Genomic DNA, 72,089 nt, shown 5'->3' with positions numbered 1-72,089 from the left:
TAATAGAATGGTAGGTTGGTTGATGGTAGGATGGTTAGATGGAAGGATGGTAGATGGAAGGATGGAAGAAAGGTAGGATGGTAGGATGATAGTATGGTAGAATGATAGAATGTTGAGATGGTTAGATGGTTAGATTGTAGAAAAGTAGGATGAAAGGATGGGAGGATGGTTAGATAGTGGAAGGATGGTAGGATGGTAGGATGGAAGGATGGCAGGATGTAGGATGGAAGGATGGTGGGATGGTTAGATGGTATAATGGAAGGATTGTAGGATGGTTAGATGGTAGAATTGCAGGACGGTAGTTTGGTAAGATGGTAGGATGGAAGGATCCTAGGATGGAAGGATGGTAGGATAGTTAGATGGTAGGATGGCAGGATGGTAGTGTGGTAAGATGGTAGGATGGAAGGATCGTAGGATTGTAGGATGGTTAGAAGGTAGAATGGAAAGATGGAAAGATGGTAGAATGGTAGGATGGAAAGATGAAAGGATGGTAGGATGGTAGAATGATAGGATGGTTAGATGGTAGGAAGGAAGGATGGTATCATGGAAGGAATGTAGGATGGTTAGATGGTAGGTTTGCAGGATGGTAGTTTGGTTAGATGGTAGGATGGAAGGATGGTAGGATGGTTGGATGGTAGGATGGTTAGATGGTAGGATGGAAGGATGGTAGTGTGGTAAGATGGTAGGATGAGAGGATGGTAGGATGTTTAGATGGCAGGATGGTTAAATGGTAGGATGGAAGGATGCTTAGATGGTAGGATGGTTAGATGGCAGGATAGTAGAATGGTAGGATGGAAGAATGGAAGGATGGTTAGATGGTGGTAGGATGGTAGGATGGAAGTATAGAGGGATGGTATGAGGATGGTAGGAATTAAGGATGGTAGGTTGGCAGAATGATAGGATGATAGAATGGTTAGATGGTAGTTTGGTTAGATGGTAGGATGGTATGATGGAAGGATGGTAGATGGAAGGATGGAAGAAAGGTAGGATGGTAGGATGATAGTATGGTAGAATGATAGAATGTTGAGATGGTTAGATGGTTAGATTGTAGAAAAGTAGGATGAAAGGATGGGAGGATGGTTAGATAGTGGAAGGATGGTAGGATGGAAGGATGGCAGGATGTAGGATGGAAGGATGGTGGGATGGTTAGATGGTATAATGGAAGGATTGTAGGATGGTTAGATGGTAGAATTGCAGGACGGTAGTTTGGTAAGATGGTAGGATGGAAGGATCCTAGGATGGAAGGATGGTAGGATAGTTAGATGGTAGGATGGTAGTGTGGTAAGATGGTAGGATGGAAGGATCGTAGGATTGTAGGATGGTAGGATGGTTAGAAGGTAGAATGGAAGATGGAAAGATGGTAGAATGGTAGGATGGAAAGATGAAAGGATGGTAGGATGGTAGAATGATAGGATGGTTAGATGGTAGGAAGGAAGGATGGTATCATGGAAGGAATGTAGGATGGTTAGATGGTAGGTTTGCAGGATGGTAGTTTGGTTAGATGGTAGGATAGAAGGATGGTAGGATGGTTGGATGGTAGGATGGTTAGATGGTAGGATGGAAGGATGGTAGTGTGGTAAGATGGTAGGATGGAAGGATGGTAGGATGAGAGGATGGTAGGATGTTTAGATGGCAGGATGGTTAAATGGTAGGATGGAAGGATGCTTAGATGGTGAGATGGTAGGATGGTTAGATGGTAGGATAGTAGAAAGATAGAATGGTAGGATGGAAGGATGGTAGGATGGAAGAATGGAAGGATGGTAGAATGGTAGGATGGAAGGATGGTAGGATGGAAAATTGGTAGTATGGTACAATGATAGAATAATAGAATGGTAGGTTGGTTGATGGTAGGATGGTTAGATGGAAGGATAGTAGGATGGTAGAATGGAAAGATGGTAGTATGGTAGGATGGTAGAATGATAGAATGGTAGGATGATAGAATGGTAGGAGGGTTAGATGGTAGGATGGTTAGATGGTAGGATGGTAAGTTGGTAGGATAAATAGATGGTAGGGTGGTAGGATGGTAGTATGGAAGGATGGTAAGGTGATAGGATGGTAGAATGATAGAATGGTAGGATGGTTAGATGGTTAGATGGTAGGATGGTTAGATGGTAGGATGGTTAGATGGTAGGATGGTTAGATGGTAGGATGGAAGGCTGGTAGAATGGTAGGATAAAAAGGGGAAGAATGGTAGAATGGTGGGATGGTAGGATGATAGAATGGTAGGTTGGTTAAATGGTAGGATGTTAGGATGATAGGATGGTAGAATGATAGAATATTAGGATGGTTAGATGGTAGGATGGTAGGATGTTTGGATAGTAGGATGGTTAGATGGTAGGATGAAGGATGAAAGGATCGTAGGATGGTAGAATGGAAGGATGGTAGGATTGTAGCATGGTAGAATGGTAGGATGATAGAGTGGAAGGATGGTTAAATGGTAGGATGTTTAGATGGTAGGATGGTAGAAATGTCGGATGGAAGAATGGTTAGATGGTAAGATGTTTAGGTTGGTAGGATGGAAGGATAGTTAGATGGTGGTAAGATGGTAGGATGGAAGGATGAAAGGATGGTAGGATGGAGGGATGGAAGGATGGAAGGATGGTAAGATGGTAAGGATGCTAGGATGGAAGGATGGAAGGATTGAAGGATCGAGGGATGGTAGAGTGGTAGGAATTAAGGATGGTAGGATGGAAGGATAGAGGGATGGTACGATGGTAGAATGATAGAATGGTAGGATGATGGAATGGTAGGATGGGTAGATGGTAGGATGTTTAGGTGGTATGATAGTAGAAATGTAGGATGGAAGGATGGTTAGATGGTAAGATGGTGAGATGGTAAGATGGAAGAATGGAAGGATGGTAAGATGGTTAGGATGGTAGGATGGTTTGATGGAAGGATTGTAGAATGGTAGGATGGAAGAATAGAAGGATGGTTAGATGGTGGTAGGATGGTAGGATGGAAGTATGGAAGGATGGAGGGATGGAAGGATGGTATGATGGTAGGAATTAAGGATGGTAGATTGGCAGAATGATAGGATGATAGAATGGTTAGATGGTAGTTTGGTTAGATGGTAGGGTGGTAGGGTGGTATGATGGAAGGATGGTAGATGGAAGAATGGTAGGATGGTAGGATGATAGAATGGTAGAATGATAGAATGTTGAGATGGTTAGATTGTAGAAAGGTAGGATGAAAGGATGGAAGGATGGTTAGATAGTGGAAGGATGGTAGAATGGAAGGATGGCAGGATGTAGGATGGAAGGATGGTAGGATGGTAGGAATTAAGGACGGTAGGATGGCAGAATGATAGAATAGAAGGATAGTAAGATGGTAGGTTGTTTAGATGGTAGAATGGAAGGATGGTATGATGGTAGATGGAAGGATGGAAGAATGGTAGGATGATAGAATGGTAGAATGATAGAATGGTGAGATGGTTAGATGGTAAGATGGAAGAATGGTTTCATGGAAGGATGGTAGAATGGTAGGATGGCAGGATGGTAGGATGATAGAATGGTAGGATGAAAGAATGGTGGGATGGTTAGATGGTTTAATGGAAGGATTGTTGGATGGTTAGATGGTAGAATTGCAGGATGGTAGTTTGGTAAGATGGTAGGATGGAAGGATTGTAGGATGGAAGGATGGTAGGATAGTTAGATGGTAGGATGGCAGGATGGTAGTGTGGTAAGATGGTAGGATGAAAGGATGGAAGGATCGTAGGATGGTTTGATGGTAGGATGGTTAGAAGGTAGAATGGAAAGATGGAACTATGGTAGAATGGTAGGATGGAAAGATGAAAGGATGGTAGGATGGTAGAATGATAGGATGGTTAGATGGTAGGATGGTTAGATGGTTAGAAGGTAGAATGGAAGATGGAAAGATGGTAGAATGGTAGGATGGAAAGATGAAAGGATGGTAGGATGGTAGAATGATAGGATGGTTAGATGGTAGGAAGGAAGGATGGTATCATGGAAGGAATGTAGGATGGTTAGATGGTAGGTTTGCAGGATGGTAGTTTGGTTAGATGGTAGGATAGAAGGATGGTAGGATGGTTGGATGGTAGGATGGTTAGATGGTAGGATGGAAGGATGGTAGTGTGGTAAGATGGTAGGATGGAAGGATGGTAGGATGAGAGGATGGTAGGATGTTTAGATGGCAGGATGGTTAAATGGTAGGATGGAAGGATGCTTAGATGGTGAGATGGTAGGATGGTTAGATGGTAGGATAGTAGAAAGATAGAATGGTAGGATGGTTAGATGGTAGGATGGAAGAATGGAAGGATGGTAGAATGGTAGGATGGAAGGATGGTAGGATGGAAAATTGGTAGTATGGTACAATGATAGAATAATAGAATGGTAGGTTGGTTGATGGTAGGATGGTTAGATGGAAGGATAGTAGGATGGTAGAATGGTAGGATGGAAAGATGGTAGTATGGTAGGATGGTAGAATGATAGAATGGTAGGATGATAGAATGGTAGGAGGGTTAGATGGTAGGATGGTTAGATGGTAGGATGGTAAGTTGGTAGGATAAATAGATGGTAGGGTGGTAGGATGGTAGGATGGTAGTATGGAAGGATGGTAAGGTGATAGGATGGTAGAATGATAGAATGGTAGGATGGTTAGATGGTAGGATGGTTAGATGGTAGGATGGTTAGATGGTAGGATGGTTAGATGGTAGGATGGTTAGATGGTAGAATGGTAGGATAAAAAGGGGAAGAATGGTAGAATGGTGGGATGGTAGGATGATAGAATGGTAGGTTGGTTAATTGGTAGGATGTTAGGATGATAGGATGGTAGAATGATAGAATATTAGGATGGTTAGATGGTAGGATGGTAGGATGTTTGGATAGTAGGATGGTTAGATGGTAGGATGAAGGATGAAAGGATCGTAGGATGGAAGGATGGTAGGATGGTAGCATGGTAGAATGGTAGGATGATAGAGTGGTAGGATAAAAAGGGGAAGAATGGTAGAATGGTGGGATGGTAGGATGATAGAATGGTAGGTTGTTTAAATGGTAGGATGGTAGGATGATAGAATGATAGAATATTAGGATGGTTAGATGGTAGGATGGTTGGATAGTAGGATGGTTAGATGGTAGGATGAAGGATGAAAGGATCGTAGGATGGTAGGATGGTAGCATGGTAGAATGATAGAATGGTAGGATGATAGAGTGGAAGGATGGTTAAATGGTAGGATGTTTAGATGGTAGGATGGTAGAAATGTCGGATGGAAGAATGGTTAGATGGTAAGATGTTTAGGATGGTAGGATGGAAGTATAGTTAGATGGTGGTAAGATGGTAGGATGGAAGGATTAAAGGATGGAGGGATGGAAGGATGGTAGGATGGTAAGATGGTAAGGATGCTAGGATGGTAGGATGGAAGGATTGAAGGATAGTTAGATGGTGGTAGGATGGTAGGATGGAAGGATTGAAGGATGGTAGGATTTAGGATGGAGGGATGGAAGGATGGTATGATGGTAGAATGGTAGGAATTAAGGATGGTAGGATTGCAGAATGATAGGATGATAGAATGGTAGGATGGTTAGAAGGTAGGGTGGTTGGATGAAAGGATGGGTTCATGGTAGATGGAAGGATGGAATAATGGTAGGACGGTAGGATGATAGTATGGTAGAATGATAGTATGGTAGAATGGTGAGATGGAAGGGTGGTAGGATGGTAGTATGGAAGGATGGTAAGGTGATAGGATGGTAGAATGATAGAATGGTAGGATGGTTAGATGGTAGGATGGTTAGATGGTAGGATGGTTAGGTGGTAGGATGGAAGGATGGTTAGATGGTAGGATGGTTAAATGGTAGGATGGAAGGCTGGTAGAATGGTAGGATAAAAAGGGGAAGAAAGGTAGAATGGTGGGATGGTAGGATGACAGAATGGTAGGTTGGTTAAATGGTAGGTCGGTAGGATGATAGGATGGTAGAATGATAGAATATTAGGATGGTTAGATGGTAGGATGGTTGGATGGTAGGATGGTTAGATGGTAGGATGAAGGATGGAAGGATCGTAGGATGGTAGGATGGAAGGATGGTAGGATGGTAGCATGGTAGAATGATAGAGTGGTAGGATGATAGAATGGAAGGATGGTTAAATGGTAGGATGTTTAGTTGGTAGGATGGTAGAAATGTAGGATGGAAGAATGGTTAGATGGTAAGATAGTAGGATGGAAGGATAGTTAGATGGTGGTAGGATGGAAGGATGGAAGGATTGAAGGATGGAGGGATGGTAGGATGGAAGGATGGTAAGATGGTAAGGATGGTAGGATGGAAGGATTGAAGGAAAGTTAGATGGTGGCAGGATGGTAGGATGGAAGGATTGAAGGATGGTAGGATGGAGGGATGGAAGGATGGTAGAATGGTAGGAATTAAGGATGGTAGGATTGCAGAATGATACAATGATAGAATGGTAGGATGGTTAGATGGTAGGGTGGTTGGATGGAAGGATGGTTTGATGGTAGATGGAAGGATGGAAGAATGGTGGTTAAATGGTAGGATGATAGTATGGTAGAATGATAGAATGGTGAGATGGTAGGATGGTAGGAATTAAGGATGGTAGGATTGCAGAATGATACGATGATAGAATGGTAGGATGGTTAGATGGTAGGGTGGTTGGATGGAAGGATGGTTTGATGGTAGATGGAAGGATGGAAGAATGGTGGTTAAATGGTAGGATGATAGTATGGTAAAATGATGGAATGGTGAGATGGTAGGATGGAAGGATGGATTTATGGAAGGATGGTAGAAAGGTAGGATGGTAAGATGGTAGGATGGAAGGATCGTAGGATGGTTGGATGATAGAATGGTAGGATGGTTAGATGGTAGGATGATAGGATGGTAGAATGATAGAATGTTAGGATGGTTAGATGGTAGGATGGAAGAATGATAGGATGGTAGGATGGTTAGATGGTATGATGGTATAATGGAAGGATGGTTATATGGTAGGATAGTTAGATGGCAGGATGGAAGGATCGAAGGATGGTAGGATAGAAGGATGGTTAGATGGTATGATGGTTAGGTGGCAGGATGGTAGAATGGTAGGATAGAAGGATGGTAGAATGGTAGGACGAAAGATTGGTAGAAGATTAGATGGTAAGATGGAAGGATGGTAGGATGGTTAGATGGTAGAATGATAGTTTGGTAGGATGGTAGAATAAATAGAATTGTAGGATGGTTAGATGGAAGGATTGTAGGAGGGTAGGATGGAAGGATGGTAGGATGGAGGGATGGTAGGATGGTAGAATGGTAGGATGATAGAATGGTAGGATGGTTAGATGGTAGGATCGTTAGATGGTAGGATGGAAAGATGGTATGCTGGTAGGATGGAAAGATGTTAGGATGGTTAGATATTAAGATGGTTTAATGGTAGGATGGTTAGATGGCAGGATGGTAGGATGGTACTATGATAGAATGGTTGGATGGTTAGATGGTTAGATGGTAGGATGGTAGGATGGAAGGATGGTAGGATAGTAGGATGGTAGAATGATAGAATATTAGGATGGTTAGATGGTAGGATGGAAGGATGGTTGGATAGTAGGATGGTTAGATGGTAGGATGAAGGATGAAAGGATCGTAGGATGGAAGGTTGGTAGGATGGTAGGATGATAGAGTGAAAGGATGGTTAAATGGTAGGATGTTTAGATGGTAGGATGGTAGAAATGTCGGATGGAAGAATGGTTAGATGGTAAGATGTTTAGGATGGTAGGATGGAAGGATAGCTAGATGGTGGTAGGGTGGTAGGATGGAAGGATTGAAGGATGGTAGGATGTAGGGATGGAAGGATGGTATGATGGTAGAATGGTAGTATGGTAGGAATTAAGGATGGTAGGATTGCAGAATGATAGGATGATAGAATGGTAGAATGGTTAGAAGGTAGGGTGGTTGGATGGAAGGATGGTAGATGGAAGGATGGAAGAATGGTAGGATGATAGTATGGTAGAATGATAGTATGGTGAGATGGAAGGGTGGTAGGATGGTAGTATGGAAGGATGGTAAGGTGATAGGATGGTAGAATGATAGAATGGTAGGATGGTTAGATGGTAGGATGGTTAGATGGTAGGATGGAAGGATGGTTAGATGGTAGGATGGTAGGATGGAAGGCTGGTAGAATGGTAGGATAAAAAGGGGAAGAAAGGTAGAATGGTGGGATGGTAGGATGACAGAATGGTAGGTTGGTTAAATGGTAGGTCAGTAGGATGGTAGAATGATAGAATATTAGGATGGTTAGATGGTAGGATGGAAGGATGGTAGGATGGTAGGATGGTTAGATGGGAGGATGAAGGATGGAAGGATCGTAGGATGGTAGGATGGAAGGATGGTAGGATGGTAGGATGCTAGAATGATAGAATGGTAGGATGATAGAATGGAAGGATGGTTAAATGGCAGGATGTTTAGATGGTAGGATGGTAGAAATGTAGGATGGAAGAATGGTTAGATGGTAAGATAGTAGGATGGAAAGATAGTTTGATGGTGCTAGGATGGTAGCATGGAGGGATAGAAGGATGGTAGGATGGAAGGATGGTAAGATGGTAAGGATGCTAGGATGGAAGGATAGTTAGATGGTGGCAGGATGGTAGGATGGAAGGATTGAAGGATGGTAGGATGTAGGATGGAGGGATGGTATGATGGTAGGATGGTAGGAATTAAGGATGGTAGGATTGCAGAATGGTACGATGATAGAATGGTAGGATGGTTAGATGGTAGGGTGGTTGGATGGAAGGATGGTTTGATGGTAGATGGAAGGATGGAAGAATGGTGGTTAAATGGTAGGATGATAGTATGGTAGAATGATAGAATGGTGAGATGGTAGGACGGTAGGAATTAAGGATGGTAGGATTGCAGAATGATATGATGATAGAATGGTAGTATGGTTAGATGGTAGGGTGGTTGGATGGAAGGATGGTTTGATGGTAGATGGAAGGATGGAATAATGGTGGTTAAATGGAAGGATGATAGTATGGTAGAATGATGGAATGGTGAGATGGTAGGATGGAAGGATGGATTCATGGAAGGATGGTAGAAGGTAGGATGGTAAGATGGTAGGATGGAAGGATCGTAGGATGGTTGGATGATAGAATGGTAGGATGGTTAGATGGTAGGATGATAGGATGGTAGAATGATAGAATGTTAGGATGGTTAGATGGAAGAATGATAGGATGGTTAGATGGTATGATGGTAATGGAAGGATGGTAGGATATGGTAGGATAGTTAGATGGCAGGATGGAAGGATGGAAGGATGGTTAGATGGTATGATGGTTAGGTGGCAGGATGGTAGTATGGTAGGATAGAAGGATGGTTAGATGGTAGGATGGAAGGATGGTTAGATGGTAGGATGGAAGGATGGTAGGATGGTTGGATGGTAGGATGGTTAGATGGTAGGATGGTTAGATGGTAGGATGAAGGATGGAAGGATCGTAGGATGGTAGGATGGTAGCAAGGTAGAATTATAGAATGGTAGGATGATAGAATGGAAGGATGGTTAAATGGTAGGATGGTAGAAATGTAGGATGGAAGAATGGTTAGATGGTAAGATAGTAGGATGGAAGGATAGTTAGATGGTGCTAGGACGGTAGGATGGAAGGATTGAAGGATGGAGGGATGGTAGGATGGAAGGATGGTAAGATGGTAAGGATGCTAGGATGGAAGGATTGAAGGATAGTTAGATGGTGGCAGGATGGTAGGATGGAAGGATTGAAGGATGGTAGGATGTAGGATGGAGGGATGGTATGATGGTAGAATGGTAGGAATTAAGGATGGTAGGATTGCAGAATGATACGATGATAGAATGGTAGGATGGTTAGATGGTAGGATGGTTAGATGGTAGGGTGGTTGGATGGAAGGATGGTTTGATGGTAGATGGAAGGATGGAAGAATGGTGGTTAAATGGTAGGATGATAGTATGGTAGAATGATAGAATGGTGAGATGGTAGGATGGAAGGATGGATTCATGGAAGGATGGTAGAAAGGAAGGATGGTAAGATGGTAGGATGGAAGGATCGTAGGATGGTTGGATGATAGAATGGTAGGATGGTTAGATGGTAGGATGATAGGATGGTAGAATGATAGAATGTTAGGATGGTTAGATGGTAGGATGGAAGAATGATAGGATGGTAGGATGGTAGGATGGTTAGATGGTATGATGGTATAATGGAAGGATGGTAGGATGGTTATATGGTAGGATAGTTAGATGGCAGGATGGAAAGATCGAAGGATGGTAGGATGGAAGGATGGTTAGATGGTATGATGGTTAGGTGGCAGGATGGTAGAATGGTAGGATAGAAGGATGGTAGAATGGTAGGATGAATGATTGGTAGGAGATTAGATGGTAAGATGGAAAAATGGTAGGATGGTTACATGGTAGTTTGGTAGAATAAATAGAATGGTAGGATGGTTAGATGGAAGGATTGTAGGAGGGTTGGATGGAAGGATGGTAGGATGGAGGGATGGTAGGATGGTAGAATGATAGAATGGTAGGATGATAGAATGGTAGGATGGTTAGATGGTAGGATCGTTAGATGGTTAGATGGTAGGATGGAAAGATGGTTAGATGGTAGGATGGAAAGATGGTATTCTGGTAGGATGGAAGGATGTTAGGATGGTTAGATAGTAGGATAGTTTCATGGTAGGATGGTTAGATGGCAGGATGGTACTATGATAGAATTGTTGGATGGTTAGATGGTTAGATGGTAGGATGGTAGGATGGAAGGATGGTAGGATAGTAGGATGGTAGAATGATAGAATGGTAGGATGATAGAATAGTAGGATGGTTAGATGGTAGGATGGAAGGATGGTATGCTGGTAGGATGAACAGATGGTAGTATGGTAGGATGGTAGAATGATAGAATAATAGGATGATAGAATGGTAGGATCGTAGAATGGTTAGATGGTGGTTAAATGGTAGGATGAAAGGATTGTAGAATGATAGAATGTTAGGATGGTTAGATGGTATGATGGAAGGATGAAAGGATGGTAGGATGATAGGTTTGTACGATGGTAGGATGGAAGGATGTTAGGATGGTTAGATAGTAGGATGGTTAGATGGTAAGATGGTAGGATAAAAGAATGGTAGGGTGGTAGGATTGGGGGATGGTAGAATGGTTAGATGGTAGGATGGTTTGATGGTAGGGTGGTAAGATGGTAGGATGGAAGGATGGTAGAATAGAAAGATGGAAGGATGGTAGGATGGTTAGATTGTAGGATGGTACTATGATAGAATTGTTGGATGGTTAGATCGTTAGATGGTTAGATGGTAGGATGGAAAGATGGTATTCTGGTAGGATGGAAGGATGTTAGGATGGTTAGATAGTAGGATAGTTTCATGGTAGGATGGTTAGATGGCAGGATGGTACTATGATAGAATTGTTGGATGGTTAGATGGTTAGATGGTAGGATGGTAGGATGGAAGGATGGTAGGATAGTAGGATGGTAGAATGATAGGATGATAGAATAGTAGGATGGTTAGATGGTAGGATGGAAGGATGGTATGCTGGTAGGATGAACAGATGGTAGTATGGTAGGATGGTAGAATGATAGAATAATAGGATGATAGAATGGTAGGATCGTAGAATGGTTAGATGGTGGTTAAATGGTAGGATGAAAGGATTGTAGAATGATAGAATGTTAGGATGGTTAGATGGTATGATGGAAGGATGAAAGGATGGTAGGATGATAGGTTTGTACGATGGTAGGATGGAAGGATGTTAGGATGGTTAGATAGTAGGATGGTTAGATGGTAAGATGGTAGGATAAAAGAATGGTAGGGTGGTAGGATTGGGGGATGGTAGAATGGTTAGATGGTAGGATGGTTTGATGGTAGGGTGGTAAGATGGTAGGATGGAAGGATGGTAGAATAGAAAGATGGAAGGATGGTAGGATGGTTAGATTGTAGGATGGTAGGATGATAGAATGGAAGGATGGTAGGATGGTTAGATGTTAGAATAGTTAGATGACAGGATGGTAGTATGGAAGGATGGTAGGATGCAAGGATGGTAGGAAGGTTAGATGGTATGATGGAAGTATGGTATAATGGAAGGATGGTAGGATGGTTAGATGGTAGAATAGTTAGATGACAGGATGGTAGGATGGAAGGATGGTAGGATGGTAGGAGATTAGATGGTAGGATGGAAGGATGGTAGGATGGATGGATGGTAGTATGGTAGGATGGAAGGATGGTAGGAGATTAGATGGTAGGATGGAAGGATGGTAGGATGGAAGGATGGTAGTATGGTTGGATGGTAGAATAATAGAATGGTAGTATGGAAGGATAGTAGGATGGTAGGATTGAAGAATGGAAGGATAGAGGGATGGTAGGATGGTAGAATGACAGAATGGTAGGATGATAGAATGGTAGGATGGTTAGATGATTAGATGGTAGGATGGAAAGAAGGTATGCTGGTAGCATGGAAGGATGGTAGGATGGAAGAAGGTGAGGATGGTTAGATAGTAGGATGGTTAGATGGTAGGATGGTTAGATGGTAGGATGGTACATGATAGAATGGAAGGATGGTTAGATGGTAGGATGGTTAGGTTGTAGGATGGAAGGATTGAAGGATCGTATGCTGGTAGGATGGAAGGATAGTATGATGGTAGGATGGTAGGATGATAGAATGGTAGGGTGGTTAGATGGTAGGATGGAAGGATGGTAGAATGGAAGAATGGTAGGATGGAAAGATGCTAGGATGGTAGAATGATAGAATAATAGGATGATAGAATGATAGGATGGTTAGATGGTAGGATGGTTAGATGGTGGTTAAATGGCAGGAGGGTAGGATGATAGAATGATAGAATGTTAGGATGGTTAGATGGTAGGATGGATGATAGAATGGTAGGATGGTTAGATGGGTATATGGTTGGATGGAGGGATGGTAGGATAGAAGGATGTTAGGAAGGTTAGATATTAAGATGGTAGGATGGTTAGATGATAGGATGGAAGGATGGTATGCTGGTAGGATGGTAGGATGATAGAATGGTAGGATGGTAGGATGGAAGGATAGTAGAATGGAAGGATGGTAGGTTGGAAAGATGGTAGTATGGTAGAATGGTAGGATGGTAGGATGGAAGGATGGTAGGACGGTAGGGTGGTAAGATGGTTAGATGGAAGGATTGAAGGATGGAAGGATGGAAAAATGGTAGATTGGTAGGATGGTAGAATGATAGGATGATAGAATGGCAGGATGGTTAGATGGAAAGATTGAAGGATGGAAGCATGGAAAATGGTAGATTGGGAAGATGGTAGAATGGTAGGATGAAAGAATGGTAGGATGGTTAGATGGTAGGATGGTATAATGGAAGGATGGTAGGATGGTTATATGGTAGGATAGTTAGATGACAGGATAGAAGGATGGAAGGATGGCAGGATTGTTAGATGGTATGATGGTTAGGTGGCAGGATGATAGAATGGCAGGAGGGTAGGATGATAGAATGATAGAATGTTAGGATGGTTAGATGGTAGGATGAAAGGATGATAGAATGGTAGGTTGGTTAGATGGGTATACGGTTGGATGAAGGGATGGTAGGATAGAAGGATGTTAGAATGGTTAGATATTAAGATGGTAGGATGGTTAGATGGTAGGATAAAAGAATGGTAGGGTGGTAGGATGGTAAGATGATAGGATGGAAGGATAGAAGGATGGTATGCTGGTAGGATGGAAGTATGGTAGGATGATAGAATGGTAGGATGGTTAGATGGTAGGATGGAAGGATAGTAGAATGGAAGGATGGTAGGTTGGAAAGATGGTAGTATGGTAGAATGGTAGGATGGTTAGATGGTAGGATGGAAGGATGGTAGGATGGTAGGGTAGTAAGATGGTTAGATGGAAGGATTGAAGGATGGAAAAATGGTAGATTGTTAAGATGTTAGAATGGTATGATGAAAGAATGGTAGGATGGTTAGATGGTAGGATGGTATAATGGACGGATGGTAGGATGGTTAGATGGTAGGATAGTTAGATGACAGGATAGAAGGATGGAAGGATGGCAGGATGGTAGGATGGTTAGATGGTAAGATGGTTAGGTGGCAGGATGGTAGAATGGTAGGATAGAAGGATGGTAGAATGGTAGGATGAAAGAATGGTAGGATGGTTAGATTGAAGGATAGTAGGATGGTAGGATGGAAGGATAGTGGGATGGTAGGATGGCAGAATTTTAGAATGGTAGGATGATAGAATGGTAGGATGGAAGGATGGTTAGATGGTAGGATGATAGAATGGTAGGATGTCAGGATGGTAGTGTGGTAAGATGGTAGGATGGAAGGATCTTAGGATGGAAGGATGGTTGGATGGTAGGATGCTTAGATGGTAGGATGTAGGTGGAAAGATGGAAGGATTGAAGGATGGTAGAATGGAAGGATGATAGAATGGTAGGATGGTTAGATGGTAGGATGGAAGGATGGTAGTATGGTTGGATGGTAGAATAATAGAATGGTAGGATGGTTAGATGGAAGGATAGTAGGATGGTAGGATAGAGGGATGGTAGGATGGTAGAATGACAGCATGGTAGGATGATAGAATGGTAGGATGGTTAGATGGTAGGATGGAAAGAAGGTATGCTGGTAGCATGGAAGGATGGTATGATGGAAGGAGGTTAGGATGGTTAGATAGTAGGATGGTTAGATGGTAGGATGGTTAGATGGTAGGATGGTACATGATAGAATGGTAGGATGGTTAGATGGTAGGATGGTTAGATGGTAGGATAGTAGGATAGTAGGCTGGTAGAATTATAGAATGGTACGATGATAGAATGGTAGGATGGTTAGATGGTAGGATGGTTAGGTGGTAGGATAGAAGGATTGAAGGAGCGTATGCTGGTAGGATGGTAGGATGGTTAGATGGTAGGATGGTAGAATGGAAGGATGGTAGGATGGAAAGATGGTAGAATGATAGAATAATAGGATGATAGAATGGTAGGATGGTTAGATGGTAGGATGATCAGATGGTGTTTAAATGGCAGGAGGGTAGGATGATAGAATGATAGAATGTTAGGATGGTTAGATGGTAGGATGAAAGGATGATAGAATGGTAGGTTGGTTAGATGGGTATACGGTTGGATGAAGGGATGGTAGGATAGAAGGATGTTAGAATGGTTAGATATTAAGATGGTAGGATGGTTAGATGGTAGGATAAAAGAATGGTAGGGTGGTAGGATGGTAAGATGATAGGATGGAAGGATAGAAGGATGGTATGCTGGTAGGATGGAAGTATGGTAGGATGGTAGGATGATAGAATGGTAGGATGGTTAGATGGTAGGATGGAAGGATAGTAGAATGGAAGGATGGTAGGTTGGAAAGATGGTAGTATGGTAGAATGGTAGGATGGTTAGATGGTAGGATGGAAGGATGGTAGGATGGTAGGGTAGTAAGATGGTTAGATGGAAGGATTGAAGGATGGAAAAATGGTAGATTGTTAAGATGTTAGAATGGTATGATGAAAGAATGGTAGGATGGTTAGATGGTAGGATGGTATAATGGACGGATGGTAGGATGGTTAGATGGTAGGATAGTTAGATGACAGGATAGAAGGATGGAAGGATGGCAGGATGGTAGGATGGTTAGATGGTAAGATGGTTAGGTGGCAGGATGGTAGAATGGTAGGATAGAAGGATGGTAGAATGGTAGGATGAAAGAATGGTAGGATGGTTAGATTGAAGGATAGTAGGATGGTAGGATGGAAGGATAGTGGGATGGTAGGATGGCAGAATTTTAGAATGGTAGGATGATAGAATGGTAGGATGGTTAGATGGTAGGATGGTTAGATAGTAGGATGTCAGGATGGTAGTGTGGTAAGATGGTAGGATGGAAGGATCTTAGGATGGAAGGATGGTTGGATGGTAGAATGCTTAGATGGTAGGATGGAAAGATGGAAGGATTGAAGGATGGTAGAATGGTAGGATGGTTGGATGGAAGGAGGGTACAATGATAGAATGGTAGGATGGCTAGATGGTAGGATGGAAGGATGATAGGATGGTTAAATGGTACAATAGAAGGATGGATATATGGTAGGATGGTTAGATTGTAGGATGGTAGAATGGTAGGATTGTAGGATGGTTGGATAGTGGGATGGCAGAATGGAAGGATGGTATGCTGGTAGGATGGTAGGATGGAAGGATGGTAGAATGATAGAATGGTAGGATGGTAGGATGGTTAGATGGTAGGATGGAAGGATAGTAAAATTGAAGGATGGTAGGTTGGAAAGATGGTAGTATGGTAGGATGGTTAGATGGAAGGATATTAGGATGGAAGGATGGTAGGATGGAAGGATAGAGGGATGGTAGAATGGTAAGATGATAGAATGGTAGGATGGTTAGATGGTTAGATGGAAGAATGGAAGGATGGTTAGATAGTAGGATGGTTAGATGGTAGGATAGTTAGATTTTAGGATAACAGAATGGTAGGATGGTTAGATGATAGGATGAAAGAATGGAAGGATGGTATGCTGGTAGGATGGAAGGATGGTAGGATGGTAGGATGATAGAATGGTAGGATGGTAGGATGGTTAGATTGTAGGATGGAAGGATAGTAGAATGGAAGGTTGGTAGGTTGGAAAGATGGTAGTATGGTAGGATGGTTAGATGGAAGGATAGTAGGATGGAAGGATGGTAGGATGGAAGGATAGAGCGATGGTAGGATGGTAGAATGATAGAATGGTAGGATGATAGAATGGTAGGATGGTTAGATGGTAGAATGGTTAGATGGTAGGATGGAAGGATGGTAGGATTGTAGGATGGAAGGATGTTAGGATGGTTAGATAGTAGGATGGTTAGATGGTAGGATGGGAAGATGGTTAAATTGTATTATGTTAGGATGGAAGGATGGTATAATGGAAGGATGGTAGGATGGTTAGATGGTAGGATAGTTAGATGACAGGATGGTAGGATGGAAGTTTGGAAGGATGGTAGGATGAAAGGATGGTAGGAAGGTTAGATGGTATGATGGTTAGGTGGCAAGATGGTAGAATAGTAGGATGAAAGAATGGTAGGATGGTTAGAGGGTAGGATGGAAGGATGGTATAATGGTATAATGGAAGGATGGTAGGATGGTTAGATGGTAGGATAGTTAGATGACAGGATGGTAGGATGGAAGGATGGAAGGATGGAAGGATGGTAGGAGATTAGATGGTAGGATGGAAAGATGGTAGGATGGAAGGATGGTAGTATGGTAGGATGGAAGGATGGTAGGAGATTAGATGGTAGGATGGAAGGATGGTAGGATGGAAGGATGGTAGTATGGTAGGATGGAAAGATGGTAGGATGGAAGGATGGTAGTATGGTAGGATGGAAGGATGGTAGGAGATTAGATGGTAGGATGGAAGGATGATAGGATGGTAGTATGGTAGAATAATAGAATGGTAGGATGGTTAGATGAAGGATAGTAGGATGGTAGGATTGAAGGATGGCAGGATGGAAGGATAGAGGGATGGTAGAACGACCTAATGGTAGGATGATAGAATGGTAGGATGGTTAGATGATTAGATGGTAGGATGGAAAGAAGGTATGCTGGTAGCATGGAAGGATGGTATGATGGAAGGTTAGGATGGTTAGATAGTAGGATGGTTAGATGGTAGGATGGGAAGATGGTTAGATTGTATTATGTTAGGATGGAAGGATGGTATAATGGAAGGATGGTAGGATGGTTAGATGGTAGGATAGTTAGATGACAGGATGGTAGGATGGAAGGTTGGAAGGATGGTAGGATGAAAGGATGGTAGGAAGGTTAGATGGTATGATGGTTAGGTGGCAAGATGGTAGAATGGTAGGATGAAAGAATGGTAGGATGGTTAGAGGGTAGGATGGAAGGATGGTATAATGGAAGGATGGTAGGATGGTTAGATGGTAGGATAGTTAGATGACAGGATGGTAGGATGGAAGGATGGTAGGATGGAAGGATGGTAGGAGATTAGATGGTAGGATGGAAAGATGGAAGGATGGTAGTATGGTAGGATGGAAGGATGGTAGGAGATTAGATGATAGGATGGTAGGATGGAAGGATGGTAGGATGGTAGGATGGTAGTATGGTAGAATAATAGAATGGTAGGATGGTTAGATGAAGGATAGTAGGATGGTAGGATTGAAGGATGGCAGGATGGAAGGATAGAGGGATGGTAGGATGGTAGAACGACCTAATGGTAGGATGATAGAATGGTAGGATGGTTAGATGATAGGATGGAAAGAAGGTATGCTGGTAGCATGGAAGGATGGTATGATGGTAGGATGGAAGGAGGTTAGGATGGTTAGATAGTAGGATGGTTAGATGGTAGGATGGTTAGATGGTAGGATGGTACATGATAGAATGGTAGGATGGTTAGATGGTAGAATGGTAGGATAGTAGGCTGGTAGAATGATAGAATGGTAGGATGATAGAATGGTAGGATGGTTAGATGGTTAGGTGGTAGGATGGAAGGATTGAAGGATGGTATGCTGGTAGGATGGAAGGATTGTATGATGGTAGGATGGAAGGATGGTAGGATGATAGAATGGTAGGGTGATAGGATGGTTAGAAGGTAGGATGATAGAATGGTAGGATGGTTAGATGGTAGGATGGTTAGATGGTGGTTAAATGGCAGGAGGGTAGGATGATAGAATGTTAGGATGGCTAGATGGTAGGATGGAAGGATGATAGAATGGTAGGATAGTTAGATGGGTATATGGTTGGATGGAGGGATGGTAGGATAGAAGGATGGTTAGATATTTGTTATATTTGTTAGATGGTAGGATGGTTAGATGGTAGAATGGTAGGATAGTAGGCTGGTAGAATGATAGAATGGTAGGATGATAGAATGGTAGGATGGTTAGGTGGTAGGATGGAAGGATTGAAGGATGGTATGCTGGTAGGATGGAAGGATGGTGTGGTAGGATGGAAGGATGGTGTGGTAGGATGGAAGGATGGTAGGATGATAGAATGGTAGGGTGGTAGGATGGTTAGATGGGAGGATGGAAGGATGGTAGAATGGAAGGATGGTAGGATGGAAAGATGGAAGGATGGTAGAATGATAGAATAATAGGATGATAGAATGGTAGGATGGTTAGATGGTAGGATGGTTAGATGGTGGTTAAATGGCAGGAGGGTAGGATGATAGAATGTTAGGATGGTTAGATGGTAGGATGGAAGGATGATAGAATGGTAGGATAGTTAGATGGGTATATGGTTGGATGGAGGGATGGTAGGATAGAAGGATGGTTAGATATTAAGATGGTAGGATGGTTATATGGTAGGATAAAAGAATGGTAGGGTGGTAGGATGGTAAGATGGTAGAATGGTAGGATAGTTAGATGGTAGAATGGTTAGATGGTAGGATGGTTAGATGGAAGGATTGAAGGATGGAAGGATGGAAAAATGGTAGATTGGTAGGATGGTAGAATGATAGGATGATAGAATGGTAGGATGGTTAGATGGTAGGATGGTATAATGGAAGGATGGTAGGATGGTTAGATGGTAGGATAGTTAGATGACAGGATAGAAGGATGGAAGGATGGCAGGATGGTAGGATGGTTAGATGGTATGATGGTTAGGTGGCAGGATGGTAGAATGGTAGGATAGAAGGATGATAGAATGGTAGGATGAAAGAATGGTAGGATGGTTAGATGGATGGATAGTAGGATGGTAGGATGGCAGAATTTTAGAATAATAGGATGATAGAATGGTAGGATGGTTAGATGGTATAATGGAAGGATGGTTAGATGGTAGGATAGTTAGATGACAGGATAGAAGGATGGAAGAATGGCAGGATGGTATGATGGTTAGGTGGCAGGATGGTAGAATGGTAGGATAGAAGGATGATAGAATGGTAGGATGAAAGAATGGTAGGATGGTTAGATGGAAGGATAGTAGGATGGTAGAATGGCAGAATTTTAGAATGGTAGGATGATAGAATGGTAGGATGGTTAGATGGTAGGATGATAGAATGGTAGGATGGTTAGATGGTAGGATGGTTAGATGGTAGGATGGGTAGATGGTTAGATTGTAGGATGTTTGTATGGAAGGATGGTATAATGGAAGGATGGCAGGATAGTTAGATGGTAGGATAGTTAGATGACAGGAGGGTAGGATGGAAGGTTGGAAGGATGAAAGGATGGTAGGAAGGTTAGATGGTATGATGGTTAGGTGGCAAGATGGTAGAATGGTAGGATGAAAGAATGGTAGGATGGTTAGAGGGTAGGATGGAAGGATGGTATCATGGTATAATGGAAGGATGGTAGGATGGTTAGATGGTAGGATAGTTAGATGACAGGGTGGTAGGATGGAAGGATGGTAGGAGATTAGATGGTAGGATGGTAGGATGGTAGGATGGAAGGATGGTAGGAGATTAGATGGTAGGATGGTAGGATGGAAGGATGGTAGTATGGTTGGATGGTAGAATAATAGAATGGTAGGATGGTTAGATGAAGGATAGTATGATGGTAGGATTGAAGGATGGCAGAATGGAAGGATAGAGGGATGGTAGGATGATAGAATGACAGAATGGTAGGATGATAGAATGGTAGGATGGTTAGATGATTAGATGGTAGGATGGAAAGAAGGTATGCTGGTAGCATGGAAGGATGGTAGGATGGAAGGAGGTTAGGATGGTTAGATAGTAGGATGGTTAGATAGTAGGATGGTACATGATAGAATGGTAGGATGGTTAGATGGTAGGATGGTTAGATGGTAGAATGGTAGGATAGTAGGCTGGTAGAATGATAGAATGGTAGGATGATAGAATGGTAGGACTGTTAGATGGTAGGATGGTTAGGTGGTAGGATGGAAGGATTGAAGGATGGTATGCTGGTAGGATGGAAGGATGGTATGATGGTAAGATGGTAGAATGGTAGGATGGTTAGATGGTAGGATGGTATAATGGAAGGATGGTAGGATAGTTAGATGACAGGATAGAAGGATGGAAGGATGGCAGGATGGTAGGATGGTTAGATGGTATGATGGTTAGGTGTCAGGATGGTAGAATGGTAGGATGGTAGAATGATAGGATGATAGAATGGTAGGATGGTTAGATGGAAGGATGGAAAAATGGTAGATTGGTAGGATGGTAGAATGATAGGATGATAGAATGGTAGGATGGTTAGATGGTAGGATGGTATAATGGAAGGATGGTAGGATGGCAGGATAGTTAGATGACAGGATAGAAGGATGGAAGGATGGCAGGATGGTAGGATGGTTAGATGGTATGATGGTTAGGTGGCAGGATGGTAGAATGGTAGTATAGAAGGATGATAGAATGGTAGGATGAAAGAATGGTAGGATGGTTAGATGGAAGGATAGGATGGCAGAATTTTAGAATGGTAGGATGATAGGATGGAAGGATGGTTAGATGGTAGGATGGTTAGATGGTAGGATGCCAGGATGGTAGTGTGGTAAGATGGTAGGATGGAAGGATGGAAGGATCTTAGGATGGAAGGAGGGAAGGATGGTTGGATGGTAGGATGCTTAGATGGTAGGATGTAGGATGGAAAGATGGAAGGATTGAAGGATGGTAGGATGGTAGGATGGAAGGAGGGTACAATGATAGAATTGTAGGATGGCTTGATGGTAGGTTGGAAGGATGGTAGGATGGAAGGATGATAGGATGGTTAAATGGTACAATGGAAGGATGGATAGATGGTAGGATGGTTAGATTGTAGGATGGTAGGATGGTAGAATGGTAGGATTGTAGGATGGTTAGATGGAAGGATGGAAGGATAGTAGAATGGAAGGATGGTAGGTTGGAAAGGTGGTAGTATGGTTGGATGGTTAGATGGAAGGATAGTAGGATGGTAGGATGGAAGGATAGAGGGATGGTAGAATGATAGAATGGTAGGATGATAGAATGGTAGGATGGTTAGATGGAAGAATGGAAGGATGGTTAGATAGTAGGATGGTTAGATGGTAGGATAGTTAGATTTTAGGATAATAGAATGGTAGGATGGTTAGATGATAGGATGAAAGAATGGAAGGATGGTATGCTGGTAGGATGGAAGGATGGAAGGATGGTAGGATGGTAGGATGATAGAATGGTAGGATGGTAGGATGGTTAGATTGTAGGATGGAAGGATAGTAGAATGGAAGGTTGGTAGGTTGGAAAGATGGTAGTATGGTAGGATGGTTAGATGGAAGGATAGTAGGATGGTAGGATGGAAGGATAGAGCGATGGTAGGATGGTAGGATGATAGAATGGTAGGATGATAGAATGGTAGGATGGTTAGATGGTAGAATGGTTAGATGGTAGGATGGAAGGATGGTAGGATTGTAGGATGGAAGGATGTTAGGATGGTTAGATAGTAGGATGGTTAGATGGTAGGATGGGAAGATGGTTAAATTGTATTATGTTAGGATGGAAGGATGGTATAATGGAAGGATGGTAGGATGGTTAGATGGTAGGATAGTTAGATGACAGGATGGTAGGATGGAAGTTTGGAAGGATGGTAGGATGAAAGGATGGTAGGAAGGTTAGATGGTATGATGGTTAGGTGGCAAGATGGTAGAATAGTAGGATGAAAGAATGGTAGGATGGTTAGAGGGTAGGATGGAAGGATGGTATAATGGTATAATGGAAGGATGGTAGGATGGTTAGATGGTAGGATAGTTAGATGACAGGATGGTAGGATGGAAGGATGGTAGGATGGAAGGATGGTAGGAGATTAGATGGTAGGATGGAAAGATGGTAGGATGGAAGGATGGTAGTATGGTAGGATGGTAGGATGGTAGGAGATTAGATGATAGGATGGAAGGATGGTAGGATGGAAGGATAATAGTATGGTAGGATGGAAAGATGGTAGGATGGAAGGATGGTAGTATGGTAGGATGGAAGGATGGTAGGAGATTAGATGGTAGGATGGAAGGATGATAGGATGGTAGTATGGTAGAATAATAGAATGGTAGGATGGTTAGATGAAGGATAGTAGGATGGTAGGATTGAAGGATGGCAGGATAGAGGGATGGTAGAACGACCTAATGGTAGGATGATAGAATGGTAGGATGGTTAGATGATTAGATGGTAGGATGGAAAGAAGGTATGCTGGTAGCATGGAAGGATGGTATGATGGAAGGAGGTTAGGATGGTTAGATAGTAGGATGGTTAGATAGTAGGATGGTTAGATGGTAGGATGGGAAGATGGTTAGATTGTATTATGTTAGGATGGAAGGATGGTATAATGGAAGGATGGTAGGATGGTTAGATGGTAGGATAGTTAGATGACAGGATGGTAGGATGGAAGGTTGGAAGGATGGTAGGATGAAAGGATGGTAGGAAGGTTAGATGGTATGATGGTTAGGTGGCAAGATGGTAGAATGGTAGGATGAAAGAATGGTAGGATGGTAGAATGGTAGGATGGTTAGATGGAAGGATGGAAAAATGGTAGATTGGTAGGATGGTAGAATGATAGGATGATAGAATGGTAGGATGGTTAGATGGTAGGATGGTATAATGGAAGGATGGTAGGATGGTAGGATAGTTAGATGACAGGATAGAAGGATGGAAGGATGGCAGGATGGTAGGATGGTTAGATGGTATGATGGTTAGGTGGCAGGATGGTAGAATGGTAGTATAGAAGGATGATAGAATGGTAGGATGAAAGAATGGTAGGATGGTTAGATGGAAGGATAGGATGGCAGAATTTTAGAATGGTAGGATGATAGGATGGAAGGATGGTTAGATGGTAGGATGGTTAGATGGTAGGATGCCAGGATGGTAGTGTGGTAAGATGGTAGGATGGAAGGATGGAAGGATCTTAGGATGGAAGGAGCGAAGGATGGTTGGATGCTTAGATGGTAGGATGTAGGATGGAAAGAGGGTACAATGATAGAATTGTAGGATGGCTTGATGGTAGGATGGTAGGATGGAAGGATGATAGGATGGTTAAATGGTACAATGGAAGGATGGATAGATGGTAGGATGGTTAGATTGTAGGATGGTAGGATGGTAGAATGGTAGGATTGTAGGATGGTTAGATGGTAGGATGGAAGGATAGTAGAATGGAAGGATGGTAGGTTGGAAAGGTGGTAGTATGGTTGGATGGTTAGATGGAAGGATAGTAGGATGGTAGGATGGAAGGATAGAGGGATGGTAGAATGATAGAATGGTAGGATGATAGAATGGTAGGATGGTTAGATGGTAGGATGGAAGGATGGTAGCATGGTTAGATAGTAAGATGGTAGGATGGCTAGATGGTAGGATAATAGAATGGTAGGATGGTTAGATAGTAGGATGGAAGGATGGTTAGATAGTAGGATGGTTAGATGGTAGGATGGAAGGATTGAATAATGGTAGGATGGTGGAATGATAGAATGTTAGGATGGTTAGATGGTAGCATGGTAGGATGGTTGGATAGTAGGATGGTTAGATGGTAGGATGGTTAGATGGTAGGATGGAAGGATTGAATAATGGTAGGATGGTTAGATAGTAAGATGGTAGGATGGCTAGATAGTAGGATGGTTAGATGGTAGGATGGTAGGATTGTAGGATGGAAGGATGGTTAGATAGTAGGATGGTTAGATGGTAGGATGGAAGGATTGAATAATGGTAGGATGGTGGAATGATAGAATGTTAGGATGGTTAGATGGTAGCATGGTAGGATGGTTGGATAGTAGGATGGTTAGATGGTAGGATGGTAGCATGGTAGAATAATCGAATGGTAGGATGATAGAATGGTTAGATGGTAGTATGTTTATATGGTAGGATGGAAGGATAGAAGGAAGGTAGAAAGGTAGGATGGTCAGATGGTAGGATTGAAGGATGGTAGGATGGAAGGATGGTTAGATAGTAGGATGGTTAGATTGTATGATGGAAGGTTTGTAGAATGGTAGGATTGAAAGATGGTAGGATAGTAGGATGGTAAATGATAGAATGGTAGGATGATAGAATGGTAGCATGGTTAAATGGTATGATGGTAGGATTGAAGGATGGTAGGATGGTTTGATCATCCAACGATTCTATCATTCTACCATCCTACCATTCTACAATTTTTCCATCCTTCCATCCTTCCATGTAACCACCCTAGCATCCTACCATTCTACCATCCAACCATTCTATCATTCTACCATCCTTTAATCCTACCATTTTCCATCCTTCCATCCATCCATCCTACGATCTAACCATCCTAGCATCCTACCATTCGATCATCCTATGATCCTTCCATCGTACCATCCTTCCATCCTACCATTCTACTATCCTTCCATCCTTCCATCCTACCATTCTACCATCCCTCCATCCTTCCATCCTACATCCTACCATCTAACCATCCTTCCATCCTACCATCCAACCATCGTACCAACCTACCGACCTACCATTCTTTCATCCTACTATCCTACCATCTAACCATCCTACAATCTAACCATCCTAACATCCTTCCATCCTACAATTATACCATGCTACCATGCTACCATCCTTCCATCCTAACATCCTACCATTCTTTCATCCTTCCATCCTGGAAGGATGGTAGGTTAGAAGGATGGTAGGATGGAAGGATGGAAGGCTGGTAGGATAGAAGGATGGTAAGATAGAAGGATGGTTGGATGGTAGAATGTTAGGATGGTTAGATGGTAGGATGGAAGGATGGTAGGATAGTAGAATGATAAGATGATAGAATGGTAGGATGTTTAGATGGTAGGATGGTTAAGTTGTGAGATGATAAGATGGTAGGATGGAAGGATGGTAAGATGGTTAGATGGGAGGATGCTTAGATGTTAGGATGATTAGATAGTAGGATGGTTCGATTGCAGGATGGCAGGATGGAAGGATGGTTAGATGGTAGGATGGTTGGATGGTAGGATGGAAGGATGGTAGCATGGTATAATTGTAGGATGGAAGGATGTTAGGATGGTTAGATTGTAGGATGGTTAGATGGTAGGATAGTAGAATGATAGAGTGGTAGGATGATAGAATGGTAGGATGGAAGGATGGTAGGATGGTTAGATGGTAGGATGGAAGGATGGTAGGATGGTAGGATAGTAGAATGATAAGATGATAGAATGGTAGGATGTTTAGATGGTAGGATGGTTAAATTGTGAGATGATAAGATGGTAGGATGGAAGGATGGTAAGATGGTTAGATTGGAGGATGCTTAGATGTTAGGATGATTAGATAGTAGGATGGTTCGATTGCAGGATGGCAGAATGGTAGGATGGAAGGATGGTTAGATGGTAGGATGGTTGGATGGTAGGATGGAAGGATGGTAGCATGGTATAATTGTAGGATGGAAGGATGTTAGGATGGTTAGATTGTAGGATGGTTAGATGGTAGGATAGTAGAATGATAGAGTGGTAGGATGATAGAATGGTAGGATGGTAGGATGGTTAGATGGTAGGATGGAAGGATGGTAGGATGGTAGGATAGTAGAATGATAAGATGATAGAATGGTAGGATGTTTAGATGGTAGGATGGTAGGATGGTTAAATTGTGAGATGATAAGATGGTAGGATGGAAGGATGGTAAGATGGTTAGATGGGAGGATGCTTAGATGTTAGGATGATTAGATAGTAGGATGGTTAGATTGCAGGATGGTAGAATGGTAGGATGGAAGGATGGTAGGATGGTTAGATGGTTGGATGGTAGGATGGAAGGATGGTAGCATGGTATAATTGTAGGATGGAAGGATGTTAGGATGGTTAGATTGTAGGATGGTTAGATGGTAGGATAGTAGAATGATAGAGTGGTAGGATGATAGAATGGTAGGATGGAAGGATGGTAGGATGGAAGGATGGTAGGATGGAAGGATGGAAGGATGGTTAGATGGTATAATTGTAGGATGGAAGGAGGTTAGGATGGTTAGATTGTAGGATGGTTAGATGGTAGGATGGTAGAATGATAGAATGGTAGGATGATAGAATGGTAGGATGGTTAGATGGTAGGATGGTTAGATGGTAGGATGGTTAGATGGTAGGATGGTAGGATGGAAGGATTGTAGGATTGAAGGATGGTAGTATGGTAGGATAAAAGGATGGTAGGATGGTAGAATGGTATGATGGATGGATGAAAGGATGGAAGGATGGTAGGATGGAAGGATGGTAGAATGATAGAATGGTAGGATGGTAGGATGGAAGGATGGTAGGATGGTAGGATGATAAGATGGCTAGATGGTAAGATGTTAAGATGTTAAGATGGTAAGATGGTGGGATGGTAAGATGGTGGATGGTAAGATGGTAGGATAGAAGGATGGTAGGATGGTACAATGATAGAATGATAGGATGGTAGGATGTTAGGATGGAAGGATCGAGGGATGGTAGAATGGTAGGATGGAAGGATGGTAGGATGGTAGGATGGTTAGATGGTTGGATGGTAGGATGGAAGGATGGTAGCATGGTATAATTGTAGGATGGAAGGATGTTAGGATGGTTAGATTGTAGGATGGTTAGATGGTAGGATAGTTAGATGACAGGATAGAAGGATGGAAGAATGGCAGGATGGTATGATGGTTAGGTGGCAGGATGGTAGAATGGTAGGATAGAAGGATGATAGAATGGTAGGATGAAAGAATGGTAGGATGGTTAGATGGAAGGATAGTAGGATGGTAGAATGGCAGAATTTTAGAATGGTAGGATGATAGAATGGTAGGATGGTTAGATGGTAGGATGATAGAATGGTAGGATGGTTAGATGGTAGGATGGTTAGATGGTAGGATGGGTAGATGGTTAGATTGTAGGATGTTTGTATGGAAGGATGGTATAATGGAAGGATGGCAGGATAGTTAGATGGTAGGATAGTTAGATGACAGGAGGGTAGGATGGAAGGTTGGAAGGATGAAAGGATGGTAGGAAGGTTAGATGGTATGATGGTTAGGTGGCAAGATGGTAGAATGGTAGGATGAAAGAATGGTAGGATGGTTAGAGGGTAGGATGGAAGGATGGTATAATGGTATAATGGAAGGATGGTAGGATGGTTAGATGGTAGGATAGTTAGATGACAGGGTGGTAGGATGGAAGGATGGTAGGATGGTAGGAGATTAGATGGTAGGATGGTAGGATGGAAGGATGGTAGGAGATTAGATGGTAGGATGGTAGGATGGAAGGATGGTAGTATGGTTGGATGGTAGAATAATAGAATGGTAGGATGGTTAGATGAAGGATAGTATGATGGTAGGATTGAAGGATGGCAGAATGGAAGGATAGAGGGATGGTAGGATGATAGAATGACAGAATGGTAGGATGATAGAATGGTAGGATGGTTAGATGATTAGATGGTAGGATGGAAAGAAGGTATGCTGGTAGCATGGAAGGATGGTATGATGGTAGGATGGAAGGAGGTTAGGATGGTTAGATAGTAGGATGGTTAGATGGTAGGATGGTACATGATAGAATGGTAGGATGGTTAGATGGTAGGATGGTTAGATGGTAGAATGGTAGGATAGTAGGCTGGTAGAATGATAGAATGGTAGGATGATAGAATGGTAGGACTGTTAGATGGTAGGATGGTTAGGTGGTAGGATGGAAGGATTGAAGGATGGTATGCTGGTAGGATGGAAGGATGGTATGATGGTAAGATGGTAGAATGGTAGGATGGTTAGATGGTAGGATGGTATAATGGAAGGATGGTAGGATGGTAGGATAGTTAGATGACAGGATAGAAGGATGGAAGGATGGCAGGATGGTAGGATGGTTAGATGGTATGATGGTTAGGTGGCAGGATGGTAGAATGGTAGGATGGTAGAATGATAGGATGATAGAATGGTAGGATGGTTAGATGGAAGGATGGAAAAATGGTAGATTGGTAGGATGGTAGAATGATAGGATGATAGAATGGTAGGATGGTTAGATGGTAGGATGGTATAATGGAAGGATGGTAGGATGGTAGGATAGTTAGATGACAGGATAGAAGGATGGAAGGATGGCAGGATGGTTAGATGGTATGATGGTTAGGTGGCAGGATGGTAGAATGGTAGTATAGAAGGATGATAGAATGGTAGGATGAAAGAATGGTAGGATGGTTAGATGGAAGGATAGGATGGCAGAATTTTAGAATGGTAGGATGATAGGATGGAAGGATGGTTAGATGGTAGGATGGTTAGATGGTAGGATGCCAGGATGGTAGTGTGGTAAGATGGTAGGATGGAAGGATGGAAGGATCTTAAGATGGAAGGAGGGAAGGATGGTTGGATGGTAGGATGCTTAGATGGTAGGATGTAGGATGGAAAGATGGAAGGATTGAAGGATGGTAGGATGGTAGGATGGAAGGAGGGTACAATGATAGAATTGTAAGATGGCTTGATGGTAGGATGGTAGGATGGAAGGATGATAGGATGGTTAAATGGTACAATGGAAGGATGGATAGATGGTAGGATGGTTAGATTGTAGGATGGTAGGATGGTAGAATGGTAGGATTGTAGGATGGTTAGATGGTAGGATGGAAGGATAGTAGAATGGAAGGATGGTAGGTTGGAAAGGTGGTAGTATGGTTGGATGGTTAGATGGAAGGATAGTAGGATGGTAGGATGGAAGGATAGAGGGATGGTAGAATGATAGATAGTAGGATGGTTAGATTGCAGGATGGTAGAATGGTAGGATGGAAGGATGGTAGGATGGTTAGATGGTTGGATGGTAGGATGGAAGGATGGTAGCATGGTATAATTGTAGGATGGAAGGATGTTAGGATGGTTAGATTGTAGGATGGTTAGATGGTAGGATAGTAGAATGATAGAGTGGTAGGATGATAGAATGGTAGGATGGAAGGATGGTAGGATGGAAGGATGGTAGGATGGAAGGATGGAAGGATGGTAGCATGGTATAATTGTAGGATGGAAGGATGTTAGGATGGTTAGATTGTAGGATGGTTAGATGGTAGGATGGTAGAATGATAGAATGGTAGGATGATAGAATGGTAGGATGGTTAGATGGTAGGATGGAAGGATGGTTAGATGGTAGGATGGTTAGATGGTAGGATGGTAGGATGGAAGGATTGTAGGATTGAAGGATGGTAGTATGGTAGGATAAAAGGATGGTAGGATGGTAGAATGGTATGATGGATGGATGAAAGGATGGAAGGATGGTAGGATGGAAGGATGGTAGAATGATAGAATGGTAGGATGGTAGGATGGTAGGATGGAAGGATGGAAGGATGGTAGGATGGTAGGATGATAAGATGGCTAGATGGTAAGATGTTAAGATGTTAAGATGGTAAGATGGTGGGATGGTAAGATGGTGGATGGTAAGATGGTAGGATAGAAGGATGGTAGGATGGTACAATGATAGAATGATAGGATGGTAGGATGTTAGGATGGAAGGATCGAGGGATGGTAGAATGGTAGGATGGAAGGATGGTAGGATGGTAGGATGGTTAGATGGTTGGATGGTAGGATGGAAGGATGGTAGCATGGTATAATTGTAGGATGGAAGGATGTTAGGATGGTTAGATTGTAGGATGGTTAGATGGTAGGATAGTTAGATGACAGGATAGAAGGATGGAAGAATGGCAGGATGGTATGATGGTTAGGTGGCAGGATGGTAGAATGGTAGGATAGAAGGATGATAGAATGGTAGGATGAAAGAATGGTAGGATGGTTAGATGGAAGGATAGTAGGATGGTAGAATGGCAGAATTTTAGAATGGTAGGATGATAGAATGGTAGGATGGTTAGATGGTAGGATGATAGAATGGTAGGATGGTTAGATGGTAGGATGGTTAGATGGTAGGATGGGTAGATGGTTAGATTGTAGGATGTTTGTATGGAAGGATGGTATAATGGAAGGATGGCAGGATAGTTAGATGGTAGGATAGTTAGATGACAGGAGGGTAGGATGGAAGGTTGGAAGGATGAAAGGATGGTAGGAAGGTTAGATCGTATGATGGTTAGGTGGCAAGATGGTAGAATGGTAGGATGAAAGAATGGTAGGATGGTTAGAGGGTAGGATGGAAGGATGGTATAATGGTATAATGGAAGGATGGTAGGATGGTTAGATGGTAGGATAGTTAGATGACAGGGTGGTAGGATGGAAGGATGGTAGGAGATTAGATGGTAGGATGGTAGGATGGAAGGATGGTAGGAGATTAGATGGTAGGATGGTAGGATGGAAGGATGGTAGTATGGTTGGATGGTAGAATAATAGAATGGTAGGATGGTTAGATGAAGGATAGTATGATGGTAGGATTGAAGGATGGCAGAATGGAAGGATAGAGGGATGGTAGGATGATAGAATGACAGAATGGTAGGATGATAGAATGGTAGAATGGTTAGATGATTAGATGGTAGGATGGAAAGAAGGTATGCTGGTAGCATGGAAGGATGGTATGATGGTAGGATGGAAGGAGGTTAGGATGGTTAGATAGTAGGATGGTTAGATGGTAGGATGGTACATGATAGAATGGTAGGATGGTTAGATGGTAGGATGGTTAGATGGTAGAATGGTAGGATAGTAGGCTGGTAGAATGATAGAATGGTAGGATGATAGAATGGTAGGACTGTTAGATGGTAGGATGGTTAGGTGGTAGGATGGAAGGATTGAAGGATGGTATGCTGGTAGGATGGAAGGATGGTATGATGGTAAGATGGTAGAATGGTAGGATGGTTAGATGGTAGGATGGTATAATGGAAGGATGGTAGGATGGTAGGATAGTTAGATGACAGGATAGAAGGATGGAAGGATGGCAGGATGGTAGGATGGTTAGATGGTATGATGGTTAGGTGGCAGGATGGTAGAATGGTAGGATGGTAGAATGATAGGATGATAGAATGGTAGGATGGTTAGATGGAAGGATGGAAAAATGGTAGATTGGTAGGATGGTAGAATGATAGGATGATAGAATGGTAGGATGGTTAGATGGTAGGATGTATAATGGAAGGATGGTAGGATGGTAGGATAGTTAGATGACAGGATAGAAGGATGGAAGGATGGCAGGATGGTAGGATGGTTAGATGGTATGATGGTTAGGTGGCAGGATGGTAGAATGGTAGTATAGAAGGATGATAGAATGGTAGGATGAAAGAATGGTAGGATGGTTAGATGGAAGGATAGGATGGCAGAATTTTAGAATGGTAGGATGATAGGATGGAAGGATGGTTAGATGGTAGGATGGTTAGATGGTAGGATGCCAGGATGGTAGTGTGGTAAGATGGTAGGATGGAAGGATGGAAGGATCTTAGGATGGAAGGAGGGAAGGATGGTTGGATGGTAGGATGCTTAGATGGTAGGATGTAGGATGGAAAGATGGAAGGATTGAAGGATGGTAGGATGGTAGGATGGAAGGAGGGTACAATGATAGAATTGTAAGATGGCTTGATGGTAGGATGGTAGGATGGAAGGATGATAGGATGGTTAAATGGTACAATGGAAGGATGGATAGATGGTAGGATGGTTAGATTGTAGGATGGTAGGATGGTAGAATGGTAGGATTGTAGGATGGTTAGATGGTAGGATGGAAGGATAGTAGAATGGAAGGATGGTAGGTTGGAAAGGTGGTAGTATGGTTGGATGGTTAGATGGAAGGATAGTAGGATGGTAGGATGGAAGGATAGAGGGATGGTAGAATGATAGAATGGTAGGATGATAGAATGGTAGGATGGTTAGATGGTAGGATGGAAGGATGGTAGCATGGTTAGATAGTAAGATGGTAGGATGGCTAGATGGTAGGATAATAGAATGGTAGGATGGTTAGATAGTAGGATGGAAGGATGGTTAGATAGTAGGATGGTTAGATGGTAGGATAAAAGGATTGAATAATGGTAGGATGGTGGAATAATAGAATGTTAGGATGGTTAGATGGTAGCATGGTAGGATGGTTGGATAGTAGGATGGTTAGATGGTAGGATGGTTAGATGGTAGGATGGAAGGATTGAATAATGGTAGGATGGTTAGATAGTAAGATGGTAGGATGGCTAGATAGTAGGATGGTTAGATGGTAGGATTGTAGGATGGAAGGATGGTTAGATAGTAGGATGGTTAGATGGTAGGATGGAAGGATTGAATAATGGTAGGATGGTGGAATGATAGAATGTTAGGATGGTTAGATGGTAGCATGGTAGGATGGTTGGATAGTAGGATGGTTAGATGGTAGGATGGAAGGATGGTAGCATGGTAGAATAATAGAATGGTAGGATGATAGAATGGTTAGATGGTAGTATGTTTATATGGTAGGATGGAAGGATAGAAGGAAGGTAGAAAGGTAGGATGGTCAGATGGTAGGATTGAAGGATGGTAGGATGGAAGGATGGTTAGATAGTAGGATGGTTAGATTGTATGATGGAAGGTTTGTAGAATGGTAGGATTGAAAGATGGTAGGATAGTAGGATGGTAAATGATAGAATGGTAGGATGATAGAATGGTAGCATGGTTAAATGGTATGATGGTAGGATTGAAGGATGGTAGGATGGTTTGATCATCCAACGATTCTATCATTCTACCATCCTACCATTCTACAATTTTTCCATCCTTCCATCGTTCCATGTAACCACCCTAGCATCCTACCATTCTACCATCCAACCATTCTATCATTCTACCATCCTTTAATCCTACCATTTTCCATCCTTCCATCCATCCATCCTACGATCTAACCATCCTAGCATCCTACCATTCGATCATCCTATGATCCTTCCATCGTACCATCCTTCCATCCTACCATTCTACTATCCTTCCATCCTTCCATCCTACCATTCTACCATCCCTCCATCCTTCCATCCTACATCCTACCATCTAACCATCCTTCCATCCTACCATCCAACCATCGTACCAACCTACCGACCTACCATTCTTTCATCCTACTATCCTACCATCTAACCATCCTACAATCTAACCATCCTAACATCCTTCCATCCTACAATTATACCATGCTACCATGCTACCATCCTTCCATCCTAACATCCTACCATTCTACTATCCTTCCATCCTGGAAGGATGGTAGGTTAGAAGGATGGTAGGATGGAAGGATGGAAGGCTGGTAGGATAGAAGGATGGTAAGATAGAAGGATGGTTGGATGGTAGAATGTTAGGATGGTTAGATGGTAGGATGGAAGGATGGTAGGATAGTAGAATGATAAGATGATAGAATGGTAGGATGTTTAGATGGTAGGATGGTTAAATTGTGAGATGATAAGATGGTAGGATGGAAGGATGGTAAGATGGCTAGATGGGAGGATGCTTAGATGTTAGGATGATTAAGGATGGAAGGATGGTAGGATGGTAGGATGATAAGATGGCTAGATGGTAAGATGTTAAGATGTTAAGATGGTAAGATGGTAAGATGGTAAGATGGTAGGATGGTAAGATGGTGGATGGTAAGATGGTAGGATGGTAGGATAGAAGGATGGTAGGATGGTACAATGATAGAATGATAGGATGGTAGGATGTTAGGATTGTAGGATGGAAGGATGGTACAATGATAGAATGGTAGAATGGTAGGATGGTAAGGATGGTAAGGATGGTAATGATGTTAGGATGGTAGGATGCACAATGCACCCATACAACGATACAACGATGCAACGATACAAACGGAACATCTATAAAATATAAACTTGGAAAGAACAATTAGGCATTTCTTTAACAAAGTATGGCATATTTTTTTTAAAACACTCTTCAAATCAGCATAAAAATATATAGTAAAATCATTGCAATACAAACACAAATATGTTACAACTCTTTTGCTCGTGGCAAAAGGCTGGTAGTCAGTGGATGCCGGAGGAAGGTGGTGGGTGGTTGTGGTATTTGCAAGTTGGTGGCTTGAGATGTCTGGAACATCTATAAAATATAAACTAGAAAGAACAATTAAGGCATTTTTTTAACAAAGTATGCCATATTTTATTTTATTAAAAGCAATCTTCATATCGGCATAAAATATATAGTAAAATCATTGCAATACAAACACACAAACGTTACTACTCTTTTGCCCGTGGCAAAAGGCTGGTACGTGGCTGTTGGCTGGTGGATGAGTGCAAACCTGTAACACCTACAATACATAAACTAGAGATGAGCAATCAAAACCTTATTTTTCAATTGATACCAGTACTACACCGTTCTTTGTTCTTCTTCTGGTTAGTTCATTACCAGTTTCCTTTCATTCTTCCATTGATCTGTTGTCTTGGTCCTGGTCCGCATGGTCATCAATCTAGAAGCAAACCAGTATAATTGTATGTTTAGTTTCTCTTTAATGTTGTTTGGAGTATGTCCTAACTTTAAATTGCAATATTCGTAATAATGCTGGTTGCTAAATCTGTAGATTTCCTGGTCCCAGCAGACGTATCCCAAAAGAAAGTCCCATAAAATAAGAAACGTTTTAGAACGTACCGTCAAAAATTTCATCTTCAAGTAAATATATTGACATTTTGCAGCAAAATGAGAAATTTCTTAAATGTAATAATTAGTGAGGAAATCAACTTTGTGCTGCAAAACAACAAAATGACTTTTTATCAATTGTCACCCATTGCAACATTTGAAAACAAAATTTCTTGATTGGTTGATCATGTGATATATATGCCATGCATAACTTCTCCAAACATCTAAGCAAAAGTCTTTTTTCATTTGGAAGATATGATATAGGCTTAATGCTTAATGCTCAAAAATTCAGACACAGTTAATTTATTGGTGTACAAAAATTAAACCTCTTATAACGGCTACTATAAAACTTCGATATCATGAACAAAATATGCTTGATGGGGGGGGGGCGGTCTCCCCCTTTGCCCCACCCCCTGACTATTAGCACATGCGGTTAGAAATCCTGTAGGGAACAGGCCAAATTGAAACCCAGTGAACACATATCGATGTGGATTTATGATTATACGTACTTACACTCATACACAAGAGATGTACAGACATTCTTATAATAATGATGAATGCCAACATGCTATACGGTCACAGAAACGACTACGAAGAGTCATTTACCTCATGCAGCATGTGTTGGATGAAGTTTTAGCCACCGTCAAATATGATTTGGATAAATAATCTCACGCATTATTTTCTTTTTAAAGCCACAAAAAAACATATGCCACCAAATATTGGGGGATATTATAATCCCCCACCTAAAATATTGGGGCATGCCCCCCCCCCGCCGTCCCCCCCCCCCGCCCATGATCGCCGCCAATGAGCTGGACTATATGTGACTACACATCCCTGGATGTAAGCTCTTTACTTGCTGTAGGCTTATACAAATTACAATTAGCATTACCATTAAGTAAAGGCCAACAACGTTGCACTTAGAATATCTGACATCATTGCCTTCAGCTGTTTACATGCATATGGTGTTATAATTATTTTACAGTAACGCACATTATTAGCAATCTCTTTAAGATGGGTTGCATTCCTCAGCCGGAACAACGGAAAATTAACTTAATTAAGATACTCTATTTAGATTCCTCTAACTCACCTTCACTGCAAAGCAGACCGCTTCAGTCACTGCTTCTCTTCCCAAAGTCTAAAATGAAGTTCCCGCCAAGCGCGTCTGTCGCGTGCCTTACCTCATTATTATGGATGTTTTCCTATCTTGTCTTACATCGAAGTCAGTCAACCATACATACTAAGCTGTTGGAAGCTAGGCCAGTATCCCCTGTACGTTCTGTGCTCTTGTGGTTGAGTGAATCCAAAAGAACTAAAAAGCCGATCCCCTACCATGTTTATATCCTAACTGTGCAAATAGATTACGTCATTGAAACCGGCACTCCTAATTGGTCCAAAGTAGTACCAGTAATTATTATAGGCCACTATGATACATATATACGATACGAGACGGGAAATAAGGTTGATAAATGCCGGTTATTCGTTCGAAATGAAACAAGAAAAGTTGTGGTGTTCAGTGAATTCAGAGATTTAGTTGAAACCGGTAGGCATTTATTTTGGAGGTAATATTGAGTATGTTTAGAACTCATTAAAAGATAGCATACGGAGAGGCGGTTGTACGTGACTTCTGTCAGCCTACATATCATAATAGTATCACTATCAAGATACTACACCTTGCTATATATGACCAGGCCCGTAATACGTCGCCTAGTTATTGCCTAATAAGTAATATAGACTTTGCCATAGTTTAAGTAACAATACATATTGAGGAAGGTAGAACTAAGCTTAACGTTAGGCCTAACGTTAACTAGGCCTAACGTTAGGCCTATACTTATTGTGAACTAGTACTAGTAGTACGTACATGCGGTAGAGGTGTTAGTCTACAAAACTAGTGAAATAGCACTAGTCGGGGGTTAGCCAGGATTTTCAGTTGTATGCACGACTATTCTGAGCGGAGCGCCACCATTGGTTAGTGTGGAGCGTACAAGAAAATTTTTGGTTTTGCAAACCCCCCAGATGGCCGGAAACGGCCCTTCCCGATCGGTGTTCATTCTGGTTCCCTGGCCTCTTGCTAACCTGAGACACCTCATTCAATATCACTTTTAAACCAAAAAAAAAACAAGTTAAAGTAGTACGTAATTCAATACTACATAATGAATTTAAAATTAGCAAGACCTACATGTACAGAGTAGTCTTACTTTTCAACTTCTGATACTTGTAGATACAAAGATAGGCAAGAAATGTCTTTGATACAACTATAGCTAATTGTCTTTGATACAACTGTAGCTAGTAAATGTTTTAGTTAGCCGAATAAAAAAGGGCGAGAGCTATCCGATGATTGCCATCTGACACAAATTTCCTCAGCACAGCATCAACGTCAATTGCAAAGTCTCTGTGGATGTGCATCAGTGCCAAACCGCTGAGTCTCTCTTCATTTATCGTAGAACGCAGAACGATAGGCTTATTTGACTGTGGAATGTTCTCAACTGAAATATTATCTGTGTAAATGGGTTCTTAACTAGATGTTAAAAAAATGACAAGATAGGTTCCTATAGTCTTTTCCGGCAGGTAGAGTGTTGAATGAAATGGCACGCGATAGAAATGATAGCCTAGATGACAGAAGAATAGGTCACCTAATTTAGCCATATTCTTGCTACGTTCTTTCAATAGTTTTTCCTGTCTAGACCCTTGAACTCGTCCAGCAAGCTTATCGATTTGAATTATGGGTGTTTTTAAGAAAAAGATAACTTGGCCAATAAAAGGGTAGGCCCGGGCCTACAGTGCTACGTACTGGCTACGCCCCTGCTAGTATAGTAGTACGTACTTGCGGTAGGGGTGTTTGCCTACAAAGGTATAGGCATACAATTCTACAGGAAACATTAGCGTTAACTGCCCTATAGGCCTACCCATAATGTTAATACTTAATATGCATGGCTAAAACCTAAACAATGGCGTAAACAAGTTTGTTACAAATACTAGGCCGCATATAAATATGTTCTTTCATCTTTGTTATCATCGAAAGTGTAAAATTGCAGAAGATGTGGTACTTGTGGATAAAGAGGATGAAGCAGAGATCAACAAAGATGCTCTTGTACCTCTCATTGAAATGGAGCCAAACACAGCCATCATAGTGTTGAAGAGCGATGGAATGTGGGGTAAGTGACAATTAAGCTCCAGCCTATCCAAAATACTCTGTTGACATGAATAATCAGCAGTGTTTCGAAAAGTGTGCATACAAATTTGGGGATCTTTTTGACAAGTTTTCCTCAAACACACTGAGTCTACCTTTTTTCATGGGAAGGATTTCCCCAGTCTCTTCAAATATAACATTTGAGGTGTCTAGACCACATTTGGCGGGTCAAACTGCAGATTTCCCCTCCGTTGACAGGAGAGTAACTTTACTTTTGAAAGACTATTCAACTATGCTGTTAACCTGGATAATTCTTAATCAATCTTTAACTATCAAACAGGTGGCCTGAACAACTATGGTTTGAAGGGAATCACCTCTTGAAAATTATAAGTGGATTTTGCATGGTCTTTGGGTATCCTCGGCAAGAATTTGAAACACACCAGGACTTGGAAGTACAATACTCATATTACAAAAAAATAATAATGAAAGTTCTGTAGGCCTATAATTTATGTTATGTAAGCTCTAATTATGATCCTCTTCTATTCATTTCAATTTTCAAGAATACTTGTATTTTGTTTTCCACACCTAATTTAAAGCACCGTGATCAGCTAGGCAGTTCTTTAGAAAAGTGCAGGTCACTGTTTTAGCAAAATGCAGTGCCAACATATCTGAATGCAAAATGCAGGAGATCTTTGGTAAACGTACAGTGGTTGCTAACATGATGGTAGAACATAGGTAAGTATTTTTTTTTATCATATCGATTTCATATGAATTTGATGCATACAATAACATGTTTGTAAACATGAATTTATTGAGACTTGTTACCGGTATATATGCCCAATTGATACAAACTTTACATGGTCAACCCATGTTTAGGATATTCTGCTCAGGTTGAGTATCTGCAGCATGTTTCAATTTTCCTGCTTAAAGGCATGATTGCATATTGTAATGAACTTGAAAGCATTTCAATGTACACATACAGAAATTTGATATTCCCTACCATAGGTAAGTTTGCAGCTACTAAAGTGCAAGCCTCAAATTTCACAATTTTTAGGGCTAGGCCACTTTGGCCTTGAATGGGCCAAAATTTTAAAGGGCACCAAGGGCTATGAGGTAAGGCACCAAGGCCAACTTGCATCTTAAAGAAGGGCAACAAGGCCATAAAGAATCAACATGATAAAACAAGTTCTGTTCAGGTCCTGGTGGCAGGCGCGTAGTCAGAAATTTGCCAAGGGAGGGGCGAAAATATAAAATATAAAAAAATATGCTCAAGGGGGGCGGCTGCCCCCTTCGCCTCCCCCCCCCTTGGCTACGCGCCTGCCTGGTGGCTGTTTTAATGCAGCAGAACAGTAGATGGTGGTCCCTCTCACTTTGCTTTCCTTTTTGTCAATAGAATTATTTAACCCCTAGATAACTCATTAGTGAACTGTGTACACAATAGATAGGGCAGATGGCTCTGTGCCTTAGCTTCGCTGTTTGACAGGGGCGGCCCTGCCCACCCCCTCTTTCGCCCAACCTGCCGTTTCAACCAATTTTCTCCCCGCCCCCACCCCCTCCCCTTCGTCCGCCCTTTTACTTCTCTAATCGCCAACTCTGTAGTACTGGCTCCATGCGTTGACCTTGCAACGATTCCTACAACCAACTCTTCAAAAATCCCTGTACCTACAGTGTGCATATCTCTTGCTAAATTCCACACAGTTGACTGTACTATTGCATGTACATAGGCCTATTCGAACTTCATATTCAACTACGCATGTGCAAATCCTCAATACCCGATCCATCATTTATCCTGGGCTAGGCTCTTTGCAAACCATCATCTCTACGAAAATTACAGTAGGCCTATGTGAATAGCTTTTAACGCAATGTGGATTAAAAAAGTCATACTTTTGACGATTCACAGTAGTTCACACTCGAACGTTGCACAAAAAAAATTACTGAAGCATGTGGTCAATTGGACCGCGAAAATTACAGTAGGCCTATATGTAAATAGCTTTTAACGCAATGTGGATTAAAAAAGTCATACTTCAATGTCTAATTTTGACGATTCACAGTAGTTCACACATGAACGTTGCACCAAAAAAAATTACTGAAGCATGTGGTCAATTGGACCGCGAACAAATTTTCAACAGGAACTACTGTGGTATTATTGCACATTTCACATTAGCAACTGTCAATGCAGAGAGAAGAAACCTACATTGAGATGTAGTATCCTTTTTAGGATCAGGGTTGTTTAATAGCTTCCCACAAAATTCATAGATTGCAGGGCTCAAAATAAGCCAAGGCCAGTGAGGCCACTGGCCTCAGTGCCCTTGGAGTTGGCCTTGGTGCCCTATTCACTGGCCCTGGTAACTGGCCTTGGTGCCCTGGTCAATATGCTCATATGCACAACAGTAAATAACCTGTCCTGAGGCCAAACTGGCCTGCCCTAAAAATTACGAAATTCGAGCCCTGATAGATTGTCTCAACTCATAACATGTTCTGATCAAAACAATGATTCAAATATTACCTGCTTATCTCAAATACAATTCAAGTGCATCTTTGTACCAGGAGTGATTGTTGTCAGAAATTACGTAGGATGGTATGCAGCAAGGCCTAACGTTATGATCTTTGAGTGCACACATATGATAGCCTATACAACAAACTTTGTTTTCTCTACACAGGGGAAAGTAATGTTGCAAGTAATTGTTGTTAAACAACTTTGTGTTCAGTGAGCACTACAGATGCAAGAATGTTTCCCAGACAATGGATAGGGACTATTAGCCAATCAAATCACGGGAATTTTGGAAAAGCATCATTGTCTATATTTTAGCATGAAAATCTCTATAATGGAGTGTTGTAAACCCTGTACCTTGTGGTTGATTGTTATGATATATTTATTTTCAAAAGAATTCAATTATCTGTAGGATTGGGAGAAATCTTGGTTCTTGTCAGAAGTTGTGGTTTTTGAAAGAAATAATGAAAGATGTTCATTCAATAATGTGTTTTGTTATATGTTCTGTTGATCTAGCTGTCAGGGTTTACTTGAGGTTTGTTTCTCAAAAAGGGCACGGCAGCCATCCGAGAAAAAAGGGCAAGGCATTTTGGCCGTAATAACGGCAGATTTCCGAAAGGCACCAAGGTCAGTTGGAAGGGCACCGTAGACCATGGCCGTCGTGGTAAAATTTGAGCTCATGACCTTACTGCAAGAGTAATCTGACTAAGAGGTCTGTCTGTGTGTTCAAGGGGTGACCAACGGCTCTATACTGGCGAATGTGGTGTATCACTACTGGGAACAATTTAGATCAGCAAGGTTGATATCAGTTAGTGTGTGATTATATTAAAGCAAAATTAATCCCACTTAAAGTAGCTGTGCAACTTAAAATAATCACACATTTATTAAAACAAAATATTAATACACTTGATATATATTTTATATCCTTAAATCTCCTTTGTCATTCAGTGGGACTCCACCTACAGATCACTAAAAGAAAATATGCCATTGGTATTAATGTCAACGCGCTTTAAATCCTTGCAGACCCACACACACCAACTGGTCATGTAAGTAATAAAGCTTCATTACAATACACTGGTCTACATTTTATTGCAGACAATTAACTTCCAGACAAACTTAATTAGTAATTCCTTGCAACATGTCATATGTGTATATTTAAAGGGGCTACACAATGAATCCAGCAAAGCAATTAATGTCAGACGCCCTCTATTTTTCTCCAACTTTCTGATTAAGTGTTGTACCATTGTGTGTGTGTGTGTGGGGGGGGGGGGGGGGGTTCAGGCAGTGAAAGGTAATGTTTCACCTCAATCATAGTAGAATGACTGTGGAATGCTCAATAGGCCTAGATGTTTATGTTATTGGAGAACGCCAAGGGAGTTGTTACATGTACTACTTCGAATGACCTGTTATAATTTGTAGTGTGGGACATGTGGGTAAGTTTAACACACATTGAAGGTTCACATCTGTGGGCAAACAAATTCAAAAATTTTCAGGTCGGCCAAGTGCAAAGGATGTGATGCTGATTTATATTTTTAGTTATTTCACTGATGTAAGGCATAGTGGTAATTCAATATGACATATGTATGGGTGTAATATTCTTCACCTTGGGATATGCGTTCCCCTCCAAAGATCAACAATAATTCTGCTTTTGACAAAAGTGTGACACAGTAGCAGACGATTCGGGTGGGGGGGAGGGGGGGTTGGTGGGGATGGAGCAGGCCCATATTAGCTACAAAATGGAAAAATATAAGAAACAAAAAGGTGAAAATAAAACAAAGGAGATCTGACAAGCGGTTCAAAATTTGTACTTTTTAATTTCAAATTGATGATTCAGGGGCCAAGGCTGGGGTGCTTACCAACTACCCCCGGCAACCAGTCTGGCATTAATAATTGGTAGAATTTTTCCTACCATCTTTTTGTCAGAGTATAGCCTACTGCAGGAACAGTGTAATGAGCTTGACTGACCAGATCTGACTGAAACTTTCTTTCTGTTGTGAAACCTTGCGATGAATCCATTTGGGAGAGGGAACTGGGTTTAATGCCTCCCCCTAATCCCCTTATTTATTTTATTTTCTGAACATTTTACAGTAACGACGAAGCTGATATTAGGGTGTGATTGAATTAACAACTTGCCGTACATTTTTTGTAAGCATATGTTGCAAACAATATCCATAAATCATATTTTATTTTGGAGAAGTGATCTTATAATTTAGTGAACTTTTAAGAATGTATATATATATGGTAACACCAATGTGAGTCTTTGTGAGCGAATTCATCACATCAGCCATACAGAAAATAACTCCCTTCTATTATTTATGACAATTTCATACAGTGGCCAATCACATAATTTCAAAAAACATTTAATTTTAAGAAGTTTTTTTTTTAAATATTATTGTACATAGGTTGCCTCTGGAGTATTCATTAAAACAGTGTCACAGCAGAGACCTTAATGGTATACAAAACAACCGATCCTCATGGCTCTACAGTAACTACTGTTCAGGTCCTGTAACACATGTTAGGAATACAAAGTAGTAATTATTGATGCACGGTTGCTGTATCCAATCAGGGAGCTCCTGATCCAATCATTAAGTGCAAGTGCTTTAATACGCGATTGTAAAATGAAGTCGTATCTAGTAAATTTTTGCTCTCAGTAGGTCTACGGATATACCCGAACATGGCCTTTCTTTGTTATCTTCATGACGAATTGGAGTCATTTAAAGAGAGGTGTGAACTGTAATCAAGAGATACCGTAGCTAGTTACTGTACTAGCTATGAGTATCGGTTGACAATAATTGCTAAATAATATGATACTGGTTACAATGATTTTGCTAGTTTTACATGCTAATTTATATTTGGGATTAGGGTAGCAAGAGCCCTTTCATAACATTCATTTAGAACTCGAGGACCAAGCAGATCATATGTCAAGACAATCGCTTCCTACATTAAACAAAAGTACATTTTCGGTCATTAATAATGGACCTGAAGCTTTGGATCTGGCAATGGTCCAAAGATACTGATACTGGGACACAGGTCATGTAATAGTACCTACAGGTACACTGCATATAGGTCCTTTATTTACTGGAAAGCCGTCAGAACTGGACGTTACAATCGTGTAGTCATCCCATCCTGTGTAGTTTGGTGCATAAGGAACAGGTTTCCATCAGAGGCTTGTCACTGCACAGGATTTAAAATTGGCATATTTTAGAAAATCATATTCAAATTAAGAAACACTAATGTTTTTCAATGCATATCATGGATTGTAAGATAACTTTTGTTGAGGGTACGGAAAGGATCAGGTATTGTTTAAGGAAAAGACAATACATGCTAGACATTTTTATTTTGACATATGTATAGGCCTTTATATATTGACCTATAGAGGCTACACTTCTCAATGTCATATGCATGAACAACTTTGAAATATATAGGATAGGTAGTTGTGGAAAATGGTGTAGTGTTTCTTCCAAAGCAACTATCCATACCTCGCCGATATGTCCACAAAAACTGCCTCACGTGTCTCACCTTCACAAGAATGTACTATACACACAATTTCAGAAGTTCTCATACCAATTTGGTGACTAGGGCATAAATTTAATAACGATGTTTGATGTTTGCCTGCAGTATTTATCTCCTGTGAATTCAAGAGCTTACATCCATAAAATTTGGTCTAATGCAAGCTGTGATAACGAATGGGATCAAATAATAGCAAATTATAGTACGGTTTTGATCGTTCTTTTGTCAAACATTCTACCATCTTTTAACTGCCAACAATAATTTGACTTCAACTTTTTAATGTTTGATTAATCATATCACATATTTGTGGAAATGAGCTTCAGAATCTACAACCATAGATTATATGTAAACCAACTCTTATATTGGCTCTGTAAGTCTTCCATTGTTGGCTTATGGATGGTAGCATGGGCGGCGATCATGGGGGGACGGGGGGACATGCCCCCCCAATATTTTAGGTGGGGGATATAGTATCTAATATCCCCCCAATATTTGGTGGCATTGTTTTTTTTTTTATAATCATAATGTCTGTACATCTCTTGTGTATGAGTGTAAGTACGTACAACCACATCGATATGGGTTCACTGGGTTTCCATTTTGCCTGTTTCTTACAGGACTTCTAACCACAGGCACGTAGCCAAGGCGGGGGGGTTGAAGGGGGCGACTGCCCCTCCCCCTCCCCCTTTGAGCATATTATTTGTATTTTTTTTATGATATTGCTAGTAATTTCAAAGTAGAAATGCTGAGATGCAACTTACAAGGCCTTGTCATAAGGGTTGTTATTTCATTCCACAAACTAGCGGATTACATCCATTACTCTTCTCTAAGATACAGTAGTAGGCTATATTCATTTGTATTGTATGTACTGGATTACAGCTAATTATGTTGCTCTGAAAACAGTCAGCAAAACAAAACCCAGCCTCAGTTGCAGAGGCCCCATGGTTTCTATGAACCCTGTATTGCTTCTTTCATGAAAAAAATCTTCCTGAAATAAATACTAAAATGTATCTATTGATAATAATCCATTTTAAGTACCAGGATCCTGTTTTAGATATCCTCTGAGATATATGTCACTGGGGTTCAGTCTAAATACGTGGATGAATGTCATGTGTGTTATTTTACATAATTAAAGGTATTGACCCCAAATTACACTCAATACAGGAGACCTATAAGTACAACATACTATTTTCCTGTGAAGGTCAAAAGAAATCAAAAGCTTGTAAACAGGTCCATAGGAGTGCAAGAACCTTGCTAATCACATAAATTTGGCACTGTCAAACATTCACAAAATACTGCATGCAGTGGGTTGCATGGACATCCTTCAACTACCCTGCCAGCTGACATAATAATTTTTTAGAATCATGGCTCATGACGGTCTGTGAATAATTGTTGATTTCTTGCCAAAAGGCCACGAATGTGATGGAAATGTTGTGCGTGTGTATTTGTGAACATGGTAAGATAACTGCTTGCAAACTCAATTACTGAAAAGGTAAATATTACTATAAAATATATTCTGGCAAAGAAACCCTGATAAAAGTTTGCATAATCAAACTTAATAATTAACATATGACCCCAAACTTTGTCATTCTTTATCACAGCTACGTTGGATATGTGGTGAGAAAGTAACTTGGCAGCCACCGATTTCAACTATTACAGAAACCGTCTCAAACGAAGATGGAGATGGGAATGATGAGTAAGTGTTTCTGTCTATGCCCTCATTATATGCTTATTTAATATGTGTAGTGCATGGCATTAGATGTAGCCTACAACCCATTTCAAATGATACCTTTAAGCCACACTTCTGACTCTCTTCACAACAGAACTTTTACATGATTACCATAGATGCAATTGGTGGTTTGTGGATTCATTCATGTCTTAAACCAGAGGTTAAATGCATAACTGAATTGAAGCTCTTTAAAGGTATTTACCTAGTACATGAACATACAGTTCTACACTCCTTTTGATGATGTTAATTGTTTCTAGGTAGTATTTCATAGCGAAAACAATCAAGATTTAATTGAGAGCAGCCTTAGAGCTTTATATGTAGATATTTGTTAAAATACCCTGTGTGTTGATTATCTGGAGGTGCACAAAGGAATATGCAAATCACCACCACCTGTTATGATTTCTTTTCAGGGTCAAGGTACGTGAAGTACTCCACAGCCACCAAACAATTGCATCCGGTAACTGTGAAAGAGCCCAAAACCTATGGATACATTCTGCATGTCAGGAGAACATCGTGAAAGTTCTGATAGTTAATCTATGTTCATTCAAACAGGCTGGAAAAACCCTACTTGATGAACCAAAAAATTTATACCAAGAGTGTCTACCGTCCAGGGGGGGCGATTTGTTTCAAATATTGGGAGGGAAATTTGCTTAGATCAATCTTGGATAATGGTGGGGATGCGTGTCTGTTCTCTGATACTATCTAAGCAGTGCGCGACCATGGGTTCGCGCGTAGCGTACAAGAATTTGTTTGGCAAATATACCTCCCAGATCGCCGGAAATAACACTTCCCAGACCCAATGATGCTCCCAAACCTCCTTAAGTTTTTGATCTAATGGCTTAGAAATTTAGTTTGGGGAAATACATGGGCGTCTGCAGAAAAAAAAATCAGGGGACAAATAATCCAAGTAGACTTTTGTTTACGATGTCGTCTCCCAGAAAACAATTGTAGACTGCCGCAAATGTGATTTCCGTTCTATATTTAACAACTGTGGATAAATATTATAAAATGAGAACTGCTGCGTGTCATTTGCACAATGCTGGATCAAACTGCACCAAAGTTCAATACGGGGGAATCTGAAATGCAGCGTTTGGTCAAGACAAATTGGTGGGGACACGGTATATCATGTCACCACCACTGAAAAAGTTGGTGGGGACGCGTCCCGCTGTCCCCACCAGGATCTGCGCCCATGGGTGCAGGCACATAGCAACTTTCATCCCCAAAATTGTTCGCACGCTTCGTTATATTTTGTATATACATGTAGGCAAACTATCTAAGCGTAGCGCCACTATGTGTTGGTGGACTGAGACACTGAACGATGCCACCAGAAGAAGAACAAGGGGAGTCAAGGAATGAAGGATGATTGAGTTGGATGGAGACGGATGAGGTTGCAGGGCGACGGATATATAAAAGGTGGATGAGGACTGCAGTCCAAGGACATTCATGGATGAAGACTGCACGACGATTAAGTCAGAACAATTAAAGACGGAAAAATACAGAATTAGAAGGATAAATAAGATGAAGATGGAGAAAACGTAGGACAACCATCACGGACGATGAAGAATGAAGATGGACGTAATGCTATACGTATTAGAGGGAATGGCGGACAATCAGCCCGCCATAGACCTGCATGAGTGTTTTGTTGCTGCACTATATATCTTGGGGCATATGCTCTTTCACAGAACGTCATACCTCCTGTGCAATTGTATATATGCTAAAACGATGGAACAGGCATGCACGCATGCGACAGTATTCAAATTTTCGGCAAACTAAATTACCTGTATTTATAATCTGTTGAAAAATGTATTTCCAAACAAAATTCACGTAAATAGAGTGTGTTCATGTAATTAAAATCATGTAAATTCACTTAAGAAAGTCAGGAACCCGTCGATCAACGGTTTTCCCAATCAATAGAAAACCAGTTTACCACTTGTCTGGTTTATGAACTAACAAAATCCCTAAATTGAGAATTGATTGGGTTTTTAGTCCAGGAGGATTTCATGATTTTACCACATCTGAAGTAATAAACGGTACGATGCCATATGATGGAGATATTTATTGCATCCATTTTAAATCGTTGTAGGCATAATAGTTTATCAAAGTTGATATACGGTCTTTTTTTACGCTTAATAAATCATTTTCTTTAATATATTTATTGATACATTCATATTTTCAAAGAGATATGTACATGAGAAATTTGCCCAAAAACTCTATGCAGTTTATTCTATTTTCCGTTCACTTAAAATTTTGGTTAACTGAGCTTCTGTGATTATTATCCAAATATAACTTTTTTTTCGTGGGCATACATTTGTGTGGGTGTGTGCATGTGGGTGGGTAGTTTTCCATGCAATTGAGTCCTGATATCATTTAAATCCTAATGTATAACTATGCGTATTAGTAGTGTGAAGGAAGCTGGACGGTGACTGTTATATTTATCAGGCTGCAGTAGTGGTGCAACAGTGTTTAATTTCTTAATAGCTGTCGGGGCCTATGCTTCTTCAAATGATATCATTCGTAGAACGTTTGAAACTATTAAATACATGCATGGGTATAGAAAGGGGTTTCTAGTTAAGGAGAAATTTATCATTTTCACCACATGTGTAGCTATTTTAGTCCAACTGAACAATATTATGTTGGAGAAGTGTATTGTAACCTTTCAAATTCGAGCAGGGTTATAGTTTCTCATTTCTTATGCTTAATATTTCATTGCAGCATTTACTTATTGCTTTAGTTTGTTCATTCATGCATTCATTTTAACTTATATTGGTTCATATATTTATAGTTCAATAGTTGTACAAGTTGGTTCGATAAAAGCTTGTTTCCCTGCATTTTAAGTTTGAATTGTTTTCTTTGCTGAGCTTCCTGAATAGTTTTTAAATGTAATTCGTTTGCATTGGACAATTACAGCTTATTGAACATATTTGGTATGATACCAACAACAATCATGAAGCAAATACATTCAAAATTTACAGTAATATACTTCAGTCACGGGGAGGTCGGATAAACGCGACTCTACGGACACATTTCATCATATTCTGAGAGCTCAATGTTCTTGACACTTCACTTATGCCCCACCCCCCCCCCCCGAACTCAGTCATACTCCTCCCATTTTCCCAAAGATGTAACCTCAGTGAACCTCTTGGTCTGTTATTAGGCTAAAATCACATACATATTTCTTCTATTTCATATAATCAAGAGAAGATCTCAGTGGCCTAGAAAATCTGGAACTATATTCACTCGCAGTTACTTAAAATGATTTGCTATTTTAATGTGTCTAACAAGGGGGGGGGGGGGGGTTACATTATTGTGACTTAGTGTAACACTGAGGCTTGTGCAACCTTGGTGAAATAAACAAGAGCAGGCAGTCAAAATGTTCCCTCATATTCTACGCCCACTCCCGCTCTCTTTAAGTGATGTCCCAACCAATGAACCAAATTTCCACGAAAAGAGTTGCAGAACCTGTCGTGTAATCATGTTTCTTTCTTTCTTTCTTTATGCGGCACTGGAGGGAAGCCTTTTTCAGAGTTCCGAACTTTCAGAATGATTGTAATGGTAGGACTATATTTATTCTGTATCGTACTATTGTAGCGCCCCCAACAGGTTGTAACTAGCCGAGCGGCTGTGGGTTCGATAGGGCCGCTGTCGGCCACCATATGTCAGAATCAATGTGGGACAACTACAAGTTAACACAACCTGAACTAATAAAATACGAACAAATAAATTGAATTTCGTACTACCAATAAATTTAATACAAGGTGATAAATTAATACTTCACTAATAGGCAATAAATCACTAACGAAGTTAATGATAGAAAGAAATCAACTGCCCAACATACACCTTAATATATTCCCTATAGTACCAATGTTTAATTAATAACATTGCAAACCAACATAAATCCCAGCTTATAATTTACATAAATAATAAAAACGAGACGTACCTTTGAAGTCCGTGGCCAATACGTAGGCGTTGCCTATGGGATAATTCAATCCGAATCGAAACAACCCCCCCCCCCCCCCCGAGCAACAAATACAAGAATAATCCCGCAGGGTGAAGCGATAATATCGTCCGACGAAAACATGCTGTTCCCAAACTTTTAATGGGTTTAGAGCAGGGTTGTCCAACCTTTTGCAGAGGAGGGCCACATGGAATGATTTTGATGAAGGAGGGGGCCGCATGAACCCTACGCTCGATTTTTTGGCCCGAAGCCCAAGGCAACAAAATGTGAGCACGGCGCGCGGTGCGCACTGATTTATTTTCCTTCCTGATAAAACAGATGAATAAAGTTCAGCCGCCCCCTCCTCCGCTGAGAGAGTGTCACACAAACTGACCTGTATGCAGTTTTTTGGACCCAGAATGTTCGAATGATTGATTATATAGCTTCAAATTGTTATCAATAAATCTGCTCACTAAAATTTCGCACAGTAGAGCATCTCTGGCGGGCCGGACGCAACCCTGCGGCGGGCCGGACTGTGGCCCGCGGGCCGTAGGTTGGACAACCCTGGTTTAGAGTAATAATTTAAAGGGATTCAGACAAACGGGGAATACCAGTGGCGGAGCTAGGGGTATTGGTCAGGGGGGCGAGAATGGTCTGTAGGGGCGCTTTCGACACTATCTAAGCGGAGCGCCACCACAGGTTGGGTAAAGATACTCCCTAGATCACCGGAAAGGACCCTTTCCGGGCCTTGCTAATTTGCAGATAAACGAAGAATAAATAGGTGTCATCGCCATTTTGTTAGAAAATTACACCAACAAAACGTGACAAATGTCAATAGGTATTTGAGAGCGCAATAAAAAAGTCAATAATCGCGAATAAGTAAAAAGTGGTAAAGAGCTGAAAAGGGCGCCAGCAGTCCATTTGAGTCCGTCAGGGGGGGGGGGGGGCATCCGCCCCCTCTGACTGTATGGACGCTCCGCCACTGGGAAATACGCCCACAATATTATAAGAAAAAAGACTCGGACTTGCTTAAACTATAAAGAACATTTAACTTACTTAACGAACTGGCCAACGGACCTCACTGGGCAGCGGCTAACACCAAAAACATAACACACTCTTGGAAACCAAAATTGCAACAAGTGCTAATAACTTAATACAAATACTGACTCGAAACCGCGGATCTTCGCGTGGCTCGAACATTCCACATAGCTACAAAGGAACAAGACTTTTGTCACTGAAAGGGAGACGGAAACAAAGGAATAAAATAGCATGAGAAATTTCAACAATTCGATCACTATACATATAAAAGATATTAGATCAAACAGACCCTCAGAGAACAATAAAACAATACACACAAACAGGACTACTCCAGCAGTGATACCACCTATGTACGGAGGCGTTTACGTGACGCTCCTCCGGGCGTCACACCATCGGATCATAACTGTTAAATATCTCGTACGTTTTCATGTTAGGGCCTCTGTATTCAGGGTCAATGTATAACATTAGCAGTAGCGTGCGCAAGAGGAATGCCCGCTTCCCCTATCTTCAGTCGAGGAAGGGTAAATGGTTTAGTGGATTTTTTTTTCATTAACAGGGGTAGAATTAGACAACTGTATACATCATTTTTTGCATTTACATAACCATATGTTAGAATCGATTTTTATACATCACTAAACCGATCTCTCGTTATCCTAGGCTTGATACTTTGCCGGAATAAATGAGGAGGTCCAGCGTTTTAACAAAGGTAGCCATGTATGTACTGTACCGTTTTCGACCGTTTCTGACCGTATTTCGGTAATGAATCTCAACCAGGGGGAGTATACATGTTTTAATTTATGATTATATGAATATTAATTCAGGACATGATAAAAAATATTTTCAAACTTACCCCCTCCCCCTCCCTCAAACACACACAATTTTAGGTACACCGCTACTCACCAACCCTAGGAAGGAAATCTCGTGTCAAACAGTACGAACTAATCTGTGTCTGTCTGCTGAACGATTGCACTAAATAAATGAGTAAGAAATGAACGAGAAATTGAGTTTTTGTGTAATTTATTTAAATTAGTAGAGGTACACAACGGTGTACTGAAGCATACAGGGGCAACCTGTTCACGGGGTGCCGGGGTACACAACGGTGTACTGAAGCATACAGGGGGAAACCGGTACACGGGGTGCCGGGGTACACAACAGTCTACTGAAGCATACAGGGGACAACCGGTTCACGCGGTGCCGAGGTACACAACAGTGTTCTGAAGCATACAGGGGGAAACCTGCTCATGGGGTGCCGGGGTACACAACGGTGTACTGAAGCATACAGGGGGAAACCTGCTCATGGGGTGCCGGTGTACACAACAGTCTACTGAAGCAGACAGGGGTCAACCGGTTCACGGGGTGCCGAGGTACACAACGGTGCACTGAAGCATACAGGGGGAAACCGGTACACGGGGTGCCGGGGTACACAACAGTCTACTGAAGCATACAGGGGACAACCTGTTCACGGGGTGCCGGGGTACACAACGGTGTACTGAAGCATACAGGGGGAAACCTGCTCATGGGGTGCCGGGGTACACAACGGTGTACTGAAGCATATAGGGGACAACCGGTTCGCGGGGTGTATTGGGTACTCATCAGATCAGTAGCGAAAAGACTTTTTTTTAAGGAAAAGTCGCCCAGGAAAGAACCTGGGCACGAAACCAAACTACCAAACGACTGATCCGCTCTCAGCCCCAGTCCCCTTGCATCGGGACTGTGACTGTGTGTTCATCGTCGGGTGTACATCACCATTCCCCTCGAAAGGAAACAGATACTATTACATGATCTTAGTCAAAAGGCCGAGAAGCGAAAAGACTATACTCATACAAGAACATATAGGACTTGTACAAGAGAGAAAACCATGCCCCTCTCATCCTGCCTATACTGTCACCAATCAACTGACAGTAATGTGTATCACAAAATTAGCTTAATATAAGTTTAACATCCATTAAGATGATTATTTCAACTATTTGGGAAGGTTAATTACTACATTTAGGATAAATGTTACACAATTCTATAATATCATAAATTATCCGGCTTAAGATATGTTTAACTCATTAAAAGACGAATGCTATTTTGTGATTCGTTCTTTTCTAAGTTAACGTCATATTAAAATATACATTCTACGTTCGTCGCGTGATATCATGATGCACAAAAGATAACTTACTATTATATTCCGCGATCATACAGGTGAAATTCAACTAATGCGAGGGTACACGTTTTACAATTATGCAAACTTATGCATTTATGCAAATTGGCAGATTCCCGTAGACACAAATGCTACACATGATCTTACTTCTTAGCCAGAGGACGAAGAAGCGATTGCTTTCGATTTTTAAGAAAAGTCACACAAGAAAGAACATGGGCACCAAATAAAGAACCGACTGATCCGTTCTCAACCCCAGTCCCCTGCGTCAAATCTGTGACTGTGTGATCACCGTCACGGGTGTATCTCGATTCCACTTAGAAGAGGGAACATAATAATACTTTTAAGAAAAGTCAACAGGGAAAGAACCTGGGCACCAAACAAGAACCGACTGATCCGCTCTGAACCCCCAAATTTGGCAAAATTTAATTCTTTGTATAACTTTTGAATTCCGAGTTAAAAGACGAAATTTATATCAATTAATAACTTGAACAGTTTGCAAAATATATATATAAACTTCAGTACAATCCATTGAGTGGTGACCTAATTATTAGTATTTTTCCTTTTTATGAACGCCCTGGTCAGTTTAAATTTTGGGGGCGGGCTTCATAGCAAAAAAATAATAACTCCATTGACTTAGGGTGCAGTGCTATACTTTACACAGTTAAACCACAGGAATCCTGGGGTAGAGAAACTGACACTAAGCGGCCATTTTTACAGTCATTTTTATGTTAAATTATTAAAAAGTCATCCCTTTCAACTCGAAAGAGTGTTTTCTTTAAATATAGCTTGACTTAATGGACCGTCTGAGGTCTTTTCTTTAAATTTGGACAACAGAACTATAGGAAAATCCAAGTATGTAGTAACAGGAAAAGGTACCAATTAAAGTTTGAGACACCAGAGTATCACATCTGATTGTTTTAACATAAAATTTAGTCTTTGTTGAACTCGAATATACGTGATTTGTACTTTGGAGAACTGTTTTAACTTTGAAAAACTTGTATATGAAGATTTCAAGTGAAAAATCAAGTTATTGGGGGGGGGGGGGGGGTTCCATCCAAAATATGTAATTTGATGGACTCTTGTTGCAAATGGACCTAAGTAAAGACCAAATAAACTGACCAGATTTCATGTACCTGCAGAAAGCTTCATACATTAGCATGCACTTTCAACGTGAAAGATTTCGTTCTAACCAATCTATGAAAATGGGCTTATTTTCACCGAAAGTTGTCTATTAAATACTTTAAACACTGCAGGTGACACAAAACGTTAGTTGAATTTCACATTGTATACATTTTTGAAGCATGTTGGACGGATTAGGGCCCAAAGCTTTTTCGTGGTCCCGTTACATTAATTTAAGAAGTTATGATGTAGTGGTCATTTAAATTGGTCTAGCACTCTTTGGACCGGGCAAGATGCATGATGGTACTCTTCTACATTGTCCTAAGAGTCAGTGGCGTAGGAAGGTACTTTTGAGTGGGGGGCTGAAGACTGATGGCCGGCCTGGGGGAGGGGTCTAAGGGGAGGGGGTGTCCCCCTCCCCTTTGGAATTATTTTGCATTTCCAGGTGGCCTCAGATGCAATTTGGTGCAATATAGCACACTTCAACACCCACTCCATTTTGTAAAGAATTTTGCATTTTCACCTGGCCTTAGATGCAATTTGGTGCTTCAAATGAGATTTTTTTCTTATTTGGAAATGAAAAAGGGGTTTTCTGACTTGCGGAGCGGGGGGGCGGAACGATACTTCCGCCCCCCCATAATTTTCACTGGGGGGCTGGCGCCCCCCCCCAGCCCCCCCGGTTCCTACGCCCTTGCTAAGAGTTCATGTTACCCATCGGTTTGGAGATCCAATGCGTGCTGGATGAATTATGGCCCAATGCTTTTTCGTGGTTCCGTTACATTAATTTAATAAGTTATGATGTAGTGGTCATTTAAATCGGTCTAGCACTCTTTGGACCGGGCAAGACGCATTATGGTACTCTGTTACATTGTCCTTAGAGTTCATGTTGCCCATCGGATTGGTGATCCAAGGCGTGCTGGATGGATTATGGCCCAATGCTTTTTCGTGGTTCCGTTACATTAATTTAATAAGTTATGATGTATTGGTCATTTAAATTGGTCTAGCACGTAGCACTCTTTGGACCGGGCAAGACGCATTATGGTACTCTTCTACATTGCCATTAGAGTTCATTTGACCCATTGGTTAGGTGGTCTAAAGTGTGCTGGATGGATGAGGGCCCAAAGCTTTTTCGTTGTCCTTTTGTGTTCAGTTCATTTAAGAAGTGATGATGTAATGGTCGTTTGAATTGGTCAATCACTCTTTGGACCGGGTAAAACGAAATTTGGTACTCTTCTACATTGTTAGCAGAGTTCATGTTAACCATCGGTTTGGTGATTTAAGGCGTGCTGGATGGATTAGTGCCCAAAGCTTTTTCGTGGTCCTGTTACATTAATTTAAGAAATCATGATGTCGTGGTCATTTAAATTGGTCAAACACTCTTTGGACCGGGCAGGACGTATCATGGTACACTTCTACATTTTCATTAGAGTTAATATGACGCATTGGTTAGGTGGTCCAAGGCGTCCTGGATGGATAAGGGCCCAAAGCTTTGCCGTTGTCCCTTTGTGTTCATTTAAGAAGTGACGTTGTAATGGTCATTTGAATTAGTCAATCACTCTTTGGACCGGGTAAGACGCAACATGGTACTCTTCTACATTGTCATTAGTGTTCATTTGACCCATTGGTTAGGTGGTCCAGCGTGCTGGTCTTGATTAGGGCCAACCCTTTTTTTGTGGTCACGTTTCATTAATTTAAGAAGTGAAGATGTAATGGTCATTGGAATAGTCAAGCACCATTTGGACCGGGCAAGACGCATTATATGGTATTCTTCTACACTGTCCTGAGAATTTAATGACCCATTGGTGTGCTGGTCTTGATTATGGCCCAAAGCTTTTCGTGGTCCCTTTGTGTTCATTTAAGAAGTGACGGTATAATGGTCATTTGAATTGGTCAAGCACTCTTTGGACCGGGCAATACGCATTATGGTATTCTTCTACATTGCCCTTAGCATTCGTATGACCCATTGGTTAGGTGGTCCAGGGCGTGCTGGTCTTGACTAGGGCCGAAAGGTTTTTTTTTTCGTCGTCCCGTTACATTCATTTAAGAAGTGATGATGTAGTGGTCATTTGAATTGGTCCAGCACTCTTTGGACAAAGTAAAGTGCATTGTGGGACCCTTCTACCTTGTATTTAGAGTTGATATGACCCATTGGTTAGGTGGTCCAAGGCGTGCTGGCTTTGATTTGGGCCAAAAGATTTCCATGGTCCGGTTTCATTCATAAGAAGTGATAGTGTAGTGGTCATTAGGATTGGTCAAGTATTATTTGGACCGGGCAAAACGCATTGTGGGAGTTTTCTAAATCATCCTTAGAGTTCATATGACCCATAGATAAACCTCTTTTATTTTCGGAAAATACACTAAAATCTGGCTTTCTATGACCAAATCTTGCACATCTTGTAAGATAGCATTCGGTTTGCCATAGGTATTACGTCGATAGCATTGTCGAATAAGTAACTGAATAGGTAGCAGTTACTCATTCGCGAATGTATTAACGAGGAACGCGGAATAAGTAACTAACTTCGCAGCGGTGTCTCCGAGGTCTGATACTGATAACAGCACATCATACATTTATTGTGTTGTTGACTGCGTTGCAATTAGTACAGTGTGAGCAGTGTAAATTACGCTTGAAGCATTACCATCAGCTAGGCTAATTAAGTAATGTTAGGGAACCTTTTTGTTTTATGCTAACCTGTAACACTTAGCTGCAAAATGTTGTCTTCAATCGCCGCTAGAATAACTAGTACCGGTCACTCCTCCGCAAAGGTGATGTATTCCCTCACTACATCCTATTCCTAGCCTGCCTATTCCTAGTAGTAGCAGTATACTAGTTATAATGTACAGTAACTTAGTGTAAGTTACAGATAGCCAAAGGCCTAGCCTGAGTTAGGACTGACGTTACACTTTCAAAGGCGTAACATGAACAAGTTTGGCAAGCCGAGTGTACCCCTTCTGCTAAAATTGTGGGAAAAAATCCTTTCAACTTCCCCAGCATTTTGCAAAGATGAGGTCATTTGTTACAAATCACTATGATATTCTTAAACTTAGCTAGCCTATATTATGAAACTAACTTTTAAAGTTTAAACTGATATGTTTCTTATGTTACTCAGTGGTAGATCTTAGAATATCCATGAAAACATTATAACAATTGAAATAAGCAAACTTTACTTCGAAAGTAAAGTTGTTAATTATGGTCATTTTGCGAGTTCCCTAAATTCGCGTACTGTGTTATAAATATGTAGCTGCATGGACAGACACTGTAGTTGCTGTTTTTATTAGTCAAATTGTAACTACTTTTTCAATTTGCTGCATTTGAATTCACTGTATACCATCATACTTGTATTGCCTAGATTCACCTAAGTAGTGAATACCAAAACTCAGTTGTCATCTGACAATACCATGAACCATTGCATGCTGCCATTACATAGTATATATGGTATAATCCTGTTTTATATACACATACAAAATTTGAATGTAGACTAAGCAAAACTTTATGAATACAGTAGTTGATGACTGCAATGTCATGGTTCATTTGGTTGGAGATTCATCGTGATGTTAGGCATTGATGCAAACAAATTGTGAGTGAAACACAGTAAACCATGAAGGTATAAACTATATTGCAAGTGATTTGCAAATCTTTGAATTGGTTTAAATAATTTGTTTAATCACTAATTACTGTTAATATTTGAAATTCTATAGAAAGCTGTATCGTGGAAATTTCTAAGATGTTATAGCAGTACAGTCAATGAAGCCAATGTGACAGTTTTGGTAAGTAAAATTTAGATGTCTTTGTCTCTTGTTATCATTCACATTACTGCTCATGTAAAGAGACTACTGTACTAAAAATCTGGTTCGAAATTACAAAAGAACTCAAGCTGAAGCTTCACCGGTGCTGTGGCTGAGTGGATTGAAACAGGTGCTGTGGCCGAGTGGATATAGGGGGTGGCATTTGAGGCAATGAGGCTTAGCAATCGGGAGGTTCGGGGTTCGATTCCCAGCCGGGACATAGTAAGGTGGGTTTTTCATCCAAGAGTATCTACAGTTTTCCCATCTGAAATGAATTTCTAAATTGAAAAGATTCCAAATTTGAGTTAAAATGTTGAATGGGAAGCCACCCGATGGTGTAAGTTGTAATCGATAAGCCCTTGCGGGTTTCTCCCACATTTGTTGTCGCTTAAGCGTAGCAAAAATAACTGCTGATTATTAATTGTTAGGTAAGTACTGCACTTTTATTGGGGATAGTACAGTACAGAAGGGTCTCGAGCTGTACATGGTTTGGACTGCGTAACAAGATTTGTAAAATTTTATATGCTGACCACTATGGTAGCAAACAATACATAATTGTACTTAACTTAACAACTGCACAGGTTTTAGCTATAAAGCTACTATACTGTATATACAGTACTTTAAATAAAATATAATCATAAAATGAACATTGATTGGAAACTGAAAATGTGTGTATTATGTAACTGTTTTACATTGAGCACAACCCAATGTTGCACTCATCCTTTTGGCTATGGTCTAGTGGAAGTCAACATGTGACAATGTAGTTACTGTATCGACATTCTAACCATCTAGCTGAGTTTGAGTTTAATTGAAAAAAAAAGTTGTCTTGGTTTTACACAGGACTTCAAACTGCATAAATTAGATGATGGCCCAGAAACCAACACAGTGCTGACAAGAGATGAAGCTCTGAAGTACTACAGGGAGATGCAGGTCATCAGGAGGATGGAGACAGCCGCTGGTACTCTATACAAGTCAAAGGAGATCAGAGGTTTCTGTCATCTTTACTCTGGACAGGTAAAGTCATTCTAGAAAGTTTTAATCCAGCTGCTTAGGTTTTGCAGCTTAATCTTGCTCACTTTCCCATAGGTTTTGAACAGTAGCTAACTTGTTACTTAATCTACTTGTTACATTGTTATAAAAGAGGATTAATATCTTGAGATAATTGTGAGAAAAGTTATTCGTTTTCAACCCATTCAAATAGCAACACTTTTCCTAGACCTGCTAAACTTCCAACACAGAGGCACTGTGCATATCCTACTACTACTTTACATATGTCAGAGATGAATCAGCTATCATCATTAACAGTAGAAGCTAAAAACCAGCTACTTTCCCAAAGACCTGCTAAACTTCCAATACAAAGGCACTACCCTATCCTATGCATATATCAGAGATAACTCATCTATCGTCATTAACTGTTGAAAGTACAAACTAGCTACTTTTCCAAAGACCTGCTAAAATTCCAAAACAGAGGCACTGTACCTATTCTAGCCTATCCTATGCATATATCAGAGATAAATCATCTATCATCATTAACTGTTGAAGCTACAAACTAGCTACATACCCCTGCTTAAATAACAAATGCAGTACATGTCAAAAATGCTTCTTGATAAATTCTTTCAAGAAGAAGCTTAGATGCTTCCATACTACTACTGTAACAGCTAAGCAGGTTAGGAACACGTTGCTAAAATTCCGACAAACTCCTTTGCTAGCGCTGCCAATTTCTCTTTAGAAATAGCCTTTATTTTCACAAGATACATCAGCACTTTCCCCTAGACCTGCTAAAATTACATATCAGAGGTTATGTACATATATCCTAGACTACAGTGCATTTAAATCAGAGGTGAAGAAGCTATCATTCTTAACTATAGAAGCTGCTGTACGTAAGTATGCCTGTTTTGTATGAACACAAAATAATTTGTATTTCATAGTTTTTGTAGAGAACAAACAGCAGATAAAAAAAAACGATTGAATATGGTGAGAAGAAGAAAATGGGTATGAAAAGCAACCCAGCCACTTACAGTTACAAAATTATTGGACTAGTTTACAGACTAAGAAATTGTGGATTCTGTTAGTACTATTGTGTACATGAATTCCTTTCACTGGCATTTAACTGGTCAAGCAGAGAGAAATGCCACAAAATAGCCTGGGACGGAGTAGTGGGACCCACCACATATTGTCTCGAAACAGAGTTGACGTCCTGGACCCAGACAGTTTGGGAAACCGAGATCTAGACAGAAGTGTTTGAAGCTAGTACTATTGAAGGGATGATAAAGTGAAGCAACAGGGAAGCATCAGCAGATGGTACCAAAACCCACGAGAGGTTAACTCTCTCATTTTATGTCACAGAGAAAAGTTACCGTTACAAGCGTTCTAAGAAAATCATGAACATATTACTGAGAGATCTTCCACAATGACGAAACAAATGCTTTAAAGTTGATGTTAAGCTTTTGACAGTTATATAAACTTTGTTAAAAATAAAACAATAGCCAGAAGTCATTACTGAACTTAATAACAAGATTAGCAGCTGGTTGACATTACATGATTCTTTTGCAGTTCTTTCCACAACTGCCTCGGTCCAAGTTTTGAAGAGGATCGCATTAAACGTTTCCCTGATTTTTCGCTTCTTCCATTTTGGTTGGTATTTCATCAGTGGATCACATCATTTGTAGCTGACGTTATGAAATTATGAAATTGTATCTTCAGCTGGTTGATTTGTAATCAGTTATTGGTCAATATCCGACCTTATCTTCTTTCTGCTACCTAATCTGCTTTATCTACTTTTGAATCTCCCACTTATTGGTTGTCCAGTTCTCTTGATCATTTGTCAATATCTGACTTCATTTTAACTCTAGGAAGCTTGCTGTGTAGGTATACAGAATGCCTTGACTTTAGATGATGCAGTTATCACAGCTTATAGGGCCCACGGTTGGGCTTACATGCGAGGTATATCTGCCCATGGAATTTTGGCCGAATTAACAGGTAGGTTATTCTACCCTCTCACATCAAGTAAGGTTGTATTTAGTGTTATGAAGGCATGATTCTCATCACATGAGGAAATGGCATTTTGTGGATGGATACTGTAATTGTTGGCTTTATAAACCGTAACCTAGTTTAGTTTTAAATATGTGATAATTCTAAAAAGTGAAATATTTTAATGCCAAGTTTTGTTTTGGTATTGGTTGCCATGCTTAGTTTGTCTTTTAAATAGGCAAGATATCTGCCATGTGACTCTCCTAATATGCTTTTTGAATTGTAGGTCTATGTTTCAAGCCCCAAGGGGCAAATATCCTCAGTTTCTTCTGATTTCTAAAATTGCAGTGTAAATAGCATACCTGGAAATGCTTGGCAAAGTGTAAACTTAATACATCATATATGCATCTTTAGATGCATGGCAGTTATCTATTTTATGCATAGAATATTCTTAGTTTCAAGAATTGCTTAAAGGGTGTGAAGACTCACGCACAAAGATACGTCTCATGCCGGTAATCTGACCTAGTTTCGAATGAGGTGTAACAGAAGTGATAGACATCACCATCAGTTCCAGAAAATACACACACAGCTTGCTACCGTCGGTAATTAGACACTAGTGTACAGTCAATACATACAGCTACGCTCAATACACACAACACAGTGTACATAGCAGCGAAGGACAACTCAGGTTTAGATAAAAGATAACAAGGTATCACGTTTCATTACTGTCTGTATTTTGTAGCGACAAGAAGAAAACTTCCACTCGCAAGCAACGGAAAATTGACTTTTACAGAGCGCTGCACGCGGTTTGGGGTGACTCTTCAATGCCTTTAAAATAAAACAAATTTCTTGGTCTTCAAGATTTGAACTGCAAAAGTACTTCCCTAACCATGCGATGGTAATGTTAAACATGGATGGATATCTTGCAACAAGAGGGAATTATCCAGGGGAGTATTTTGAAAAAAGGCAGCCATTTTCACTACGACTCAATGATTACAGATCTTTAGTGACATTTTTTTATCAGTTATTGGTGGCACAATTGATTGGCTAAGGATTATTCTGTCCAAAATGTTGTCTCCATTTTGTTAAGTATTTGTCTGTGTGTTCTACAGGTCGTAAAACAGGATGTGCGAAGGGCAAGGGCGGCTCCATGCATATGTATGCCAAGAACTTTTATGGAGGAAATGGTATAGTCGGTGCTCAGGTAAGCTTTGAACCAGGAATGTCTTGACATTGCAAATTAAGTTGATGTTACTGAATATTAAGAAGTACTTTCCCAGCAAAAAATTGTATGATTTGTAAATTTGCTCATTTAATTCCTGTTTGTGTCTACTCTTTGATTTCAGAACCAGATGAAGGATTGATAGTTTGTTAAAACCTGCATGTAGTAGGTCGTATGGTATACTAGAACTTTTTGTGAATTCAGCTCAATGTCCCCCCCCCCCCCACCCGCTTCAACCTCTCTTACCCCAATCTCTCAGAGATATCAACAAATGTAGCTTAAAGTTTGTTGTTAATGATAAGAAAGCAGCTCTCTCTTGTATTTGCTTGGGATTTATATATTCATCACCTACGCATTTTAAACATGCCATGCATTCGTTAACCAGCTATTGAGTTGTCTGCTTACAGCAGGAGAAGAATTAAGTTTACCTGGCATAATTAGCTTTCCTTAAAAATGTCCCTCTTTTTTTTAATTCATTAGTGTGTAAATTTTGCATATATGTAGTTCATTTCTTCCATTCATTCATTGCTCCATTATCATGATTCTGTTGTCTCCAATCTCAACATTTATCTAGCTCATCATCCGTTGTATTTGCAGGTTCCCCTCGGAGCTGGAATCGCTCTCGCCCACCAATACAGAGACGAGAAGACCGTATGCGTCACGCTCTACGGGGATGGTGCTGCCAACCAGGGTCAAATCTTCGAAGCTTTCAACATGGCAAAACTGTGGGATCTTCCAGCGATATTTGTCTGTGAAAATAACAAATATGGCATGGGCACTGCGGTGGACAGAGCAGCTGCTTCAACAGACTATTACACACGAGGGGATTACATACCTGGCATATGGGTAAGACATTGGTAGAATGAGTACCGCTGGTACAATGGGAAATAATGGTGTAATGGTGCAATAGAGAAGGGAAAACAACGTCACATCGGGAAAGGAGAAGCGAAAGTGAAGAATCCAAGTTTTCTGAATATCTCCTCCTCAGAAGTGGTGTCAATGTAGGGAGATAAATATGCTGTGCTGATTTGATTTCAAGTATAAAGTAGGGCTTGATTAAGTTTCAAACGATCATTCCCAATGATAGATCTTTGGAAAATAAGTTTTAAATGTTATAGACAGTTCAGTCAAGGTGAAATGTTACTGTTTAATTATAAATGTTGTTTGTCCACTAATAATTAAAAACAAAAATGGGTTTATTGACTTAGTTTTCATGCCTAAGCATGATTGCGTAGTGTCACAGTGGTGCAATAGTGCAATAGAAGGGACACCAACATCACATCGGGAAAGGAGACTTCAAACGAAGAATCCAAGTTTTCTGAATATTTCTTTCTCAGAAGTGGTGTCAATGTAGGTAAATATACATTGCTGTGCTGATTGATTTTAAGTATAAAGGGCTTGATTAAGTTTCAAACAACCATTCCAATGATAGATCTTTGGAAGATAAGTTTTATATGTTATAGACAGTTCAGTCAAGGTGATATGTTACTGATATGCTGTATATTAATGTTGTTAGTCCACTAATAATTAAAAACAAAAATGGTTTTATTTCCTTAGTTTTCATGCCTAAGGAGAAAGATCAAAATGAAAGATGTTGATGTTTTTGTTACATGAGATCTGTTAACGTAATGAAGAAATGACTGCCTCATGTTAATGAGAATCAGTCCTTCGAACCTACTTTTCACATCCTGCAAGTAAAACATTTTATCCTCCTCTCTTCAGATTGACGGAATGGATGTAATTGCAGTCAGGGAGGCAACCAAATTTTCAAAGGATTACTGCCTCTCAGGCAAGGTAAGAGGATGAAACAAACCAATTAGCACTACATTTGGTTGGCTGACAATCATGCACCTTTTGCTATGTTAGCATATATGTAACAAAAAGCTTTTGAAATAACCCAAAATTCAAGTGGAACTGGAAATTGTAAGGTGCCATTTAACTGTTAATATTGTACTGTACATATGTTAGCAAGTTTCAACACAATGATTGATTAATCATATATTGATGAAAACATATATTGATTAATCCCCCCACCCCCCTTTTTTTGCTAGTAAATGAGGAATTCAACACTTGGCTCTAAAATGATATCTTATCAAATTACAAACTTTATTTATCAATATCTTCACATGGATTTAGTAATTTAACAAACTGTGAAGATTCTTCTTGTTACGTGTTATCCATCACTTTATGACAAAACATGAAATTGCTCCAAGAGAGAAATGATAAGTAAATCAATTTCAAATTGCTATCATATATGTGAGATGGTATTGAAAGGATATTTTGTTAAATTGCAAAGTACAAGAACTGTACTCAGTCAAATTGCAGACTGTCAAGATTATGTCAATTTAATGTACATCAAACACTTTGGCAGTTTTCGTCATGCTGTTTGGGCAACATAGATTAATTAGCTATGAGGGAATATTGTTGTCTTCCCTAGAGCATTTTAGTTTCTGCATTTGGAAAATACCTTTAAAGCTGTATTTTTAATTTTTGTTTGGGAGTTGTAGCTTAGTGTTTTTCTGACTGGGCCTTGTGTTAAATGCACAGGCCTAACGAGGTGGCAGGGGGTGGGGGGGGGGGGGCTACACCCGAGTGCCTGGAGTCGATTAGAGGGAACAAGAGTATAGTTATCGGCCAGGGAAATATATGTTAAAGAATAAATAATACACTGAAATAAAAATGACAGTGTGAAAAACGAGCCTTGTAATTTTCCTGTGGGGAGGGTGGGGGGTCCTGTGGGGAGGGTGGGGGGAGTTGGGCTGACCTAGCTCTTGATACCTCTGGTTATGCACACATAATTGGAACTCCCTCAAGATTGGAATAGTCATGGATAAAACATTATTTTGAATGCAATTTTGATACTTTTGATATTCAAAGGGACCGTTGGTTCTTGAAGTGGAGACTTATCGTTACCATGGACACAGCATGAGTGACCCCGGTACAAGTTACAGGACAAGAGAGGAAGTACAAGAGATCAGACAGCAAAGAGATCCCATCATTAGCTTCAAACAGAAGATCATTGAATTGAATCTTACTACAGAGGAGGAACTTAAGGTATTGATTCATTGTCTTTCTAGAGCTGTTGGTGGGGAGGGAGGGAGGAGGGTGGTGTGATTGGGTTAGGGTTGGTTGAAGAGGAATGGGAACATGGTCCAGTCAAAGGGCATATAGAGTTACTGCATGTTCATCACCTTGTAAATATGTATCTATGTGTATTTGACAGCAAATGTGGATGTTCTGGTATGGCCATTGAATATTCAATGATATTCAATATGCCTTGAATATTCAATTCAGAGTGATTGTAAATACCTGCTACAATCATCTCTTTAATGTATGCTTTTTGTCCACATCAATACACATAGAATATTCAATTCAGAGTGATTGTAAATACTTGCTATAATCAACTCTCCTTAAAGGGAGTGAAGACTCGCACACAAAGAAACGTCTCATGCCGGTAATCTGACCTAGTTTCGAATTAGGTGTAACAGAAGTGTTAGACACCACCTTCGATCCCAGAAAATACACACAGCTTGCTACCGTCGGCAATTAGACACTAGTGTACAGTCGATACATACAGCTAAGGAATATTAAATGAGTTAGGTTTAACTCGTAGCTCATCCAATATCGAAGGTGACAGTAAATACAATGTCAAAAATGTCTCTCTTTGCAGTTATGAATGAATCTGAAAGAGCTGCACCTAACAGCACATCTGCATGTAAATACAAATAAGTTTGAAAGTAAGAAAAGGAAATCAAGCAGCTATAACAGATCAGGTTGGAAATTTAATATGATAGGACACAGAAATACATGTCTGAGTTTAAGCCGTGGTTATCAGGATAAAATTGATGGATTTAACCTTTTAAACAAAATTGTTTCTTTTTGCAGTAATCTGAAATTATGGAAGTATATTTGCATACAAACACTATATCAGAGGGTGCCCTAGACAGGGTCTGCCCCAGAGATGGTTTCCCATCAATCTATGCAGTAAATAAACAAGTTAACACCTCTTTTTGCTGTCTGTGACATTCAAACCAAATATATTTAAAGACTATTAAAATGTAGACTTATTTGTCATTACTTGGTTTGTCTTTAGTATTTGTATTTCTCCTTGTCAAACAAGCAAAAAAGGACCAGTGATTATCAGCAATAGATAACTGACACAGATGTGTGGGCCATATTTCAGTATCGCTGTCACGATGAAGGAAGACCAACCAGAAGTGCTGCTATCAAAATTCTAATCTGAAATAATGCCTTGTATGTTTGTCGGTATCAGAACGAGAAAACATCAGTCTGTAGTCACTAACAAGTGTAGTCTGTGTTGTTGTTCTTCGAGTCGTTTTCCTAGATTGAAGCACCTGAAGAAATTTCCATATCAAAGTCTAAATCAAAATGACATTTCAATTTTCAATCACTAAAAATTTATTTTACTTTTGTGATTTTTTTGTAGGATATCGATAAATCTGTCCGCAAGGAAATTGAGGAAGCAGTGGTGAAGGCGAAGGCCGACCCGAGGCCGGCAATAGCAGAGACGTTTACACATGTGTACGCCAATACCCCAAAGTACACAGTACGTGGCTGCGACGCTTTCAGTGTTCACACATCCAGCTGAAACGATGAACTAACTCCACAGTCTCGCCATCCTGTTACTAGGTTCACCTCATAAACTGAGTTCAAAGAGAGACCCTTTTATTGTAAAAATTAAATATTCTACTCATATTGTCCACACAAGTGTGCTATGACTTGCAGGTGGTCTTGTTGCCGATATCCTCTCCGGGATGGTTCTCTCGTGTACGATAAGATTGTCCTTAGCCACTCATGGTTCGATCCACTCTACTGCCATACCGTGATAATGAAAACAGCTGGTTGTATTTTGAAGCTATTCCTAACGAACTATTACACTTTGAGCACAAAACATATGGTGTTAGTATTTCCAACATTACATTAATGTCATTACATTCATAAAAATTCTGTGTTTTCAATCCATATACTTTGTGAGCAAAATATCAATACTTTAAATATGCCCATTGTAATAATTGTACCTCACCTAGCCTACTTTGCAGTTAAGAATCTGGTCAGATATCATTATCTTTGATTACTTACTAGCTAACTGGGTTTATATTGGCAAGAAGAAATAATTTCCAGCATTTGTACTAGACAGTGCACCAGTGCAGTGCACTGATGTCAGTCTTGTGAAATAATTTGATAATTAATTAATTAATTTCATTATTTTGGTAAGGTAATGGATGCGTAACGTTAGCAAGAAACACAACCAGCTGGTTTTAAGCGTTATCCCAGTAATGTGTCTTAAAAAGTCTTTGTAATGAGACTTTTAAAATAAATCCATCATTAGGATGTATTTAGTGTGAGACTACAGTATGGAAGAAATTAATTGTAAAAGCAATGCTGTATTTTTTTATGATTATTTTTTATTATAACTGTTATTAGTAAAAAGAGAAAATGAATGTTCAAATATTATTAAGCTATTACTATGCTTAAAGGTAATGATGGATCATATTCAGGATGATAGGCTGTCAGTTGGAATATGTTATTTCTTATTATTGCTGTTCCGAAGAAGTTTGCCTCCTGGTTTTTGGGTTTACCATATGTTTCTAAAAGAGCCATCTGAATATCCTCAGATGAAGATATAGGATACACCTTAAGAGCGTCTTGTACAGTAACATGCAGTTTACAGTGGATGGTTTATTTCATGATGCTGTCGCAGGCTACATCTGGCCAATTGTGCATGCATCTCTGTGACTAACATGATATTGATTACACCATGTCGGAAAGAAAAGTGTATATTACAATATTACAATGGTATTACACTTTCGTGCAACAACCAACAAAATTTTGTCTTTGTCATTTCAGATTTCTCTTGTGTTTATGTGTGTATGTGTGCATTTCGATCATTTCTTGTTTTTGTGGGGGGGGGGGGCCTTCGGGATGAAATTGGTAAATAAGAGCTGCTAAGTTTGCTTTTAATAATATTAGATAGAATGCCTTAGTTTGGAAAGCAAGTTAAGTTGTTACTTCTTAATCTGCATGCTCGAAAGGCATTGTACAAAATATGTGTTAACGTGTTTCGTTTGTTGATCTTGGAGAAGGAAGGGAATGGAACAAGGGATGGGAAGGGGAGGAGACTTTGCCATCACTGCAACTTCACTAGTAAAATATGTTTAAATAATTATGTAGAAATGGTATTGCTTTGGTCGAAGGTCAAAATCAAATATAGGAAGGGGAGGAAGAAGTGCATCAGTCCCAGGCGCATAGCGAGGAATTTGCCGAGGGAGGGGCGAACCTGTAGGCAAACTATTAGAGCCGTAGATTCGGCACTGTAAACTATCTACGCATAGCGCCACCATGAGTTGGCGCAAAACGTAAAAGAAAATTTTGGCCGAAAATGCCTCCCAGATCGCTGGAAATTGCATTTCCCAGGCCTTGTAAGTTGCTTCTAAGCATTTTCTATTTTGAAATTACTAGCGATATCATAAAAACATACACACAAAATTTGCTCAAGGGGGGGGCGGTTGCCCCCTTCGCCCCCCCCCCTTCGCTACGCGCCTGATCAGTCCTGTGGGTTTTCTGTGTCTCTTGTCCTGACAGGTTTCTATATTCTATCAGTATAAAAAGTCTTACCTCATCCGTTTTATGTTAGATTAGAAATCATCACATATAGCCTGTCAATCCCATTCATGGAAACAATTTTAATTCATGCATTTTACAGTAGAAATGGTGCACTGGAAAGAGGAGCTGATTTATTATTCTACTTGCACATGTTAGGATAAATTGGGTACCTCCTCACACACTCACCTTGAATAGAAATACACACCAAAAAAAAAAGCAACATGGGTACCTTCCTTCGTCAGTTCGGCAGTTCAAGAATATAACACCTAGGGCCCTTCACCCTTGCTTCTTGTAAGCTGCAATTGACAAGAATACAAAAAAAAAAATTATATATACAGTATGGTATTTAAGTCAAACCGTGAAGATCACGTGATAGAAGACTTCTTGAGTGCATGAGTTTGCGTTTTTCCGCGTATTAGGCCTAAATAAGTGGTTTGCTCTCAAGCGCAGATTACGCTTGTTGTATAGGTTGCCCGATATGAGATTAATGGCCAATAGAATGCTGCCATCATATTCTAAGCCATGGACTGCAAGATTTCACTTTCGGACGAGTAAATCACGATCTGTTCATTTTGTTTATAAATAATTGTAAACACAGTGAGCAGTAATAACCGTTTGTATGCACACGATCGGTTTTTAATATCAGAAGTATTTTGAAGTACCGGAAGTCACACTATATTTTATAACAGCCATTACAAAAAAATAACGTACGGTATTGTTCATGGTAATTTGACATAATGAGTTTTGTTTACATTGAAAATGATGATATAATAACCCGTCACTGATAGGTTTTTTGTTCGACGGACGAGTATCGTCGTCCCATGACGTAGGGGATGAAAAGGAACGGTAGTGTCGTATCATGGCTCTATAACGGGGGAAGGGGGCTGGCATAAACGGGCGGAATTTGTGGATCTTATCAACACGAATTTTACTAATAGATTCCCAGATATATCCGACGCAGCTTTTTCCATAATAATCGGCCGCCGCTGACCCGCCGTCCGGCCGAAGTCGGTCCATCGTCGGATAAGCGGTGGCTAGGCTTAGCAGCTTGATAGCGGTAGCCGACGGCGGCCCGCCAGTCTGCCGACGGGTCGGGCAGCCGATGGACCAGTGGGATAAGAGCGGTTTTATAGCGGCAACCGCCGGTGGGCACCGTCCATCATACGGGTTAACAGCAGCGGTTTTATATAATATATACTGTGTACCGGTACCAGGGGCGGATCCAGGGGGGCCCGGGCCCCCCTTTTTGAAAATCCTGATTTTTTTTTTTTTTTTTACCGCGTTCGAGGGAAAGTGCCCCATGCGTGATCAGTGGCGTAGCTACGGGGGGCCTGAAATTGCAGACATGAGATCCATATTTTCAGGCTAGGTACATGCTGCTTAGAATACTCGGGAAGTGCCGTTTCCGGCCATCTGGGGGGTTTGTAAAGCCAAAAATTTTCTTGTACGCTCCGCGCCAACCGATGATGGCGCTCCGCTTAGATAGTCTTACGTTCAGGCGCGGCTGGACCAGTCAGACCCCCCCCCCCCCCGTCACAAATCCTGCATCCGCCCCTGATATGTCATTGAATATTCCACAAAACAACTTTTTATGTCCACGAAACTGTCGAAACATGATTTTCACTACTGGTAGAGATATAAAATATTGGGAATTCTGAATTTCCTGCAAACATGCGGCTGTGCCTGTTCAATACTCACTACTGTATCGCCTTAAAAAATGATGACTGGAAATAGTTTCTCCAGGACCGTATCGTATCGTGGGTATCGAGTGCGTCTGATATACGAACGTACGTAGTACGTACGTACGTACGTCTATGATGATATGCACTGTACTGTACTGATAAAACATAGGTGAATTTCACTCCATGGGAGTGATCACTGAGCACATTCCGGTATAAGAGTGAATTTCCACTCCATTGGAGTAAATCTTAACTCCTAATAGAGTTATATTCACTCATATTAGGAGTGAGGGTTAACTCCAGTAGAGTTAAATTTTACTCTTAATTTGAAGTGCGCCGAGTGATCACTCAAATGGAATGAAATCCACTCATTTGTTTTTAGAGTGTTGCTAGATATATGAAGAAGAAATTTACATACCAATACATGTTATCGGTCATCGATTGGCACAAAAAGCCAGATTCTGATGACAGCTGCCTCAAGAAACCCAATAAATGGCCTAATAAGCACCGATCCATCAATGTGGACCATTACCGAAACATCGATGCGTGTTAGTCTTCCACCCCCTTCCTCTAATGCTATTTAAGTCCACATGTGGGCATATCCTGCAAATCTACCGGTAGCCCACAGGGGTTTGAGTTGGGAGAAAGGCCTTGACAGCTTGAAACGACAAATGATGCCAACTTCCCTCAAGTTAAAAGTCTGGCTGAGTTGGCAAGGCCAGTCAGCATGAAAGAGAAAAAAACTTTTTTTGCATTTCTGTCACCAAAGTTGCACATCTTTTTGGTTGCTATTTTGCCTCACAGGTGCCATCTCCTGCGATCTGGGGGGTGCTGAAATCTCAAATTTTCTCTGTACGCTCCGCGCCAACCAAGGTGGCGCTCCGCTTAGATAGTAAACTCCGCCCCCCCCCACAAGAAAGAACAGCCCCCCATGCCCCCCCCCCACTCAAAAAATCCTAGCTACGCCACTGTGCGTGTAATTTTTTGTAAAATAAATTTGCAAAAAGAGTACACCATCATTCTGATAAAGTGAAGGTGAGATGGGCACTCTGACTTTATCAATAGTCTCCATCTGGAAGGGGGCATCCAAGATGAAATGGCCTGGAGTAGCCTGGTAAAAAGTAGTTTGCATCACCACCTACTCCCCAAAGACGTAAATCCCAGCTCATTGCTCGAAATTGCAAATATATGCCCGGCAAACCATGAATACATGATTTATTGGAAATAAATTTTACTCCAAACTTTCACGAAAAGTAGCACCAGATTGCACCGAGGACCTCCATATTTTGTGAAATTTTCCCAAAGGGGAGGGGGGCACCCACTCCCCTTAGACCTCCCCCAGGACGACGATTAGGCATTTCCCATCTGGGCCCCCCTTCGGCGAAATCCTGGATCCGCCACTGGGTACGATGACCAAGGTTTTATACTTCGAAGTTGCTACTATATAATTTAACTCAACAGTTTTCAAGTACCGTTTTCCCTCAATTTGTATATATCATCTCGAAATTCTACTTTCAGAGCCAAAACCTCCGTGTGTTCGAGGGACGGAATTTGAAGCACGTTTCCACTGGTG

The 72,089-nt window shown here is 40.8% G+C and overlaps 1 protein-coding gene and 2 long non-coding RNA genes across 4 annotated transcripts; 2 read left to right on the top strand and 1 right to left on the bottom strand.

Moving 5' to 3' along the window:
• Window positions 1-34,610: 34,610 nt before the first annotated feature.
• Window positions 34,611-36,567, bottom strand: LOC139960562 (uncharacterized). The gene is made up of 2 exons (XR_011790562.1): window positions 36,238-36,567; window positions 34,611-34,983 (listed from the first exon to the last, which is right to left on the bottom strand). It is a non-coding gene; the product is annotated as an uncharacterized lncRNA (long non-coding RNA).
• LOC139960563 (uncharacterized) lies at window positions 36,561-41,957 on the top strand. 2 transcript variants are annotated; one of them, XR_011790563.1, is made up of 3 exons: window positions 36,561-36,690; window positions 38,170-38,302; window positions 38,874-41,957. It is a non-coding gene; the product is annotated as an uncharacterized lncRNA (long non-coding RNA). The 2 variants fall into 2 exon arrangements; XR_011790564.1 differs by having other exon boundaries at window positions 38,170-39,012; window positions 41,717-41,957.
• A 14,848-nt stretch (window positions 41,958-56,805) lies between these two features.
• Window positions 56,806-68,061, top strand: LOC139960034 (pyruvate dehydrogenase E1 component subunit alpha, mitochondrial-like). The gene is made up of 9 exons (XM_071958050.1): window positions 56,806-57,001; window positions 57,935-58,003; window positions 58,862-59,035; window positions 60,874-61,000; window positions 62,104-62,195; window positions 62,811-63,059; window positions 63,936-64,007; window positions 65,091-65,267; window positions 66,661-68,061. Exons 1-9 carry the CDS (start codon window positions 56,948-56,950, stop codon window positions 66,820-66,822), a joined length of 1,176 nt encoding a protein of 391 aa, XP_071814151.1. The 5' UTR covers window positions 56,806-56,947; the 3' UTR covers window positions 66,823-68,061.
• The last annotated feature ends 4,028 nt before the right edge of the window (window positions 68,062-72,089 follow it).

This window comes from Apostichopus japonicus, chromosome 19 (genome assembly GCF_037975245.1).
Source record: "Apostichopus japonicus isolate 1M-3 chromosome 19, ASM3797524v1, whole genome shotgun sequence".
NCBI classification, from domain to species: domain Eukaryota; kingdom Metazoa; phylum Echinodermata; class Holothuroidea; order Aspidochirotida; family Stichopodidae; genus Apostichopus; species Apostichopus japonicus.
Note: the sequence above shows the minus strand (reverse complement) of the source record. Positions and strands in the feature narration are given on the sequence as shown.

Bases quoted from the DNA above. Each gene is read 5' to 3' on its own strand.
- LOC139960034 (XM_071958050.1), top strand. From the start codon at position 56,948: ATGTTGTCTTCAATCGCCGCTAGAATAACTAGTACCGGTCACTCCTCC. The intron at 62,196-62,810 runs GTAAGCTTTGAA...TTGTATTTGCAG, and splicing joins ATGGTATAGTCGGTGCTCAG to GTTCCCCTCGGAGCTGGAAT. The intron at 65,268-66,660 runs GTATTGATTCAT...ATTTTTTTGTAG, and splicing joins CTACAGAGGAGGAACTTAAG to GATATCGATAAATCTGTCCG.